This window comes from Nerophis ophidion, linkage group LG02 (genome assembly GCF_033978795.1).
Source record: "Nerophis ophidion isolate RoL-2023_Sa linkage group LG02, RoL_Noph_v1.0, whole genome shotgun sequence".
Classification (NCBI taxonomy): domain Eukaryota; kingdom Metazoa; phylum Chordata; class Actinopteri; order Syngnathiformes; family Syngnathidae; genus Nerophis; species Nerophis ophidion.
In genome coordinates this window covers 1645306-1707015 of record NC_084612.1, presented here as the reverse complement: position 1 = coordinate 1707015, position 61710 = coordinate 1645306, and the positions used below count along the sequence as shown (strand labels likewise).

At 40.0% G+C, this 61710-nt stretch overlaps 3 protein-coding genes across 3 annotated transcripts in view; 1 reads left to right on the top strand and 2 right to left on the bottom strand.

Moving 5' to 3' along the window:
• The first annotated feature begins 12552 nt into the window (after positions 1 to 12552).
• LOC133569586 (forkhead box protein B1-like) lies at positions 12553 to 30008 on the top strand. Its single transcript, XM_061922037.1, has 2 exons — positions 12553 to 12791; positions 28909 to 30008. Exon 2 carries the CDS (start codon positions 28953 to 28955, stop codon positions 29685 to 29687), a length of 735 nt encoding a protein of 244 aa, XP_061778021.1. The 5' UTR covers positions 12553 to 12791; positions 28909 to 28952; the 3' UTR covers positions 29688 to 30008.
• On the bottom strand, positions 15767 to 21181 carry gtf2a2 (general transcription factor IIA, 2). The gene is made up of 4 exons (XM_061922024.1): positions 20974 to 21181; positions 16214 to 16318; positions 16022 to 16148; positions 15767 to 15959 (listed from the first exon to the last, which is right to left on the bottom strand). Exons 1-4 carry the CDS (start codon positions 21043 to 21045, stop codon positions 15934 to 15936), a joined length of 330 nt encoding a protein of 109 aa, XP_061778008.1. The 5' UTR covers positions 21046 to 21181; the 3' UTR covers positions 15767 to 15933.
• Positions 30009 to 40945: 10937 nt separating the features above from the next.
• The window catches only part of LOC133535774 (annexin A2-like), a 37160-nt gene continuing 16395 nt past the window's right edge, over positions 40946 to 61710 (bottom strand). The window contains exons 2-13 of the mRNA XM_061875701.1: positions 56298 to 56353; positions 56124 to 56217; positions 55940 to 56034; positions 55751 to 55864; positions 55574 to 55664; positions 49489 to 49568; positions 49352 to 49411; positions 47169 to 47262; positions 46967 to 47062; positions 44112 to 44170; positions 43914 to 44036; positions 40946 to 41157 (exon numbers count right to left, since the gene is read on the bottom strand). Of these exons, the coding sequence (XP_061731685.1) occupies positions 41098 to 41157; positions 43914 to 44036; positions 44112 to 44170; positions 46967 to 47062; positions 47169 to 47262; positions 49352 to 49411; positions 49489 to 49568; positions 55574 to 55664; positions 55751 to 55864; positions 55940 to 56034; positions 56124 to 56217; positions 56298 to 56348 (1017 nt within the window). The 5' untranslated portion in view covers positions 56349 to 56353 and the 3' untranslated portion in view covers positions 40946 to 41097. The remainder of the gene's footprint in view (positions 41158 to 43913; positions 44037 to 44111; positions 44171 to 46966; positions 47063 to 47168; positions 47263 to 49351; positions 49412 to 49488; positions 49569 to 55573; positions 55665 to 55750; positions 55865 to 55939; positions 56035 to 56123; positions 56218 to 56297; positions 56354 to 61710) is intronic.

Genomic DNA, 61710 nt, shown 5'->3' with positions numbered 1-61710 from the left:
ATATATTTCACCCCATATTTGTTCCCTAAGAACCGACTTATTACCACAATTTTCGCACCAAAACTTGCCGGTTCACATGTGGTCGGGAACCATGTTTGCTTGACCGCTCTGTTATTTATTACTTTGGTACTCTTGTCTTGTTCTGTATATTGTACAGTAGTTTGTATTTCTATAGTGTTTTGTATATTGTACAGGATTGCTTATTATTTTTATTGGATAGTAGTCTGTTTATTTCAATTTATTTAAAAAAAGACATGGCAGTGGGAGCGATTCAGATGTTATTAGACACATTTACTAGGATAATTCTGGAAAATCCCTTATTTGCTTATTGTGTTACTACTGTTTTAGTGAGATTATATGGTCGTACTCGTACAACCTGAAGGTCGGCCCCGCACCTTTCTTCAGCACCAGTCGACGGGTGGTGGCGATGCCCATCTCTGCCCTTCGCAAGGGACCCTCTTCGAAACACGATCTTTCGAAATGATCGCTGCATAATACTGTACTTTGTGTGTGTGGTCCAATCCAACCGTGTTCGCTTGACATCTATGTTCCATAGTAAAGCTTGACTGTCATCTTTCGGGAATGTAAACAATGAAACACCGGCTGTGTTTGTGTTGCTAAAGGCGGCCGCAATACACCGCTTCCCACCTACAGCTTTCTTCTTTGACGTCTCCATTATTCATTGAACAAATTGCAAAAGATTCAGCAACACAAATGTCCATATTACTGTGGAATTATGCGATGAAAGCAGACGACTTATAGCTGGGAACGGTGCTGGAACAAGATGTCCTCTACAATGCGTGACGTCATGCCGTGACGTTTTAGCATGATACTTCCGCGCAAAATTTAAAATTGCCATCCATCCATCCATCCATCTTCTTCCGCTTATCCGAGGTCGGGTCGCGGGGGCAGCAGCCTAAGCAGGGAAGCCCAGACTTCCCTCTCCCCAGCCACCTCGTCTAGCTCTTCCCGGGGGATCCCGAGGCGTTCCCAGGCCAGCCGGGAGACATAGTCTTCCCAACGTGTCCTGGGTCTTCCCCGTGGCCTCCTACCGGTTGGACGTGCCTTAAACACCTCCCTCGGGAGGCGTTCGGGTGGCATCCTGACCAGATGCCCGAACCACCTCATCTGGCTCCTCTCGATGTGAAGGAGCAGCGGCTTTACTTTGAGTTCCTCCCGGATTGCAGAGCTTCTCACCCTATCTCTAAGGGAGAGACCCGCCACACGGCGGAGGAAACTCATTTGGGCCGCTTGTACCCGTGATCTTATCCTTTCGGTCATGACCCAAAGCTCATGACCATAGGTGAGGATGGGAACGTCGATCGACCGGAAAATTGAAAGCTTTGCCTTCCGGCTCAGCTCCTTCTTCACCACAACGGATCGGTACAACGTCCGCATTACTGAAGACGCCGCACCGATCCGCCTGTCGATCTCACGATCCACTCTTCCCCCACTCGTGAACAAGACTCCTAGGTACTTGAACTCCTCCACTTGGGGCAGGGTCTCCTCCCCAACAAGGAGATGGCACTCCACCCTTTTCCGGGAGAGAACCATGGACTCGGACTTGGAGATGCTGATTCTCATTTCGGCCGCTTCACACTCGGCTGTGAACCGATCCAGTGAGAGCTGAAGATCCCGGCCAGATGAAGCCAACAGGACCACATCATCTGCAAAAAGCAGAGACCTAATCCCGCGGCCACCAAACCGGAACCCCTCAACGCCTTGACTGCGCCTAGAAATTCTGTCCATAAAAGTTATGAACAGAATCGGTGACAAAGGACAGCCTTGGCGGAGTCCAACCTTCACTGGAAACGTGTCCGACTTACTGCCAGCAATGCGGACCAAGCTCTGACACTGATCGTACAGGGATCGGACTGCCATAATAAGACAGTCCGATACCCCATACTCTCTGAGCACTCCCCACAGGACTTCCCGAGGGACACGGTCGAATGCCTTCTCCAAGTCCACAAAGCACATGTAGACTGGTTGGGCAAACTCCCATGCACCCTCAAGAACCCTGCCGAGAGTATAGAGCTGGTCCACAGTTCCACGACCAGGACGAAAACCACACTGTTCCTCCTGAATCCGAGGTTCGACTATCCGACGTAGCCTCCTCTCCAGTACACCTGAATAAACCTTACCGGGAAGGCTGAGGAGTGTGATCCCACGATAGTTGGAACACACCCTCCGGTCCCCCTTCTTAAAGAGAGGAACCACCACCCCGGTCTGCCAATCCAGAGGTACCGCCCCCGATGTCCACGCGATGCTGCAGAGTCTTGCCAACCAAGACAGCCCCACAGCATCCAGAGCCTTAAGGAACTCCGGGCGGACCTCGTCCACCCCTGGGGCCTTGCCACCGAGGAGCTTTTTAACTACCTCAGCGACCTCAGCCCCAGAAATAGGAGAGTCCACCACAGATTCCCCAGGCACTGCTTCCTCATAGGAAGACGTGTTGGTGGGATTGAGGAGGTCTTCGAAGTATTCCCTCCACCTATCCACAACATCCGCAGTTGAGGTCAGCAGAACACCATCCGCACCATACACGGTGTTGACAGTGCACTGCTTTCCCTTCCTGAGGCGCCGTATGGTGGTCCAGAATCGCTTCGAAGCCGTCCGGAAGTCATTTTCCATGGCTTCCCCAAACTCTTCCCATGTCCGAGTTTTTGCCTCTGTGACCGCCGAAGCTGCACACCGCTTGGCCTGTCGGTACCCGTCCACTGCCTCTGGAGTCCTATGAGCCAAAAGAACCCGGTAGGACTCCTTCTTCAGCTTGACGGCATCCCTCACCGCTGGTGTCCACAATTTAGTAAACTAAAGCGGCCGTATTGTCATGTGTTGCAATGTTAATATTTCATCATTGATATATAAACTATCAGACTGTGTGGTCGCTAGTAGTGGGTTTCATCCCCATCCATCCATTTTTCTACCGCTTATTCCCTTTTGGGGTGGCGGGGGGCGCTGGCGCCTATCTCAGCTACAATCGGGCGGAAGGCGGGGTACACCCTGGACAAGTCACCACCTCATCGCAGAGTAGTGGGTTTCAGTAGGCCTTTAAAATTAAATTGGTTCAATCGTTTATTTCTTAGTGCAAATTAACACATTTCGCATATTTTTTTCCGCTGCAGTGCAGCTAGCATAGGTTCCAGCCCCCCAAAACTCCAAAATGGACAAGCGGTAGAAAATGGGTGCTAAACATGAATTTGCTGACACATATCTGACCGGGACTCAATCCCAATGCGCCTTTTACCAGCATTAATGCTATGCGCCATGGGAGAAAAGTGCCATTGTGTTCTTGTTCAGACTGTAAATATGTTCGGAATAAACTCAACTAATACCTAATATTTGTAACAGTGACACAGCAGTAAGGGGCTGGGTATATATTTCCGGTAAAATTTTATATGAAGCGCCCTGTCAATTTTTTATTGACATTTTACATGTGCTTATTCACGCAAAACGGAGCTCCCACGGATCACCGGGTCCTAAGCACAAAGTGATCTGAGCGTGACCATATTAGGGATATAACGGTAAATGGTTTCATGATAAACCGCAATAAAATTCCAGACGGTTAGTAATCTATTTCAGTGGTCCCCAGAAGAATTTTTTATAAAAAAAAAAAAAATGATTTTTTTATTAAATCAACATAAAAAACACAATATACACTTACAAATAGTGCACCAACCACAAAAATTTCCCTTTTTCATGACAAAGAAGAAAAGAAAAAAAAAGGACACCCCCCTCCCCCGGGCCGCGGGACAAATTATTAAGCGTTGACCGGTCCGTGGATACAAAAAGGTTGGCGACCACTGATCTATTTCTTTAATTACAGAAAAAAAGGCATTTATTAATTAATTTTAGGCAACTCTGCTTACTTCCTGGAAAGGAAGTCAGGCGCATGCGCACTACCGTCGTTTTGCTTGAAAATCATGGCGGACAAACTACACAGACTTTGCTCTGGAGATTTCCCCTCGAAATAAACAGAGCCAAGCGCTTAGTTTAACGTCTTTGTCCCTCGCCTATCGGCATGTGTTTAAAAGCGGACTGTTGTGTTTAGATGGAGACAGGTGTGGACAATTTTGGAGACAGACACACTTGTCCACACACTAAAAGTATACAGCGAAGGAGAAAACAATTTGAGGTTGCTTTTATTTTCTCAATACGGCGTCCATCAGCTGCTGTGACTGAGAGTTAACCTTCCTCTTGTGTTAGCTTTCTGTTACCATCTCTTATGTTAACGGGTCGGTTTTGACCCATGTTTTAAATCAGCTGTAAAATACACTAAAAACAAATATCTATCATCCAATTTGTTTCTCATCTCTTGGTTATCTTGTTAGGCTTCCTTATCCTTGAAAATATTGGTTTTAATATTTTTGGTTTGGGCCATTGGGCCTTTTTTTGTCAGTATACCCCTCGATTTCAATTTTTAAAAGTGGTAAAACGAACCTTAAGAGAATCATATAAATAAAAAAAAAAAGGTTGTTGTGTTACCTAACTATTACTAAGTGGTATTAGAACACATCACTTAAATAAATGTTTTTTTTTTTTTTTTTTCATTTTAAGAATTTTAACTATACTAACATCTATGGTGTTACGGGTCAATTTCGACCCATATATATTCACTTCAAGAAAAAGGCTAAAAAGTATTTTTTTCAGCAACAGAAATCCAACTTCAAACAAACAACCAATCAAGCAAATGAAACCAAGATAAATAGATTACTATTTCCAAAACTAATAAAAAAACAAAATCAGAGTGGCAAAAAGTGACACTTTTAGTGTCTGTCTTTTGTTTGTTTTTGTACAGGATAACAAGGTCAAATGAGAATCCACTAAAGCTCACATGATTGGGAGAGGAGCTGGCTGTCAGCGTGTTCAGTTTTGGCTCTTATCATTGCTTTATCATCTTATTTTTATAACCGGGTCGAAACCGACCCTAACAACACCAAGGGCATAATTTCTACCTGAGCATTTTATAATTTAGTGAAAAAAATTAAAATGTTTTATTTTGTTGACAAAGAGGTTCCTGACAAAGTCAAAAAGCTTTGATGCAAAAAAATAAATGTATGTGGTGTTTTTATGCATTTAAAAACTAAAACGGGTCGGTGCCGACCCTAAACAAGACGAAGGTTAATGAGGTGGGGAAACATGCCGCAGGCGATGTGTAATATAGACGTTGTCAAAACTTGTTTATAAAGTATTTAGTTTGTAGCATCGCGTGGACATCGGGGGCGGTACCTCTGGATTGGCAGACCGGGGTGGTGGTTCCTCTCTTTAAGAAGGGGGACCGGAGGGTGTGTTCCAACTATCGTGGGATCACACTCCTCAGCCTTCCCGGTAAGGTTTATTCAGGTGTACTGGAGAGGAGGCTACGCCGGATAGTCCAACCTCGGATTCAGGAGGAACAGTCTGGTTTTCGTCCTGGTCGTGGAACTGTGGACCAGCTCTATACTCTGGGCAGGGTTCTTGAGGGCGCATGGGAGTTTGCCCAACCAGTCTACATGTGCTTTGTGGACTTGGAGAAGGCATTCGACCGTGTCCCTCGGTAAGTCCTGTGGGGAGTGCTCAGATAGTATGGGGTATCGGACTGTCTTATTGTGGCAGTCCGATCCCTGTATGATCAGTGCCAGAGCTTGGTCCGCATTGCCGGCAGTAAGTCGGACACGTTTCCAGTGAGGGTTGGACTCCGCCAAGGCTGTCCTTTGTCACCCATTCTGTTCATAACTTTTATGGACAGAATTTCTAGGCGCAGTCAAGGCGTTGAGGGGTTCCGGTTTGGTGGTTGCAGGATTAGGTCTCTGCTTTTTGCAGATGATGTGGTCCTGATGGCTTCATCTGGCCAGGATCTTCAGCTCTCACTGGATCGGTTCGCAGCCGAGTGTGAAGCGACCGGAATGAGAATCAGCACCTCCAAGTCCGAGTCCATGGTTCTCGCCCGGAAAAGGGTGGAATGCCGTCTCCGGGTTGGGGAGGAGACCCTGCCCCAAGTGGAGGAGTTCAAGTACCTAGGAGTCTTGTTCACGAGTGAGGGAAGAGTGGATCGTGAGATCGACAGGCGGATCGGTGCGGCGTCTTCAGTAATGCGGACGTTGTACCGATCCGTTGTGGTGAAGAAGGAGCTGAGCCGGAAGGCAAAGCTCTCAATTTACCGGTCGATCTACGTTCCCATCCTCACCTATGGTCATGAGCTTTGGGTCATGACCGAAAGGATAAGATCACGGGTACAAGCGGCCGAAATGAGTTTCCTCCGCCGTGTGGCGGGTCTCTCCCTTAGAGATAGGGTGAGAAGCTCTGCCATCCGGGAGGAACTCAAAGTAAAGCCGCTGCTCCTCCACATGGAGAGGAGCCAGATGAGGTGGTTCGGGCATCTGGTCAGGATGCCACCCGAACGCCTCCCTAGGGAGGTGTTTAGGGCACGTCCAACCGGTAAGAGGCCACGGGGAAGACCCAGGACACGTTGGGAAGACTATGTCTCCCGGCTGGCCTGGGAACGCCTCGGGATCCCCCGGGAAGAGCTAGACGAAGTGGCTGGGGAGAGGGAAGTCTGGGTTTCCCTGCTTAGGCTGTTGCCCCCGCGACCCGACCTCGGATAAGCGGAAGATGATGGATGGATGGATAGTTTGTTGACTGGGATGCCCACGCCTCCTTTATTTAACTGCAAACTTTATCAGTGTTCCAATAACATCAATACAAGCTCAAATGTTTTGTCTTCTCATGGAATTGAACGCCGGCTGTGAAGATTGTGTATTCGATGTGAGAGGTGTTTCACTCCTGTTTATTTTTGTTACTGGCCAAACTGTTGTACTGAAACACGAGAAGGCGTTGGAGAAGAACAAAGCTCGTTTTGTCAGGCTTTCCCCTGACAGTTTGTCTGTTTCAGTTTTTTCCTCTGCATTTGTCTGTTTCCTCTGTGTTTAGTATCTCCTGTCTTTAGTTCCTGTCTAGTGCTCTTATTTTGTCAGCTTCCTGTTTTGTTCCCTGAGTGCTGTGTTCCTCCTCAGCTGCGGCTGATTGGCACCTGGCCACACCTGTTGCCAATCAGCCCGCTCCTATTTGTACCTGCTTTGTCTTGTGTCAGTTGCTGGATCATTGTATTGTCTTGTCGATGTCACGTCTAGTCGCTCGTGTGATGTGTTCTCGCTCCTGTCGTGTCGTATCAATCAATCAATCAATCAATCAATCAATGTTTACTTATATAGCCCTAAATCACTAGTGTCTCAAAGGGCTGCACAAACCACCACGACATCCTCGGTAGGCCCACATAAGGGCAAGGAAAACTCACACCCAGTGGGACGTCGGTGACAATGATGACTATGAGAACCTTGGAGAGGAGGAAAGCAATGGATGTCGAGCGGGTCTAACATGATACTGTGAAAGTTCAATCCATAATGGATCCAACACAGTCGCGAGAGTCCAGTCCAAAGCGGAGCCAGCAGGAAACCATCCCAAGCGGAGGCGGATCAGCAGCGCAGAGATGTCCCCAGCCGATACACAGGCGAGCAGTACATGGCCACCGGACTCCCTCCACAAAGGAGAGTGGAACATAGGAGAAAAAGAAAAGAAACGGCAGATCAACTGGTCTAAAAAGGGAGTCTATTTAAAGGCTAGAGTATACAAATGAGTTTTAAGGTGAGACTTAAATGCTTCTACTGAGGTGGCATCTCGAACTGTTACCGGGAGGGCATTCCAGAGTACTGGAGCCCGAACGGAAAACGCTCTATAGCCCGCAGACTTTTTTGGGGCTTTGGGAATCACTAATAAGCCGGAGTCCTTTGAACGCAGATTTCTTGCCGGGACATATGGTACAATACAATCGGCAAGATAGGATGGAGCTAGACCGTGTAGTATTTTATACGTAAGTAGTAAAACCTTAAAGTCACATCTTAAGTGCACAGGAAGCCAGTGCAGGTGAGCCAGTACAGGTATATATGTATGTATATATATATATAAAGGTATATACAGTATAGGTATATATGTATGTATATATGTATATAAAGGTATATACAGTATAGGTATATATGTATGTATATATGTATATAAAGGTATATACAGTATAGGTATATATGTATGTATATATGTATATAAAGGTATATACAGTATAGGTATATATGTATGTATACATGTATATAAAGGTATATACAGTATAGGTATATATGTATGTATATATGTATATAAAGGTATATACAGTATAGGTATATATGTATGTATATATGTATATAAAGGTATATACAGTATAGGTATATATGTATGTATATATGTATATAAAGGTATATACAGTATAGGTATATATGTATGTATATATGTATATAAAGGTATATACAGTATAGGTATATATGTATGTATATATGTATATAAAGGTATATACAGTATAGGTATATGTATGTATATATGTATATAAAGGTATATACAGTATAGGTATATATGTATGTATATATGTATATAAAGGTATATACAGTACAGGCGTAATGTGATCAAACTTTCTTGTTCTTGTCAAAAGTCTAGCAGCCGCATTTTGTACCAACTGTAATCTTTTAATGCTAGACATGGGGAGACCCGAAAATAATACGTTACAGTAATCGAGACGAGACGTAACAAACGCATGGATAATGATCTCAGCGTCTTTAGTGGACAGAATGGAGCGAATTTTAGCGATATTACGGAGATGAAAGAAGGCCGTTTTAGTAACGCTTTTAATGTGTGCCTCAAAGGAGAGAGTTGGGTCGAAGATAATACCCAGATTCTTTACCGTGTCGCCTTGTTTAATTGTTTGGTTGTCAAATGTTAGAGTTGTATTATTAAATAGAGTTCAGTGTCTAGCAGGACCGATAATCAGCATTTCCGTTTTTTGGGCGTTGAGTTGCAAAAAGTTAGCGGACATCCATTGTTTAATTTCATTAAGACACGCCTCCAGCTTGTCTTTGCAGCGTAGCAGTAAGCTATATTCAGTTGATGTTTGTAGCTTACTGTTTTTTGTTCCCTGCTTCCGTTTTATTTTTTATTATACAAGTACGACTTCGGTTTGCCTGTTCGCTACCTGGTAGCTTCCACGCTAAGCTCCTGTTCGTTATTTTGTAGCTCCCAGGCTAGCTCCTTTTGTTTGATTATCCGCCTCGTGCGCGCTTTGTGTTTGTACCTTTTGGTTTTGTTTTTGTCTTAGTATTTAATTAAATCGTGTTTTCACATTCCATGCCTGCCTCCATCTCTGCATCTTGGGGTTCAACACCAACTAACCCTGACTCGTTTATTAGACTTCATCTTCATTAGCCAAACTGCTTTGAGTTTTATATTGATATCAAAAAGTAATCACCAAGTTTTTTTTAAAAACAGCAAATCCTTAATGTTAATGTATAGTTCATTCCTATACGACATATTTCTGCATCTGCACCGATACAGCATCTACATATAAATGTACATAACTTAAAGAAATAATAAAAACATACCTCCCTCTATCAACATGTAAAAATAGAGATAAAGACATCAAGAAATGAAAAAAAGCTGACATGTTCATTAAAGAATAAAATATTATTAATGAACAAAAAAACTTGTCTTTAGATGTATGGATAACGTTTATCTCTGGCCTTTTTATTAGACATTACAAATGTTATGATGGTATTACGTTCACACCCAAACACTGCTTTACCGAACAATCAGTAATCATGATTTCAATTTTCCTAAAAAATAATCTGAATTATTACTTTGGCCATGATTGGCATCCCTAGATCTTATACATGAACACTTTTTTTATATACATTTTGATATTTTTCATTTTCAAACCATAACAAAATATGTTGGTTTTTTTTTACCTTTAGGGCTTCCGGGGACCATAAAGGGTCTCCGCCATTACCATGTTAAAAATAAGTCCAATTATTATTTTTATATTTTATGTAATGCTTACAGTAAATCTCTCGGGCGGTTTAGCTCGGTTGGAAGAGCGGCCGTGCCAGCAACTTGAGGGTTGCAGGTTCGATTCCCGCTCGTGCCATCCTAGTCACTGCCGTTGTGTCCTTGGGCAAGACACTTTACCCACCTGCTCCCAGTGCCACCCACACTGCTTTAAATGGAACTTAGATATTGGGTTTCACTATGTAAAGCGCTTTGAGTCGGTAGAGAAAAGTGCTATATAAATATAATTCACTTATATCAACTTCAGGTTGATATAAAGTTTAAAAATAAATGTTTTTTGCTTTTCAGTCAAAGACAACTTTGTTTTTTTTATAGTAAAACTAAAATATGGTGTATTTCCCCCATTGCCCAAAACATTCAGAAAGCAATGTCTGATCTGAAGTACAAACCCCGTTTCCATATGAGTTGAGAAATTGTGTTAGATGTAAATATAAACAGAATACAATGATTTGTTAATCATTTTCAAGCCATATTCAGTTGAATATGCTACAAAGACAACATATTTCATGTTCAAACTGATTAAACATTTTTTTTTTTGTGCAATTAATCATTACCTTTGGAATTTGATGCCAGCAACACGTGACAAACAAGTTGGGAAAGGTGGCAATAAATAGTAATAAAGTTGAGGAATGCTCGTCAAACACTTATTTGGAACATCCCACAGGTGTGCAGGCTAATTGGGAACAGGTGGGTGCCATGTTTGGGTATAAAAACAGCTTCCCAGTCTTTCACAAGAAAGGATGGGGCGAGGTACACCCCTTTGTCCACAAGTGCGTGAGCAAATAGTCAAACAGTTTAAGAACAACCTTTCTCAAAGTGACATTGCAAGAAATTTAGGGATTTCAACATCTACGCTCCATAATATCATCAAAAGGTTCAGAGAATCTGGAGAAATCACTCCACGTAAGCGGCATGGCCGGAAACCAACATTGAATGACCGTGACCTTCGATCCCTCAGACGGCAATGTATCAAAAACCGTCATCAATCTCTAAAGGATATCACCACATGGGCTCAGGAACACTTCAAAAAACCACTGTCACTAAATACAGTTGGTCGCTACATCTGTAAGTGCAAGTTAAAGCTCTACTATGCAAAGCAAAAGCCATTTATCAACAACATCCAGAAACGTCGTCAGCTTCTCTGGGCCCAAGATTATCTAAGATGGACTGATGCAAAGTGGAAAAGTGTTCTGTGGTCTGACGAGTCCACATTTCAAATTGTTTTTGGAAATATTTGACATTGTGTCTTCCGGACGGGCTTCACGGTGGGAGAGGGGTTAGTGCGTCTGCCTCACAATACGAAGGTCCTGCAGTCCTGGGTTCAAATCCAGGCTCGGGATCTTTCTGTGTGGAGTTTGCATGTTCTCCCCGTGAATGCGTGGGTTCCCTCCGGGTACTCCGGCTTCCTCCCACTTCCAAAGACATGCACCTGGGGATAGGTTGATTGGTGACACTAAATTGGCCCTAGTGTGTGAATGTGAAAGTTGTCTATCTGTGTTGGCCCTGCGATGAGGTGGCGACTTGTCCAGGGTGTACCCCGCCTTCCGCCCGATTGTAGCTGAGATAGGCGCCAGCGCCCCCCGCGACCCCAAAAAGGGAATAAGTGGTAGAAATGGGTGTCATCCGGACCAAAGAAGAAGCGAACCATCCAGACTGTTATCGACGCAAAGTTCAAAAGCCAGCATGTGTGATGGTATGGGGGTGCATTAGTGCCCAAGGCATGGGTAACTTACACATCTGTGAAGGCACCATTAATGCTGAAAGGTACATACAGGTTTTGGAACAACATATGCTGCCATCTAAGCGCCGTCTTTTTCATGGACGCCCCTGCTTATTACAGCAAGACAATGCCAAGCCACATTCAGCACGTGTTACAACAGCGTGGCTTCGTAAAAAAAGAGTGCGGGTACTTTCCTGGCCTGCCTGCTGTCCAGACCTATCTCCCATCGAAAATGTGTGTCGCATTATGAAGCGTAAAATACGACAGCGGAGACTGTTGAACGACTGAAGCTCTACATAAAACAAGAATGGGAAATAATTCCACTTTCAAAGCTTCAAAAATGAGTTTCCTCAGTTCCCAAACATTTATTGAGTGTTGTTAAAAGAAAAGGTGATGTAACACAGTGGTGAACATGCCCTTTCCCAACTACTTTGGCACATGTTGCAGCCATGAAATTCTAAGTTAATTATTATTTTTGCAAAAAAAAATAAAGTTTGAGTTTGAACATCAAATATCTTGTCTTTGTAGCGCATTCAACTGAATATGGGTTGAAAAGAATTTGCAAATCATTGTATTCCGTTTATATTTACATCCAACACAATTTCCCAACTCATATCAAACGGGGTTTGTAATTAGAGCCTCAAAAAGATCAATAACGCAAGACACCATTGATTTAAATGTATTATTTCTGAATAATCACAATGAAAAAATAAACAAAATCCCACTAAATATCTTTGGGGTCCAAAAGGTCCTGCACGTCACGTCTATAGGATCATGTTTTGTTTTGGTCATGTTCGGTTTTGTTTTTTGGACAATCATTTCCTGTTTTCGCACTTCCTGGTTTGTTTTGTTACCATAGCAACTCATTAGTCACGCCCCTGTCCTCATGTCTCACACCTGTTTTGTTACCATAGCAACTCATTAGTCACGCCCCTGTCCTCATGTCTCACACCTGTTTGCACTAATCACGTCCATTATTTAAACCTGTAGTTGCCAGGTGGTCAGCCTGGCGACTTTACCTACACTTCCTTCATGCCATGCCTGTTTAATCATTCTGTCCAGTTTCCCTCCTGCCCATGCCACTTAAGTTTTTGCTGGGGACTTTCTGTCAAACTAGGACTATGAGGTGGTTTGTTTTTCCGAGGCAAAGGAAAGTTGGCACAGGCGAGACGTGAATGTAAGTACATATTTATTTCTTATACTAACAAACTACAAAATGGATGGAAAAAAAAGGCACGGAAGTACAAAACTTGGCCGCCAAACAATTAGCCGCAATAGGCCTTTAAACCATTGCTGATATTCAAGCTAACACCTTTGGAAAACAAGTTTTAACTACAAACATCATTTTCCTGTTTGATAGCCTCGACTGACAAACCAATATTTGTTTCAAATCGTGTCGTAAAAATGTGTGTTAGTATATTTTTCAATTGTGGTTCTCATTTATTGCTTGGTGGTTGTGAGCTTGTTTAGAGAGTTTGATTGGCTGAAACTTTAATTAGTAGATTGCACAGTACAGTACATATTCCGTACAACTGACCACTAAATGGTAACACCCCAATAAGTTCTTCAACTTGTTTAAGTCGGGGTCCACCTTCATCAATTCATGGTAAGAGGATAAACATCAATCAACCAGCCAGAATTAGTCGGGCCTGTTAGCGTTGGCACGGCTAAAAAACAAAAAGGTTGACTGTCATGTCAACAATGAAATCAAGATGTCTTTTAGACCAGTAGTTCTAGAACTTTTTTCACCAAGTGCCACCATAATGACTAATTCAAGCTGTTGGTTTACATGCTTTTTTTTTATTTCTCTTTGCTATTTGGGCTCATTGGACCCTAATTAGATTAAAAACTAAGAATTAACTTTTGATGTGATGTACTTAGTCCGTAAGTACACAAACGTGTAGTTTTTGTTTTGTGACCTGCTAATTCTTATTTTTACACATTTTTTTTACAAATTCCATTGTATGTTATACTCTTTTGACACCACCAGATGGCAGTGTATGTGTCCACATAAGTGGCCATAAGACCCCAATTCAGTAGTGTACACAATTTTGCAAATAAGAGCTAAAAGGTGCTATCCACGCATGTGGCCACTAAAGTTTATACACTAGCGTAGTGGGTCTAAGTATTCATTAAAAACAAGGCAGAGGTCTTATTCAACATACGATATTGGCGTACCACTAGTTAGAGCCAGTGTACCACTCTTTTTTAGAAGAATCAACCTGGACATTTTAGGAACGTTCCAAATGGCTGTTTTTCACTAAGTCTACGAGAAAGCTGTTAGCCAAAACAAAAAAACAGAGATCCTTTTTCAGGTCCAAACTTAATGAAGTTGTCAATATTTTTAATGGTGGCGCCCATTTTAGGACAGGAAATAAATATATACATATTTTTTTTTAGGAACATAAATACAAAACCTCACAATAATGTCTGATTAAAAGCTAAAAACGTTATGACAGACCGCCTTAAAAAACGCAATGGAATTTTGCATTTTTTTACTGAATGAGACACCCAGAATGTACAAAACCCGTTTACTTATGAATTGGGAAATTGTGTTAGATGTAAATATAAACGGAAAACAATGATTTGCAAATCATTTTCAATCCATATTTAGTTGAATATGCTACAAAGACAACATATTTGATGTTTTTTTTGTGCAAATAATCATTAACTGTAGAATTTGATACCAGACACACGTGACAAAGAAGTTGGGAAAGGTGGCAATAAATACTGATAAAGTTGAGGAATGCTCATCAAACACTTATTTAGAACATTCCACAGGTGTGCAGGCTAATTTGGAACAGGTGGGTGCCAGGATTGAGTATAAAAGCAGCTTCCATGGATGGGGCGAGGGTCACCACTTTGTAAGCAAATTGTCGAACAGTTTTAGAACAACATTTCTCAACGAGCTATTGCAAGGAATTTAGGGATTTTACCATCTACGGTTTGTAAAATCATCAAAAGATTCAGAGAATCTGGAGAAATCACTGCACATAAGCGATGATATTACGGACCTTTGATCCCTCAGGCGGTACTGCATCAAAGACCGACATCAGTGTGTAAAGGATATCACCACATGGGCTCAGTAACACTTCATAAAACCACTGTCAGTAACTACAGTTGGTCGCTACATCTGTAAGTGCGTGACCTTTACCGAAAGTAGCAGACGATTTGCGCGTGACGTCACCGGCGTGAGGGCTCCTCACATCCTCACATTGCCATTAGGACCGAGAAAGCGACAATTTCCCCATTAATTTGAGCGAGGATGAAAGATTCGTTGATGAAGAAAGTTAGAGTGAAGCACAAAAAAAAAAAAAAGCGACAGCTCCAGGGGGACCGTTTCAGATGTAATTAGACACATTTCTAGGATAATTCTGGAAGATCCCTTATCTGGTTATTGTGTTAATAGTGTTTTAGTGAGATTGTAAAGTCATACCTGAAAGTCAGATGGCTGCAGTGAACGCCAGTGTCTCTCAGAGAAGCCAATGCAGGAGCCAAAATCACAGCTGCCTTTTTGAGTTGCAGGAGGAAGTCGCATAATCCGCTGAAGTCTCCGGTAAGAGCCGACTTAATATCACAATTTTCCCATCCAAAAAGTTGCTGGTTGACGTAGAGAAACATGTTCGCTTGACTGTGTTAAAGCTTCACAACAAACAAAGAAACACAGGCTGTGTTTCGGTGCTAAAGGCAGCTGCAATCCACCGCTTTCCACCAACAGCATTCTTCTTTATAGTCTCCATTATTAATTGAACAAATTGCAAAAGATTCAGCAACACAGATGTCCAAATTACTGTGTAATTATGCGATGAAAAGAGACTTTTAGCTATGTGTGGTGCTGGGCTAATATGTCCCCTCCAACCAATAACGTCACAAACACGCGTCATCATTTAACAATGTAATTTTAGTAAATTAAACCGGCCGTATTGGCATGTGTTCCAATGTTAATATTTCAACATTGATATATAAACTCTGCGATGAGGTAGCGACAGGGTGTACCCTGCCTTCCGCCCGATTGTAGCTGAGATAGGCACAAGCGCCCCCCGCGACCCTTAAGGGAAAAAGCGGTTGGGATGGATGGATGATATATAAACTCAGACTGCGTGGTCGGCTTTCAGTAGGCCTTTAACATCACTAAGAAAAGGTTGACATTGCTCCATTTGTCAATTTTTATTCAAGTTTTTGCAAACGTAAAAAAAAAAAAAAAAGAATAAAATAAACTGCTGCAAGCTGTGACACGTGCGCTCACGTGCACACTCGGACACTGCAGGGGAGCGTGAATAAATTATACACATATGTACACTTGGTGGCGGTGGGCGTGGTCACTCGGCGGCGTTGGAGCCGGAATCTGAAGGAGAAAATAAAAGGGTTTGACGGGTGGTGGGGGAGTCGAGGGACACGTGCACTTACTCTTGCCGTCGCACGCCACGATCTTGACCTTGTCCACCTTGACCAGATCGGTGACCTCTCGGAACTCCACGTCGTTCAGGACAAACGTCCAGACGTTGTCGCAGAAGCGATACGTGTTCAAAGAACCCTGATGGACAAACCGACGTGGCTGTCAGGACCGTGGCTACCGAAAACGACGACGTCTGGGGTTACCTTGAAGTTGACTCTGTTACGGACTCTGTTGGCGAGCGCCGTGTTGATGGCTTTGTCGAACTGGAGCAGGACCTGCAGGGCGAGCTGGGGGGTGATCTGCTGGGTCTTTAAAACAAACACCGAGATTAATTTCCACTTCTATTTCAAAGTTGGTTACGCCATCTTCAGTAACGACCGGACCACTGTTTTCAGACTTTAACTGCATTTGCGTTGTTTTCATCACCACTGCACGTCAACGCCGATGACGTGGAACACATATCCCAGTCTAATCCTTATGGCGCAAGTACTGTACTTTTCCGACTGTAAGGTGCACTTAAAATCCTGTCATTTTCTCAACTGACTTTGGTAGAGGTGTAACGGTACACAAAAATTTCGGTTCGGTACGTACCGCGGTTTAGTAAGAAAACAACAAAATATAAATTTTTGGGTTATTTATTTACCAAATTTGTAAACAATGGCTTTATCCTTTTAACATTGGGAACACTATAATAATTCTGCCCACGTTAATCCACATTAAACTGCCTCAAGTTGTTGCTTAGATGAAATAAAATGACAACTTTTATTGTACATATAAAAAGTGCAACATTTCAAGTCAACTCATCATGCTTAATTTATTACAGCATTTGGGAAGTCTGTAGTAGTTTTTTATTATGTAAATGTTACATTTTTGTCAACGTGATAGCAGGGACCCTGCCATTCAAAACCAGGCAGCCACATTACTAATGATTAATGTCACTATTGCTGAAAAAAATAGTACAATAGCAATAGGAGAGACTATTCATCCCTGAACACCATGGAGTTCATGTAGGCCTTATGATGCACTTACATTATTATATACACTCTCAGAGACAGAAACTCTTCATTTAATATAATGTCCTTTTTTGCTGCTTCAACACACCTCAATCAACACTGTCCGTAACACACACACACACACCGCAAAATGAGCTAAGGTTACGCTAATAGCTAACTAGCCTTCACCTCAAACCAGGACTGCGAGTGAGCCGAGTTGCAGTTTGTCTCTAGAAGGTCAACGGGCTCATAGTGATGTTTAGAAAGTAGTTGACTTGGAAGTGTTTATAATTCGGGGAAAGACCGTTGCTCCCCTGCTAAAGACCTATCTGCTCAACGCTGAAGCGCTGACGACATGCGCTCTGAATACGCACTGCTGATTGGCTTGTTACCGTTACAGTTGTAACCTATCAGATGGTTGTGTGGGAGGGACAATGCAGGGTGCTGTGTACAGACAGAGACGGAGGCAGAACGGAGCGGAGCAGCTTGTTAAGACTTTAACATAGGCGGCTACTTCTAATGTTGGTGTGGAACTCGTTCGGTACTCCTCCACACCAAACCGGAACCCCCATACCGAAACGGTTCAATACAAATACACGTACCGTTACACCCCTAAACTTTGGACTGACTGGCAAGAACACCAAGGCACGGAACACACACACACACACACACACACACACACACACACACATACACACACAATCCAACGGCCATGACGTGAAACCCTTAGGGGTGGTTGACGGCTGGGCAGCGCCTGAATAGCCGCAGCCTTCCACCGTAACTCCCCCTTCCTCCCCTCTGTTGCAAGTCTCGAGATGTATGTTGTAATATGTACATGTGCTTTGCTATGGAGGTTTTTTCCCCCACTCCTAGGGTCTCGATTGTGTTTTTTTACTCACACTCCCCCAGCTTTACCTTTTTCCCGGCTAATACCCTCAAAGTTCTTTGTTGGGCCCCTTATTATTCACCATAGTCTTGGACAGAATATTTCGAACTCAACTTTCCATTTCAACGCTGATGATATTGTCATATACTGCACAGCACCCACTCCTGCTGAGGCCTTTAAATATCTTCAACATGCATTTGACTGAGTAGAAGAACAACTTTGCTATCTTCAACTGGTTTTAAATGCAGAGAAAACAAAATGTATTTTCTTTACCACATCAAAAACTGTAAGATCAGCACTATGTGAGAACATTTTAACAAGAAATGGGCAACTTTTTCTGTTAGTGTCTTCTTTTAAATATTTAGGATTTTTAATTGATGACCACTTGAATTTTAAGGAGCACATTTAGTATGTTGTAAAAAAAAACTGAAACTTTCACTGGGATTTATTATAGAAACAAGTTTTGCTTTTTGATTGGCAACACTAAATTGGCCCCAGAGTGTGAATGTTATCTGTCTATCTGTGTTGGCCCTGCGATGAGGTGGCGACTTGTCCAGGGTGTACGACGCCTTCCACCCGATTGTAGCTGAGATAGGCGCCAGCTCCCCCCGCGACCCCAAAAGAGAAAAAACGGTAGAAAATGGATGGATAGAAGTCTTGCTTTCTTTTACTGTGAAACAGAAATTGGTGGAAACTAGTGAGCAGTAGAGAACATGAAGTGATTTTTGGTCTAGATCAGGGGTCTGAAACACGCGGCCCACAGGCCAATTGCGGCCCGCGAGACGTTATTTCGCGGCCCGCGCCTTATTATGAAAATTTCTTGCCTGTGTGGCCCGTGAGTTTTATATGAATGGCGTTTTACAGCGTCATACTTGTATACCCTCGATTTTTCCGGGAGACTCCCAATTTTAAGTGCCCCTCCAGAGGTAATCATTCTCCCGAAATTCGCACTAACAACAATACTAAGGGGGCACCGTGGAGGCACTGCTTTTAACGTCTTCTACAACCTGTACAAACAGTGTGCCAACAAGGCCACGTGTTGTTTGGCTTCTAAAGATGCAGTAAGCGACTGCAAGACATACTTGATAAACAGCCATACAGGTCACACTGAGGGTAGCCGTATAAACAACTTTAACACTGTTACAAATATGTGCCACACTTTGAACCCACACCAAACAAGAATGACAAACACATTTTGGGAGAACATCCGCACCGTAAAACAACATAAACACAACAGAACGAATAACCAGAATCCCATGCAGCCCTAACTCTTGGGCTACAATATACACCCCCGCCCCCCCAACCCTGTCCCTTATTGTAGCCTGGAAGAGTTAGGGCTGCATTGGATTCTGTGAGCGCTTTGAGTATATAACAATAGAAAAGCGCGATATAAATCTAATCCGTTATTACTATTATTATTATAGAAAAGCGCCATACAAGTACAACCCATTTACCATGTTGTGTTATGGTGCGGATGTTCTCCCAAAATGTGTTTGTCAGTCTTGTTTAGTGTGGGTTTACAATGTGGCACATATTTGTAACAGTGTTAAAGTAGTTTATACGGCCACCCTTAGTGTGACCTGTATGGCTGTTGATCAAGTATGTCTTGCAGTCACTTCCGTGGGTCCGCGAAAGCCTCGTACAATATGTGACTGGGCCGGCACACTGTTTCAGTGGTGTAAAAACGGACAAGCCGACAGGTTGTAGAGGATGCAAAAAGCAGTGCCATTACGGCATGCCCTTAATATTGTTTTCCCAGTGAAAACTGGGAGAATGACTGCCCTGGGAGATTGTCGGGAGGGGCCCTGATATTCAGGTGTTTCCCGGAAAGATCGTGAGAGTTGGCAAGTATGTTGCTAGGGCGGGAAAGCCATTCAAAGAAGGTTAATACGTTAAAAAGTGCATGTTAGATTTTTTCAAGTAATCTTTTCTTGCGACCCAGCCTCACCCAGTTTCTGCGTCCAGTGGCCCCCAGGTAAATCTCCCGTCCAAAGGCAAAACCCAGTAACTCAATTTTGGTCAAAACTGAGCTGATAATAATTTTGGAGTTCCCAGGTGATATGCTTTACATTAGTGTATGCCAATATTGTAATTTGTTCCGTAAGTAAGCTGTTACGCGCATGGCAGGACCTAGCAACTACCACATAACCGCGTAGATACAACAGAAAAACCTAGTATCTCAAGGGACCAATCGGAGCTTCTTTGTCAGTCGCCTTATTGTCTTTAATGAGACATTTGCACGAATGGGGGTTGACGGTCAACTCGATTATGTGATATTTTGACACGAGGGGATATTTGGAAGATTGGCCCAGGACGTTGCAAGCACCTTCATTAAATGTATCGTTCTTGATCCTTCCCCTTGCATACTCTTTTGGGCAGATAACTGTGGAGGTCAAAATAAAAACTGGACGCTGTACACGGCTCTTGCCCAATGTGCAAACGTAGAATGGGGCCCACCCGAGATTGTGATAAAATATCTGGAGAAAGGGCACACATTCATGAGAGCAGATTCAATCGGCAAGAAAATGAAAGCTCAAGAAAACATCTATACGTTTGGTGACTTTGTAGATCTTTGTAAGACAGCATCAAGATAGATTGGTTTTCCTTTGTTTTCTCAAAATCAACTAGAAGTGAGTTACTAGGTTTTGCCTATGGACGGGAGAAATTGAGTTTGAGACCCCTGGTCTAGATGAACATGTTTTGCTTTATTCATTATTGACGTAATGTTTATCACAGAAAAATTATAATTTTAACACTGGAATTGACCAATCTAATGTAAAAAAATATATATATTTTTAGGAAAATTTTCCACACGCAATAAATACGCCTCATGAACGCGCGCTTGCTTAAACTGCTTTATTCCTGTGACGTCATAGTCAGGCTGCTTTTAACTTAAACGTAAGACTGAGGAAGCACCGAATACACATTTGACACTATTGTAAATAAGTCATGACACAAGTAAATTATTACACTGAAATTAACAGTGTCAATAAAATATATTAAAGTGAAGACGAGAGAAAAAAAAGCTTCCCGGCTAATATTCGGCGAGGCTAACGGAAGCTAGGTAGCGTTAGCGAGGAGTCACCTGGATGAGCTCGTCCAGGCTCTCCTGAAGGCTGTTTCCCAGCGTGGTGTTCCTGTACAGCTGGTACGCCATGCTGGAGGCTGCGGGAGCCCAAAAAAGACGAAGATGAGCGGACGTTAGGCTGACTCAGGAAGATAACAAGCAGACTTGCTTCCCGACACGCTAAACTAGCAAACAACTGGGCGGAGCTTAGCTTCTTCTTCTTCGCCTGCCTTCATTCATTGTAATAAAGTAGCGCCCCCTCGGGAACAGTTGTGTCCAGTACGCATGCGTCACAATGGCCTGGATACGACAGCAGTTTGACGTTTAAAATTCAGCAGCATTCCGCTTTTAATAGCTCTTGCTGCTGGAGGTTAAAGTGCTTTTACGCCACTTTTTACATGAAATCCATTTCTACCGCTTATTCCCTTGTGCCTATCTGAGCTACAACCGGGTGGAAGGCAAGGTACACCCTGAACAAGTCGCCATCTCATTGCAGGGCCATGAAATCATCATGGGGGAAAAAATACACTTTGATTTACTGCTTGTGCAGTTAGTATAATGCCCACTAGGTGGCAGCAAACCGCAAGTAATACGAGTTTCAACTTTGTTGTAAAAAATGTGTAGTATTTATATCATGAAATAATTAAAAGTCTAAACCAGGGGTGTCCAAAGTGCGGCCCGCAGGTCATTTTTGAACGGTCCCACGGCACATTTTAAAAATACGGTTAGAAAAAATTAAAAACATCAAAAGTGGTATAAAAGAGCAAACAAAATGTAACAAGAAAATCTTGCAATGTTTATTCTACTAACACAAAGTGAAGTGAATTATATTTATATAGCGCTTTTTCTCTAATGACTCAAAGCGCTTTACATAGTGAAACCCGATATCTAATTTTTACATTCAAACCAGTGTGGGTGGCACTGGGAGCAGGTGGGTAAAGTGTCTTGCCCAAGGACACAACGGCAGTGACTAAGATGGCAGAAGCGGGGATCGAACCTGCAACCCACAAGTTGCTGGCACGGCCGCTCTACCAACCGAGCTATACCGCCCAAAGTTGCCATGCAGGCTGTTTCTTTCTTTAAAACATAATAATGAATCAAAATCAATGTCATTATGAATTGTGACCTATTCAAGGCTCCAATTACGTCTTATTAAATATTCCACTTCGAGATATTTTGGGGGAAAATTATGCATTTTTTGTGTTTGCCATATAAAAAGATGAAGCTGTTTTTTTGTTGTTGTTTTTTTTTACACAACAGCCGAAAACAAACAAACAAAAAACATAAACAACAATACAGCTTATAATTAACGGATGGATCTGAAGATGATCTCGAGATTATTATGTTAAAAGTAAAAAGTAAAATAAATATATATATTTTTTTTTAACACTTTAATGAGTGACCGTTTTGGATCCCCAATAATTTTAGTGTGATTTGTTCTTAAGTGCCATTGCTCAAAAAATAACAATGAATTAAAATCAATGGTGTTTTGAGTTACTGACCTTTTTAAGGCTCCAATTATTATATAATCTCAAATATTCCACTCAAAAATTTTATAGGGTGAAAATAATACTTATTTTGTGTCGCTTCCATAAAAAACTGGGTTTTCTTTGACAGAAAGAGCATACAACTTAAATCTTTAAAAATGTTATATTGACAGAAGGACCTAATGTTGATCTAGAGATTTAAAACTTGAAAAATAATACAAATAATAATACTGAATAATGACACATTTTAAATATTATTTAGACCAAAATCCTATGGGGACTGGGTGGAGGCCTAAATGTATATTTTTTTATACATATATTGTATTGTTTTTTAAAATCAGTGTGCGGCCCTCAGTGGAAAAAGTTTGGACACCCCTGGTCTAAACCTAACCGATTTTAACGTAACGAATTTTGTGCCCGTGTCCGACACACCAAAAAATAAGTCATATTTTCAGATGAAAAGTCATTTTATAAGAAAAAAAAAAAAATTGAAATTATGAGATTAAAACAAGTCATAGTTATTGAACAAAAACTGGAAATTGTGAGATATCCATCCCATCCATTTTCTACCGCTTATTCCTTTTCGGGGTCGCGGGGGGCGCTGGCACCTATCTCAGCTACAATCGGGCATAATTATGAGATGGAAAAAAAAAGTTGGAATTATGGAGTAAAAAGTCCATCCATCCATCCATTCCTACCGCTTGTCCCTTTCGGGGTCACGGGGGGTGCTGGTATATATATATATATATATATATATATATATATATATATATATATATATATATATATATATATATATATATATATATATATATATATATATATATATATATATATATATATATATATATATATATATATATATATATATATATAATCCCTACAAGCCTATTTTTTCCTGTCTATATATATATATATATATATATACAGTATATATATATATATAATATATAAAATCCCTACAAGCCTGTTTTTTCCTGTCTATATATATATATATATATATATATATATATATATATATATATATATATATATATATATATATATATATATATATATATATATACATATATATAATTTCACTCTACCCCGGTATTAAGCACTGTATAATGGATAAACCACAGAAACCTCGACTATATATACATATAGGTAAATAGATAGATAGATATACATATATGAGATAAGATTATATATATGTATATATAAACTATGAACATGTAGGTATATGAATATATATTATATATAAGAGTATATGTAGGTAAGTCTGTATTTTTCCTCATCCCTGTGAGACTGAAGCATTAAGGTGTGGGACTAACCAGAACAAGCTGCAGTGTGCTCAAATAACCACCAGTTGTAACGCCTGTGAGCAGATAATATTGTATCATCTCTATCTCTGTCCGACATACGAGGTGCATAATGCATTCTTCACCAGTTTTCTACCCACACTTAAAGTGAAGGACGAGAAAATAACGACCGTACCTACTGTAAATGAAGGAAGACAACAAAAGTTTTATGAAAGCCGCTGGTGCTCGGACAACCTTGCCGAGCTGGAAGAATTAAGCGTTGCCACCCTCGCTCAGTTTGAGCTCATTATTCCGCGTGTGTGCTCGGCTAAATCCTTTGAGATGCTAGGTGAGTGAGTGTGATACAGAGACTGGGATTTATAGCAGCGGCTGCTCGTCACCAGGACCAATAGCAGCTTCCTGCAGCTCTATTAAAGACAGGAGACAGGAGAAGCTTTGATTAATGAGTGTGGAAGTTTCCTCCTAGCAGGTTTGGTGGATCACACACGTCAGCTGGAGACCGTTCTGGTTTGACAAAGGTTTTATTTTTCCACGATACATTCACATGACACTGGACTTTTCAGTCCTCCTTTGTGTCATGCCTTTGTCCCTCCTGCTCCCGGCCGCTTACTGTTAAAGACAATAGATGATTAGATTAACGCGTACCAACTGTGAGATCGAATCACCTGCCAGCTGTGTCTCGCCGTCAGAACATGCCCCACCCCTATCTGATGGTGCTCGTCCTCAGCAGCATGGACAGAAGCGGTGACCTTTGCTCCTGCAGGCGCATTGGCCACACCTCCCTCCACAATGAGGTGTTATTTAGAGCTCCTTTGCTGGCAAATGTACTTGTACAAATGGCACGTTTTGTTTTTTGTGGGTTTGTGCGTAATACTTGTCAACGTTTAGTCAACGCCTTAAGTGATGACAGCCAAATACAAAGCCTCTTGTTAACTAATGCCAACTAATTGGTCATCATTAGCTGGTCTATTGAACTAACTAGTCTTAAATGATGTTGACCTAGTTTACTGACTAGTAATTAAAGTGTAGTCGCCTGGTTAACTAACCGGTATTACCTAACAAATTAACTAGTCTTCAATTAATCCAACCTAGTAAACTGACATTTTTAGTTAACCTATTTAACTAACTAGTTCTAAATGAAGCTGGTCTATTCAACTAGATTGTCATCAGTTAGCAATCCTATTGTACCAACTAGTCCTCAAATACGTTGACCTAGTTAACAGAATAGTAATTCAATTGTATTTTTGTGACACAAATCTATTGACATAACCGATCTTCAATGATGCTAAACTATTGAAATGACTAGCTATAAATGATGCTGGTCCAGTTAACTAAATAGTCATCAGTTAGCAATCCTATTGAAACAACTAGTCCTCAAACACATAGGCCTGGTTAACTAAATAGTGTTTCAATTGTATTTAGTGACACAAACCTATTGAAATAACTGATCTTTAATTAAGGTAATCAATTGAAATGACTAGTTTTAAATGATGCTGGTCCATTGAACTACCTCGGCATTAGTTAGCTATCCCTTTGAACAATATTTCAGTTGTGGTAGCCTCGTTAACAAAGTAGTCTGTAGTGACACAAACCTATTGAACCAACTAATCCTCAATAAAGCAAACATATTGAACTGATGAATCGATCTTATTTAACTAAGTGGTGTTTAGTGACGCTAACCTATTAAACTAACCAGTCCTCAAATAAAATAATTGGTATGTTAACGTCTCTATGTAACTTGTATTCCACCAAGCTAATCTATTTACCATGTATTTTTCAATAAGGCTAACCTATTGAACCAACAATTCTTTAATTAGGTCATCCTATTGAATTAACAGTGCTAAAATTTTTATCTTACTAGTTTTCAACTAAGTTAACTTATTTAGAAAACTAGTTTTCAATCAAGCTAAAATAGTTAACAAACTAATTCTCATTGAAGCAAACCTATTGAACTAACTAGTACTCCATACAAAACCCTTTTGAACTAACTAAACTAACAACCTTTTGAACTAACTAGTAACTCAATAAAAAATATCATTTTGCACTAACTAAGCTAAATTATCGCTACCTAGCTAAGTCATTGCACCGGTCAACCAAGGGTTTGAACTAATTAGTCTTCAATGAAGATAAACTATTTAACTAATTTTGAATTAGGGTAGTTAGTTTTCATGTAAGCTAACCTCGTCTTCAATGGTGCTAACCTATAATGAACTAATTAGTCTCAAAATAGGATAACCTATTTATCGAACTCATCTTGAATTCAGCTAAACTGACTATTTTTCATGCAAGCTAACCTAGTCTTCAATGGAACTAACCTATTGAACTAATTAATCTTCCATGAAGTTTAGCTATTTATCGAACTCCTTTTGAAGAAGGCTAAACTAGTTAGTTTTCATGAAAGCTAACCAAGTCTTCAATGGAGCTAACGTTTTGAACGAATTAGCTATAACCTATTGAACTCATTTTAAATTAGGCTAAACTAGCTAATTGTCATATAAGCTAAGCTAGTCTTCAATAGAGCTAATGTTTTGAACTAATTAGTCTTCAGTAAAACTAACCTATTTAACTCATTTTGAATTAGGCTAAACTAGCTAGTTTTTATGTAAGCTAACCTCGTCTTCAATGGTGCTAACCTATTTATCTAACTCATCTTGAATTAGGCTAAACTGACTAGTTTTAATGCAAGCTAACTTAGTCTTGAATTGAACTAATCTATTAAACTAATTACTCTTCCTTGAAGTTTACCTTTTTATCTAACTAATTTTGAATCAGGCTAAACTGGTTAGTTTTCATGGAAGCTAACCAAGTCTTCAATGGAGCTAATGTTTTGAACTAAGTAGTCTTCTATGAAGCTAACTTATTCAACTAATTTTGAATTAGGCTAAACTAGCTAGTTTTCATGAAAGCTAACCAAGTCTTCAATGGAGCTAACGTTTTGAACAAATTAGCTATAACCTATTAAACTCATTTTGAATTAGGCTAAACTAGCTAATTGTCATATAAGCTAAGCTAGTCTTCAATAGAGCTAATGTTTTGAATTAATTAGTCTTCAATGAAACTAACCTATTCAACTCATTTTGAATTAGGCTAAACTAGCTAGTTTTTATGTAAGCTAACCTCGTCTTCAATGGTGCTAACCTATTAAACTAAGCTAACCTATTTATCTAACTCATCTGGAATTAGGCTAAACTGACTAGTTTTAATGCAAGCTAACCTAGTCTTAAATGGAACTAACCTATTAAACTAATTACTCTTCCTTGAAGTTTACCTTTTTATCTAACTAATTTTGAATCAGGCTAAACTAGTTAGTTTTCATGGAAGCTAACCAAGTCTTCAATGGAGCTAATTAGTCTTCTATGAAGCTAACTTATTCAACTCATTTTGAATTAGGCTAAACTAGCTAGTTTTCATGCAAGCTAACCAAGTCTTCAATGTTACTAACTTATTGAACTAATTAGTCTTCCATGAAGTTCACCTATTTATCTAACTCCTTTTGAATTAGGCTAAACTAGCAGGTTTTCATGTAAGCTAACCAAGTCTTCAATGGAGCTAACGTTTTGAACGAATTAGCCTTCCATTAAACTAACCTAACCTACTCATTTTGAATTAGGCTATGCAAGCTAGTTTTCATGTAAGCTAACCTAGGTTTCAATGGTGCTTACGTTTTTAACTAATTAGTCTTCAATGAAGCTAATTTTTTCAACCCATTTTTAATCAGGCTAAACTAGCTAGTTTTCTTGTAAGCTAACCTCGTCTTCAATGGTCCTAACCTATCGAACTAATTAGTATTGAATTATGCTAATCTATTTATCTAACTCATTTTGAATTATCTGCAATGAGGTGGCAACTTGACCAGGGTGTACACCGCCTTCCGCCCGATTGTAGCTGAGATAGGCGCCAGCGCCCCCCCGCCACCCCAAAAGGGAATAAGCGGTCGGAAATGGATGGATGGATTTTGAATTAGGCTAAACTGACAAGTTTTCATGCAAGCTAACCTAGTCCTAAATGGAACTAACCTATTAAACTAATTACTCTTCCTTGAAGTTTACATATTTATGTAACTCATTTTGAATTAGGCCAAACGAGCTAGTTTTCATGGAAGCTAACCAAGTCTTCAATGTTACTAACTTATTGAACTAATTAGTCTTCCATGAAGTTCACCTATTTATCGAACTCCTTTTGAAGAAGGCTAAACTAGCTCGTTTTCATGTGATCTAGCCTCGCCTTCAATGGAGCTAACGTTTTGAACCAATTAGTCTTCAATGAAGCTTACCTATTCAACTTATTTTGAATTAGGCTAAACTAGTTTTCATTGTTTTAAATCCATCCATCCATCCATTTTCTACCGCTTATTCCCTTTCGGGGTCGCGGGGGGCGCTGGCGCCTATCTCAGCTATCAAGGTAACCTATTTAACTAATACGTCTTCAATGAAGCTAACCCATTTGTGGAACTCATCTTGAATTAGGCTAAACCAACTACTTTTCTGCAATCTAACCTATTTAGCTAACCAGTTTTTTAAAGAAACTAGCGGCCATGTTTTGGGGCCGTGCGAGGAAGTAGCAGGTAAAAAGTTCCAGAAGCGTTTTGTTGTGTCGAAGATCGTTAATGCGATGTTTTGGATGGTCAAGCGGTCTCATGATTACGTGGCCTCGTTAGCGCCATTAACGGTGAAAGTAATGATGCCACGATTATCCGGTCAGTGATGTGCAAATGACATTATTATTATTTAGGTCGTTATGCAGATGAGGGCCGTCAAACCTTCATCGCTCTCACTTTAACAAAGTGTCCGCGGTCTCTCCGGTCTGCTGTTCGCAACTCAACCTTTTTAACGACCACGGGCTGGAAGGAAACGCGCTGACGCGACAAAACAACCACGAGCAGGTGGAAGCAAACAGGAAATTATAACGGCGTCCATTTGTAACGAGGACACGCGAGAGAAGAGGTCAAAGGTCTTCTTCAAAGAAAGTTTTGGAGACGACGGAGTCCAAATCCTCTGCAAACACGCGGTATTAAAGCACGCGTGTGTGGAATGAATAAACTGCTTTTTGCCAAGAGTCCCTGAATGCACCATTGAAGAAAGATACACAATAATTGGACAGTGCGAAGATACGCAGAGATTAGTAATTGACAGATGTAACCCCGCCTCCTCCTTCCCTATTAGTGGCCAAGTCAACCTGCCCCCACCCCCCCTTTCTTGCAAACTTGATGACATGCAGAGGCGCTCTGCCACTCTTGGCACAGTCTACCCGGGGTGTGCACCGTGGGAGGGTGGGGGACTGTGGAGGGGTCGCCATGCCCCGGCCGAGCAGGAGCGAGTACGGCGAGCACAAGCCCCCTTACTCGTACATCAGCCTGACCGCCATGGCCATCCAGAGCAGCCCGGACAAGATGCTCCCGCTGAGCGCCATCTACAAGTTCATCATGGACAACTTCCCCTTTTACCGCAGCAACACCCGGCGCTGGCAGAACTCCTTGCGACACAACTTGTCCTTCAACGACTGCTTCGTCAAGATGCCCCGCAGGGCCGAGCACCCCGGCAAGGGCGGCCTGTGGGCGCTGCACCCCCTCTGCGGGGACATGTTCCACAACGGCAGCTTCCTGCGGCGCCGGAAGCGCTTCAAGGCGACCGAGCACGCCGTGGCCGTGCGGGCGCAGCCGCCCTTCAAGCACCCCTTCGCCATCGAGAGCCTCATCCAGACGCCCGCAGCCGTGCGCCTCCCCGTGGCGCCCCAGCAGCAGCACCCCGACTGGCCGCCCCGAACCCACGTGGCGCCCAGAGACGTCCTCCTTCCCGCCGTCCCGGTGCCCGTCAAAGCGACGCACGTGCTGGTTCCGGGCCTTCACACGCACGTTCCCACTTTCCTGGGGGGTGGTCCCACTCAGGCCTTTTTCAGCCATGGCGGGCCGCCTGTGTGCACGTTGCAGGTGGACGTGCACTAAATGACTTCTTCTTCACTGCACAGCAGGTTGACCTCTGACCTCCGTCAAACATGAACTTTGTCGGCGTGTGTGTGCGTGTACAGTTTCACGTGACAGAAATACTACTGCTTTAATATTTATTGTATTGTTTGATTTCTTCATCTGCATGTCTAATGGCCAGTTAGAAAATATTGTCAATACAGTAATAATAGTAATATTAGCAACAATTATTTTAATGATCAAATAATTAATTAATATTTCATATAGCTAATAATGGTATTGCTTTTATAATTATTCTGATTACAAATAATATATAATAATTATAATACATACAAACATAGAACTGTACTAATTATAATAATGCAATGAATTATTCTAGTTCTAAATATGTATTATTTATATTAGAATGATTATATTATCAATTCATTCAACCATTAGAATTGTGATTTTTTTATTTGACTAATCAAAGTTACAATTAATCTGTTTATTTATTCGCTTGTTCTTACTCTGAATTATTTGTTTTACTTTACAAAAATACTACTGCTGTAATATTTACATCAATATTTATTGTATTGTGTTATTTCGTCATCTGCATGTCAAATGACCAGTTAGAATTATTGGAAAAATAATAAAAATAGTAATATTACCAAAAGTTATATTAATTATGAAATTATTAATTAATATTTTGTATTTTATATACCTAATAATGGTATTGCTTTCATAATTATTCTAATGATTATAATAATTATAATAAATAATAACATAGAACCATTATAATTATAACAAAGAAATTAATTATTTGAATTACATATGTATTATTTAAATCAGAATAATTATATTATTAATTATTTCAACGATTAGAATTATGTTTGTTTTTTTACTTATCAAAGTTACAATTGCTTTGTTTATTTACTCTTTAATTAATTTGTTTGTTTTCAGTTTCGCTTTACAAAAATACTACTGCCGTAATATTTACATCAATGACAACTTATAAATATTATAAAATAATAGTAATAGTAGTATTGTCAAATACTATATTAATACGTTTATTATTTAATATGTTGTATTATATCTAACTAATTATATTGTTATTGCTATTATGTTTAATCCAATTATAATAATATACAATAAATATAATAACACAACTTTTATAATTATGATAATATAATTATTGTTATAATTAATGATAACATGTTTTATTTATATCAGGACAAATATATTAATGAAAAATTTGTGTATTGGAATGAAGAATTTCCACTATTAAACGTTTTAATTCCATATTTTTATTTATTTATTCGCTCCTCCTTCAAATTATTCATTTATTTGTTTGCGCTTTCATAAGTTCATTCATTTGTTCCATCATTCACTGATTCATACATTCACTCACTTACTGTTCCTTTAATGAGAATGAATCAGTGAATTTGTTGTCTAAGTATTGTTAATATCAATATGCCTAGATATGTTAAAACGTGTTGTGCTGGAAAATGTGTACTTCTTCTTATCTTATCATTATTATTATTATTATTATTATTATGAAGTTGATTTATTCCAAATAAAACCTGTGATTTTAAAACAAATGTGTTTGATGACTGTTTAATGAGGTGAAATGATCATAAAACCATACATATATAAAAAAAACTACGGTGCATAACTTTTGTATCATACCAGTACTAACATTGATCCAAAATAACAATTTCAACCTAATAATGACAAATGAACATTTGATTGACAGGTGTCACCCCTAATAGCAAACAAAAAAAAAACGCACGCCCCCGCTTGTTGCCATGACGACAAGACAACAAAACGAGTCGTCAAGGATGAAAGTATTCGCATATTTTTGTTGTTGTTGACTTTTACTATCATCATTTACGTCACGTTTGACTGAACAAAGAAGTTGATAATAACAATAATTATAATAGGAGATGCTGCTGGATTTAATGGTGAAATAAATCCTACTTGCAGGCGACCTTCACACTTCGCAACCTCACAACATCATAAAGCAGCTCGCCCACACACACACACACACACACACACACACACACACACCTCACTGACAATTTTAGAAAATAATCATCCAATTTTTTTACTGTTCTGTTCCAAATACTTCAGTCAATATCTTAGTTTTTTTTAAAGGAATGACAACCAAATTAAATCAGTCCACTTAACAGCCTTTGTCCTAACAGTCCTAGCCCTAAAAGTCGTAGTCATAACAGACTTTGTCCTATCAGTCATAGTCTGAACAGTCGTTATCCTAATAGTTGTCGTCGTAGTAGTCTATGGCCAAACAGTCCGAGCCCTACAGTCCTCATCCTAACAATTCTTCTTCTAACAATGGTTGTTCTAACAGTCCCAGCCCTAAAAGTCGTAGTCGTAACAGACTTTGTCCTATCAGTCATAGTCCGAACAGTCGATATCCTAATAGTCGTTGTCGTAACAGTCTCATTCCGAACAGTCCTCGCCCTAACAATACTTCTTCTGACAATTGTAGTTCAACCAGTCCTAGCCCTAAAAGTTGTAGTCGTAACAGACTTTGTCCTATCAGTCAGAGACTGAACAATCGTTATCCTAATAGTCGCCCTACAAGTTGTAGTCGTAACAGACTTTGTCCTATCAGTCATAGTCTCAACAGTTGTTATCCTAATAGTCGTTGTCGTAGCAGTCTCAGACTTAACAGTACGAGCCCTACAGTCCTAGTCGTAACAATACTTTTTCTGACCATTTGTAGTTCTAAGTCCTAGCCCTAAAAGTCGTAGTCATAACAGACTTTGTCCTATCAGTCATAGTCCGAACAGTCGTTATCCTAATAGTCGTTGTTGCAGCAGTCTAAGACCTAACAGTACGAGCCCTACAGTCCTAGTCCTAACAATAAATCTTCTGACAATTGTAGGTCTAACAGTCCTAGCCCTAAAAGTTGCAGTCATAACAGACTTTGTCCTATCAGTCACAGCCCGAACATTCGATATCATAATAGTCGTTGTCGTAGCAGTCTCAGTCCGAACAGTCCTCGCCCTAACAATACTTCTTCTGACAATTGTAGTTCAACCAGTCCTTGCCCTAAAAGTTGTAGTCGCAACAGACTTTGTCCTATCAGTCATAGTCTCAACAGTTGTTATCCTAATAGTCGTTGTCGTAGCAGTCTAAGTCCTAACTGTCCTGGCCCTACAGTTCTAGTTTTAACAAATCTTCTTCTAACAATTGTTGTTCTAACAGTCTTTGTCCTAACAGTCCTAGTCCTAAAAGTTGTAGTTGTAACAGACTTTGTCCTATCAGTCATAGTCAAAAACAGTCGTTATCCTAATAGTCGTTGTTGTAGCAGTTTAAGTCCCAACAGTCCGAGCCCTACAGTCCTGACAATACTTCTTCTAACAATTGTAGTTCTAACAGTCTTTGTCCTAACAGTTGTAACGCTAAAAGTCGTAGTCATAAGAATCTTTCTCCTATCAGTAATAAGTCTGAACAGTCGTTATTCTATTACTGATTGTCGTAGCAGTCTAAGTCTTAACAATATTAGTCCTACCAGTCCTTGTCCTAACAGTTTTTCTCCTAACAATTGTAGTTTTAACAGTCTTTGAACAGTCCTAGTCTTAAAAGCCTTTGTATGAACAGTACTTGTCCCACGACATTGTCTTAGTATGTTTTGTCTTACGTATTTGTCGTAACAGTTGTAGTTCCAACACCTTTGTACTAAGAGTCCTAGTCTTGGCAGTCATATTCTTAACTGTCCTTGTCTTAACATCCTTAGTCCAGCCACTTCTTACCCTAACAGTATTTATCCTAACAGTCATAGTCCTAAGTGGTCTTGTACTAATGGGTCTTTGTCCTTACAATCTCTCTTAAGAGTTCCTGTCTCAACACCCTTTGTTGTAACAGTCATAGCCCTAAAAGTCGTAGTCGTAATAGACTTTGTCCTATCAGTCATAGTCCAAACAGTCGTTATCCTAATAGTCGTTGTCGAAGCAGTCTAAGTCCTAATAGTCCAAGCCCTACAGTCCTAGTCCGAACAATTCTTCTTCTAACAAGTTTAGTCCTAACAGGCTTTGTTCTAACAGTCCCAGCCCTAAAAGTTGAAGTCCTAACAGACTTTGTCCTATCAGTCATAGTCCGAACAGTCGTTATCCTAATAGCCGTTGTCGTGGCAGGCTAAGTCCTAACATTCCTTGCCCTACAGTCCTCGCCCTAACAATACTTCTTCTCGCAATGGTATTTTAACAGTCGTTCTCATAACAGTCGTTGTCATAGCAGTCTAAGTCCTAACAGTCCATGCCTAACAGTCCTAGTCCTAACAATTCTTTTTCAAACAATTGTAGTTCTAAGAGTCTTTGTCCTAACAGCCTTTGTCCTAACAGTCGTAGCCCTAAAAGTCTTAGTCATAAGAATATTTCTCCTATCAGTAATTGGTCTGAATAGTCATTATCCCAATACTTGTCGTAGCAGTCTAAGTCCTAATAAACTTAGTCCTACCAGTCCCAGTCCTAACGGTTTTACTCTTAACAATTGTAGTTTTAACCATCTTTGTCCTAACATTCATAGTCTTAACAGTCTTTGTATGAACAGTTCTTTTCCCACGACATTGCCTTAGTAAGTTTTGTCTTACGTATTTGTCGTAACAGTTGTAGTTCCAACAGTCTTTGTACTGAGAGTCCTAGTCCTGGCAGTCATATTCTTAATTGTCCTAGTCCCGTGAGTCGTATTCTTAACTGTCCTTGTCTTAACAGCCTTCGTCCCAACACTTCTTACCCTAATAATATTTATCCTAACAGTCATAGTCCTAAGTGGTCTTGTGCTAATGGGTCTTTGTCCTTACAGTCTCTATTTACAGTTCCTGTCCCAACACTCTTTGTTCTAACAGTCCTAGCCCTAAAAGTTGTGTCGTAACAGACTTTGTCCAAACAGCCATAGTCCATACAGTCGTTATCCTAATAGTCATTGTCGTAGCAGTCAAAGTCCTAATAGTCCAAGCCCTACAGTCCCAGTCTTAACAATTATTCTTCTAACAATTGTAGTTCTAACATTCTTTGTCTTAATAGTCCTACCCGTAAAACTCGTAGTCGTAACAGACTTTGCCCTATCAATCATAGTTCAAACAGTCGTTTTCCTAATAGTTGTTGTCGTAGCAGTTTAAGTCCTTATAATCCGAGCCCTACAGTTGTAGTCCTAACATTTTTTCTCCCAACAATAATAGTTCTAACAATCTTTGTCCTAAAAGTTGTAGTTGTAATAGTCTTTGTCCTATCAGTCAAAGTCTGATCAGTCGTTATCCTAATACTCGTTGTCATAGCAGTCTTTGTCCTACCAGTCTTTGTCCGACTAGTCTTAGTTCTTGCAGTCTTTATCCTAACAGTCTGAGCACCAAAGTACTAGTCCTAACAAGTTTTTCTCCTAACAAGTGTAGTCTTAACACAGTCTTTGTCCTAACAGTCGTTGTATGAACAGTTCTTGCCCCACGTCTTTGTCTTAGGTTTTGTCTTACATCTTTGTCCAACAGTTGTAGTTCCAACAGGCTTTGTTCTAACAGTCCTAGTCCTGGCAGTCGTATTCCTAACTGTCCTTGTCTTAACAGTCTTTGTCCCAACACTTCTTACCCTAACAGTCATAGTCCTAGGTGGCCTTGTAAATGGTATTTTTCCTTACAGTTTTTCTCTTAACAGTTCCTGTCCCAACACTCTTTATCCTAACAGTCCTCGCCCTAAAAGTCTTCTTCTGAACATTGTTTTTCCTAACATGTTTTGCCCTAACGTTCTTCCTCTGAACAGTTCTTCTTCTGAACAGTTCTAGTCCTAACAGTCTTTGTCCCAACATCCGTAACTCAATAGTCTTTGTCCTAACAATCTGTATCCTACTACTCCTAGCCCTAACAGTACTATTCCCAACAGTCCTATTCCTAACAGACTTTGTCGCAAGTCGTAGTCTTAATAGTCTTTGTCCTAACAATCTTAGTTCTAACAGCCCTAGTCCTAACAGTCTTTATCCCAACAGTTGTAGTCCTAATAGTCCTAGTCCTAACAGTACTAGTCCTAACAGTCTTTGTCCCAACATTTGTAGTCCTAATAGTCCTAGTCCTAACAGTACTAGTCCTAACAGTCTTTGTCCTGACAACTGAAGCTAGCATCTTATCATCAATGCCAATCTTGAAGAAAATGTACAAAAGGACAAACTGACGGATGTGATAATCCCAAAATAAGAAGCAAACATTTGATAAACGTTTTGATTCTCGTTGGGTTTTCCATTTGATCTCTCCGTCACTCACCTGTCAGTTAGCCCCGCCTCCTCTGTGTCAACCAATCAGCTTCTTGTACGCACTTTTGGACTCGTGCGTGATCCACAAGCTCAAGTGAATGTTTGTGACGTGAATTGGTCTTTCGTCTCCGAGTGGACGTCCTTTGTTGTCTTTGGAACTTGATGAACAATTTAATTTCATTAAGCAGACGCACACACACACACACACACACACACACACACACACACACACACACACACACACACACACAAACACACTGGTCATAATGTCTGTGCACAGCAAAGCACATATTAGCATTAGCGATAGCATGGAAGCGTGGACCATTAGTCGTGAGTCCAATTATTGTGAGGAGGCGGCGGCCATAAAAAGGAAGTGGGCGGCGACCTCTGTTTGACTTTTCCTTGACTGATGAAGACGTTAGCATGACATCACTGCTAGCTAAGCAAATAAACTTTAATAGTCGCACCTCAAATACGCAAAGTCGGCATTCCGTTGTTTGTTTATTCATTTGACTTAAGTTTTGTCACGGCAAAGCTGTTTTCATCGACCTCGCCGCCTTTATATCTGCCTAAGCCCTGTTGTCCTGACAGTCCTTGTCCTTGCAGACTTTGTCAAAACTGTCTTCTTCCTAATATTTCTTGTTTTAACAATCTTAATCCCAACAGTCTTTGTTTTAACAGTATTTGTCCTAATAGTCGTAGTCCCAAGTGTACTTGGGCTAATGGTTTTTGTCCTAACAGTCTTTCTATTAACTGTTTTATTTCAACACTCTGTGTCGCAAGAGTTCTGGTCCTACCAGTCATAGTCCGAACTGTCCATGTCCTAACAGTTTTCTTCTTAACAGCATTTGTCCTAATAGTTGTTGTCGTATCAGTTGTTGCCCTAGTCTTTGTACTAGTAGTCTTTATTGTTGCAGTCCTTGTCCTAACAGTCTGTCTCCTACTAGTCATAGTCCTAGCAGTCTTTGTCCTAACAGTCTTTGTAGTAATAGTCCTTTGTCAAAACTGTCTTCTTCCTAATATTTCTTGTTTTAAAAATTCTAATCCTGGTCCTAGCAACAGTCCTAGCTAGCTCTAACAGTCATATCCCTAACAGTCTCTGACCTGACAGTCTTTGTCCTTACAGTCTTTGTACTAACAGTCCTAATCCTAACAGTCCTTGCTAGCTCCAACAGTCATAGCCCTAACAGTCTTAAACCTAACAGTCTTCGTCTTAACAGTATCTCTCCTAACAGTCCTTGCACTAACAGTCCTGATCCTAACAATCATTGCTAGCTCTAACAGTCATAGCCCGAACAATCTCAGTCCTGACAGTCTTTGTCCTAACAGTCTTTGTACTATCAGTCCTAATCCCAACTGTCCAAGCTAGCTCTAACAGTCATAGCCCTAACAGTCATAGCCCTAACAGTCATAGCCCTAACAGTCTTAGACCTGACAGTCTTAGACCTGACAGTCTTTGTCCTGACAGACTTTGTCCTAACAGTCTTTGTACTAACAGTCCTAATCCAAACAGTCATAGCTAGCTCTAACAGTCTTAAACGTAACAGTCTTTGTCTTAACAGTATGTGTCCTAACAGTCTTTTTACTAACAGTCCTAGCTGGCTCTAACAGTCTTAGCCCTAACAGTCTTTGACCTGACAGTCTTTGTCCTAAGAGTCTTTGTACCAACAGTCCTAATCCTAATAGTCCTAGCTAGCTCCAACAGTCATAGCCCTAACAATCTTAAACCTAACAGTCTTCGTCTTAACAGTATGTCTCCTAACAGTATTTGCACTAACAGTCCTAATCCTAATAGTCCTAGCTAGCTCTAACAATCATAGCCCTAACAATCTTAAACCTAACAGTCTTCGTCTTAACAGTATGTCTCCTAACAGTATTTGCACTAACAGTCCTAATCCTAACCCTAACAGTCATAGCCCAAACAGTCTTAGACCTGACAGTCTTTGTCCTAACAGTTTTTGTACTAACAGTCCTTATCCTAACAGTCATAGCCCTAACAGTCTTTATCTTAACAGTATTTGTCCTAACAGTCTTTGTACTAACAGTCCTAATCCTAACAGTCATAGCCCTAACAGTCTTTATCTTAACAGTATTTGTCCTAACAGTCTTTGTACTAACAGTGTTAATCCTAACAGTCCTAGATAGCTCTAACAATCATAGCCCTAACAGTCTTAAACCCAACAGTCTTTGTCCTAACAGTCTTTGTACTAATAGTCGTAATCCTAACAGTCATAGCCCTAACAGTCTTTATCTTAACAGTATTTGTCCTAACAGTCTTTGACCTGACAGTCTTTGTACTAACAGTACTAGCTAGCTCTAACTGTCATAGTCCTAACAGTCTTAAACCTAACTGTCATAGCCCTAACAGTCTTAAACCTAACAGTCTATGTCTTAACAGTATGTGTCCCAACAGTCTTTGTACTAACAGTCATAAACCTAACAGTCCTAGCTAGCTCTAACAGTCATAGCCCTAAGAGTCTTAAACCTAACAGTCTTTGTCTTAACAGTCTTTGTACCTACCAGTTTTAGCTAGTCCTAACAGTCTGAGATCTGACAGTCTGTGTCCTAACATTGTTGCCCCTAACAGTCCTAATCCTAACAGTCCTAGCTAGCTCTAACTGTCTTAAACCTTGCAGTGTTTGTCTTAACAGTATGTGTCCTAACAGTCTTTTTACTAACAGTCCTAGCTGGCTCTAACAGTCATAGCCCTAACAGTCTTTGACCTGACAGTCTTTGTCCTAACAGTCTTTGTACCAACAGTCCTAATCCTAATAGTCCTAGCTAGCTCCAACAGTCATAGCCCTAACAATCTTAAACCTAACAGTCTTCGTCTTAACAGTATGTCTCCTAACAGTATTTGCACTAACAGTCCTAATCCTAACCCTAACAGTCATAGCCCAAACAGTCTTAGACCTGACAGTCTTTGTCCTAACAGTTTTTGTACTAACAGTCCTTATCCTAACAGTCATAGCCCTAACAGTCTTTATCTTAACAGTATTTGTCCTAACAGTCTTTGTACTAACAGTGTTAATCCTAACAGTCCCAGATAGCTCTAACAATCATTGCCCTAACAGTCTTAAACCCAACAGTCTTTATCCTAACAGTCTTTGTACTAATAGTCGTAATCCTAACAGTCATAGCCCTAACAGTCTTATCTTAACAGTATTTGTCCTAACAGTCTTTGTACTAACAGTGTTAATCCTAACAGTCCCAGATAGCTCTAACAATCATAGCCCTAACAGTCTTAAACCCAACAGTCTTTATCCTAACAGTCTTTGTACTAATAGTCGTAATCCTAACTGTCATAGCCCTAACAGTCTTAAACCTAACTGTCTTTGTCTTAACAGTATGTGTCCCAACAGTCTTTGTACTAACAGTCATAATCCTAACAGTCCTAGCTAGCTCTAACAGTCATAGCCCTAAGAGTCTTAAACCTAACAGTCTTTGTCTTAACAGTCTTTGTACTTACCAGTTTTAGCTAGTCCTAACAGTCTTAGATCCGACAGTCTGTGTCCTAACATTGTTGCTCCTAACAGTCCTAATCCAAACAGTCATAGCTAGCTCTAACAGTCTTAAACCCAACAGTCTTTGTCTTAACAGTATGTGTACTAACAGTCTTTTTACTAACAGTCCTAGCTGGCTCTAACAGTCATAGCCCTAACAGTCTTTGACCAGACAGTCTTTGTCCTAACAGTCTTTGTACCAACAATCCTAATCCTAATAGTCCTAGCTAGCTCCAACAGTCATAGCCCTAACAATCTTAAACCTAACAGTCTTCGTCTTAACAGTATGTCTCCTAACAGTATTTGCACTAACAGTCCTAATCCTAACTCTAACAGTCATAGCCCAAACAGTCTTAGACCTGACAGTCTTTGTCCTAACAGTCTTTGTACTAACAGTCCTAATCCTAACAGTCATAGCCCTAACAGTCTTTATCTTAACAGTATTTGTCCTAACAGTCTTTGTACTAGCAGTGTTAATCCTAACACTCCCAGATAGCTCTAACAATCATAGCCCTATCAGTCTTAAACCCAACAGTCATAGCCCTAACAGTCTTTATCTTAACAGTATTTGTCCTAACAGTCTTTGACCTGACAGTCTTTGTACTAACAGTACTAGCTAGCTCTAACTGTCATAGCCCTAACAGTCTTAAACCTAACAGTCTATGTCTTAACAGTATGTGTCCCAACAGTCTTTGTACTAACAGTCATAATCCTAGCAGTCCTAGCTAGCTCTAACAGTCATAGCCCTAAGAGTCTTAAACCTAACAGTCTTTGTCTTAACAGTCTTTGTACCTACCAGTTTTAGCTAGTCCTAACAGTCTGAGATCTGACAGTCTGTGTCCTAACATTGTTGCTCCTAACAGTCCTAATCCTAACAGTCCTAGCTAGCTCTAACAGTCTTAAACCTGACGGTCTTTGTTCTAACTGTCAACAGTACTAAAACCTAACAGTGTTAAATTTTAATATAAAGTTTTCTTGTTGTCAGAGTTTATTTGTGTGAAATGTTAATACAATAAACAAAAAAGTTTTCGACTTCTTAGAGTTCATGTTGTTGTGTTTTGTTGTGTGAAATGTAAAATAAGTGGAGGCAAACATTCTAACCATTTGCTGGCTGGCGGCGTTCGTGTTGGGATGAAAGTGCAATGTGTTGTTTCTGCGCTGTTTGCGGAGCAGAAGAAAGGTTTATGCTAATGGAACAAAAAAACAAGCAGGCTCCGTTTTTCCGCCATCAGGGCTTCACGCCGCGGGCCGAGCAACTAGTCAGTGACTAAGTCGTGATTGTTAGACATTAAATGCAACGCCTTATTTGCATATTCTTTCTGCTGCACACTAACAAGCGGCGGTAACAAAATGTCGGAACAGAAAGCGTGTTTTGTTTGTCGAGAATTCCCGCCGGCATTCTGCTGCTTTCATCACATGGCAGTTGTTGACGACCCGCCTCTTTGTCAACAACACCCGCAAACACACAACAAAGCAATTGAACACTTATATGAGTGTCTCTGCTGCCCTCTGGTGGTCACATGCCGCTATACACTGACAAGAAGGAAAAAATCTTCGTTTTATTGAGAGAAGCTGCTCGGTAAGCACAATATAGATATTGTGGGTAATGACGTCATAAAGACGTGATGAGGCACAGAGGCATTGTGGGTAATGACCTAATGGGCAGCTTGTGAGGTCTGGTGGGAAGATGTTCAGTCGTCTCCGCCGCACAGAGACAGCAGAGCCATCTGGTAGTCTCCTTTGGTGTGCTCCTGAAACCACACGGTCACCATGAGGATGAGAATGAGGAAAATGTGGAGGAGCATGATAATGGGAATGAGCAGGATAGGAATGATGAAGATGAGTGTGAGCGGGATTAGGGTTAGAATGAGGATGACGAGGATTACGTTAGGTAAGGACCTAAAGGATGATGATGGGATGAGGATGATGAGAATGATAAGAGTGACGATGAATATAATGCTGATGAGGATGATAAGCAGGAGGATACAAATGACGATGCTGAGAAGGATAAGTATAAGGATGATTAAAATGAAAAGGATGAGAATGAGGAGGATGAGGATGAATATAGGAATGAGAGGAGGATAAGAATCAGGAATTTGATGGGGATGAGAATAATGTGAATGGGCATAAGGGTGAGGAATAATATTAAGGATGATGAGCATATATGGATAAGGATCATAATGGTAATGAGAATGATGAGAGTGAGGGTGAATATAAACATAATAATGAGGATGATGAGAATGACAGATACTGTATGAGAATGACGAGGAATATAGGAAGGATGAGGATAATAATCAGGATGATAATGGGGAGAGGATAATGGATGGGAACAAGAATGATAATGGCAATGAGGATAATGAGAATGACGAGTTTGAGGATGATTATAAAGATGATAAGAATGATAAAGATGAGTGTGAGCGGGATTAGGGTTAGAATGAGGATGACAAGGATTACGTTAGGTAAGGACCTAAAAGATGATGATGGGATGAGGATGATGAGAATGCTAAGAGTGAAGACGAATATAAGGATGACGAGGATGACAAGCAGGGGGATACAAATGACGATGCTGAGAAGGATAAGTATAAGGATGATTAAAATGACAAGGATGAGGATGAGGAGGATGAGGATGAATATAGGAATGAGAGGAGGATAAGAATCAGGAATTTGATGGGGATGAGAATAATGTGAATGGGCATAAGGGTGAGGAATAATATTAAGGATGATGAGCATATATGGATAAGGATCATAATGGTAATGAGAATGATGAGAGTGAGGGTGAATATAAACATGATAAGTAAGAATGAGAATGATGAGAATGACAGATACTGTATGAGAATTACGAGGAATATAGGAACGATAAGGGTGAGGATAATAATCAGGATGATAATGGGGATGAGGATAATGGATGGGAACAAGAATGATAACGGCAATGAGGATAATGAGAAGGACGAGTTCGAGGATGATTATAAAGATGATAGGAATGATGAAGATGAGTGTGAGCGGGATTAGGGTTAGAATGAGGATGACGAGGATTACGTTAGGTAAGGACCTAAAGGATGATGATGGGATGAGGATGATGAGAATGATAAGAGTGACGATGAATATAATGCTGATGAGGATGATAAGCAGGAGGATACAAATGACGATGCTGAGAAGGATAAGTATAAGGATGATTACAATGAAAAGGATGAGAATGAGGAGGATGAGGATAAATATAGGAATGAGAGGAGGATAAGAATCAGGAATAATGTGAATGGGCATAAGGGTGAGGAATAATATTAAGGATGATGAGCATATATGGATAAGGATCATAATGGTAATGAAAATGATGAGAGTGAGGGTGAATATAAACATAAGTAAGAATGAGGATGATGAGAATGACAGATACTGTATGAGAATGACGAGGAATATAGGAAGGATGAGGATAATAATCAGGATGATAATGGGGAGAGGATAATGGATGGGAACAAGAATGATAATGGCAATGAGGATAATGAGAAGGACGAGTTCGAGGATGATTATAAAGATGATAAGAATGATGAAGATGAGTGTGAGCGGGATTAGGGTTAGAATGAGGATGACAAGGATTACGTTAGGTAAGGACCTAAATGATGATGATGGGATGAGGATGATGAGAATGATAAGAGTGAAGACGAATATTAGGATGACGAGGATGACAAGCAAGAGGATACAAATGACGATGCTAAGAAGGATAAGTATAAGGATGATTAGAATGATGAGTATGAGGATGAGAATGAAGAGGATGAGGTTGAATATAGGAATGACGAGGAGGATAAGAATAAGGAATTTGATGGGGATGAGAATAATGTGAATAAGGAAGATGGGCATAAGGGTGAGGAAGACTATTAAGGATGATGAGGATATATGGATAAGGATTAAAATGGTAATGAGAATGATGAGAGTGAGGGTGAATAAAATGGTGATAAGTAAGAATGAGGATGAAGAGTAAGGAGTAAGGTAAACAACGGCATGCTAACAAGCTAATTATTTACCAAACGGACACAATGCTAACATGCTACGTACTTAACAAGGTAAACAGCAAGGATGCTAACATGCTAATTATTTAACAAATGTGAAAAATGCTATTATGCTAAAATGCTACATATCTAAAAAGGTATACAACAGCATAATTATCCAACAACCAGGAAACATGCTATTATGCTAACGTGCTACATACCTAACGAGGTAAACGACACCATGCTAACGAGCTAATTAATTAACAAACAGGAAAAATTGTTATGATGCTAACAATAAAAATGATGGCTATGATAATGTGTGGATGAGAATGAGTATAAAGATGAAGTGGATGAAAACAAAGATGACATGGATGAGAATGAGAAGGAAGAGCACAAGGATGAGAATGAGGATATTGACAAGGGTGGGGATAACAGCGAGCGAGAGTATAAAGATGAAATATGAGGATGATGAGAAGGATGAGAATGACATCGATGATGAGGATGGAGATGAGAGCGGCTAGCATACGTACAATGATGGTTTGGTACAGAGAGCGTTTGTGTTGCTTCTTGAACTGACTTCGGATCTTCATCAGGTCCACTTGGCAGCGAGACACCATGATGCGAGTCAGCACTTTCTCTTTGGCACCTTTAGTCTGAGGTCACACGGAGGTCACACGAAGGTCACTCACTGGTCAAGCCAAGCAGGTGTGACGGACATAAAACGTTACCTTCATGGCGTCGTTGAGTCTGTTGGCGAAGTACAGCTGCTTGTTCTCCAAACACTCCACTGTCAACACATTCCACCTGTGACCCTCTATGCTTCAAAGCTTCGTAAGTTGTGTTTTGTGCTAACATGCTACATGCCTAACAAGGTAAACAACAGCATGCTAACAAGGTAATTATTTAACAAATGGGAAATATGCTATTATGCTAAAACGCTACATACCTAAAAAGGTAAACAACAGCATACGAACAAGTTAATTATCCAACAAACAGGAACCATGCTATTATGCTAACATGCTACACACCTAACAAGGTAAACAACAGCATGCTAACAAGCTAATTATTCAAAAAACGGAAACAATGCTATCATGCTAACATGCTACACACATCAAGCATGCTAACAAGCTAATTTTTCAGCAAACGGAAACAAAGCTATCATTCTAACATGCAACATACATAAAGTAAACAACAGCATGCTAACAAGCTAATTATTCAACAAACGGAAACAATGCTATCATTCTATCATGCTACATACATAACAAGGCAATCAAAAGCATGCTAACATGCTAATTATTTAAGAAACAGAAACAATGCTATCATGCTACATAAATAATAAGGTAAACAACAGCATGCTAACAAGCTAATTATTTAACAAACGGAAACAATGCGGTCATGATACATACCTAACAAGGGAAACAATAGCATGCTAACAAGCTAATTATTCAATGAACAGAAACAATGCTATTATGCTAACATGCTACATACATATCAATGTAAACAAAAGCATACTAACAAGCTTATTATTCAGCAAACGGAAACAATGCTATCATGCTAACATGCTACATAAATAACTAGGTAAACAACAGCATGCTAACAAGCTAATTATTCAACAAACGGAAACAATGCTATCATGCTACATACATAACAAGGCAAACAAAAGCATGCTAACAAGCTAATTATTTAATAAACAGAAACAATGCTATCATGCTACATAAATAACAAGGTAAACAACAGCATGCTAACAAGGTAATTATTTAATAAACAGAAACAATGCTATCATGCTACATACATGACAAGGTAAACAACAGCATGCTAACAAGCTAATTATTCAATAAACAGAAACAATGCTATCATGCTAACATGCTACATACATATCAAGGTAAACAAAAGCATACTAACAAGTTAATTATTTTGCAAACGAAAATAATGCTCTCATGCTAACATTCTACATAAATAACAGGGTAAACAACAGCATGCCAATAAGCTAATTATTCAACAAACGGAAACAATGCTATCATGCTACATACATAACAAGGTAAATAAAAGCATGATAACAAGCTAATTATTCAATAAACAGAAGCAATGCTATCATGCTACATACATAACAAGGCAAACAAAAGTATACTAACAAGTTAATTATCTAACACACAATAAACATGCTATTATGCTAACATGCTACATACCTGACAAGGTAAACAACAGCATGCTAACAAGCTAATTATTTAACAAATGGGGAAAACTCTATTATCCTAAAGTGCTACATACCTAAAAAGGTAAACAACAGCATACTAACAAGTTAATCATCTAACAAACAGGAAACATGCTATTATGCTATCATGTTACATACATAACAAAGTAAATAACAGCATGCTAACAAGCTAATTAATTAACAAATGGGAAAAATGTCATTATGCTAACAATCTACATACCTATCAAAGTAAACAACAACATGCTAAAGAGCTAATTATTCAACAAACGGAAACAATGCTATCATCCTAACATGCTACATAGCTAACAAAGTAAACAAGATCATGCTAATAAACAAAAGGAAACAATGCTATCATTCTAACATGTTAATTACCTAACAATGTATACACCAGCATGCGAACAAGCTAATTATCCAACAAACGGAAACAATACTATCACGCCAACATGCTAATTACCTAACAAACCCAAACAAAGCTATGCTAAATGCTAATTATCTTGCAGATACAAACACTGTCATGCTAACATGCCATTTATGTAACAAACGGAAACGTTACGCCCCCCCAAAAAAAAAACATCTTTTAGCATACTTGCCAACCTTGAGACCTCCGATTTCGGGAGGTAGGGGGTGGACGCTGGGGGCGCGTTTGGGTTAAGAGGGGAGGAGTATATTTACAGCTAGAAAAGTGCAGATTGGATTTTGACCTATTTAAAATATATATTTATTGTGAGAAAACATTAAGATGATCAATGTTTCCACAAAGATAAATATGATTAATTATTAATAATAACAGAGTTAAAAGTAGATTGAGAAAATTGGCTATTTATTTAAGTGTGTATCAAACTGGTAGCCCTTCGCATTAATCAGTACCCAAGAAGTAGCTCTTGGTTTCAAAAAGGTTGGTGACCCCTGCCGTAGATGTTACTGTCACATATGCATGTACAGTAGATGGCAGTATTGTCCTGTTTAAGAGTGTCACAACATTGCTGTTTACGGCGGACGAACTGTTTTACGGTAGACGAAAACATGACTGCTGTTGTTGTGTGTTGTTGCCTCGCTGGGAAGACGTTAATGAGACTGCCTGACAATAAACCCACATAAAAAACCAAGAACTCGCCTTCGCTCAGTCTACAGTTATAACGTCATTGGGCAGGCTCGCTGTTTATATTGTGGGAAATCGGACGTGAAAACAGGCTGTCGACACGTAACCCGGGTCCACATGGAGCTGGAGGGGGCGTGGCCTCCATCTCCGCCTGAATTTCGGGAGATTTTCGGGAGAAAATTTGTCCCGGGTGGTTTTCGGGAGAGGCGCTGAATTTCCGGAGTCTCCTGGAAAATCCGGGAGGGTTGGCAAGTATGCTTTTAGAAAAGTACCGAGTGTCAGGAAGGATTTTTCCAGGTCGCCCTTGACTTCTTTCATGATGCTCTCCTTCATGTCGTACGGACTGTAGCTCTTGTAGCGCTCAAACACTGACACACACACACACACACACACACACACACACACACACACACACACACACAAGAAGTACATTTCTCATTAAAAGGATCAGTTTCTGGTGGGAGTTTGCCTCACCTCTCAGCAGGTGTGGCACGCTCCTCTGGGTCATGATGGCGATCCAGACGGACACGTCGGTCCCTTTGCGCTTCACGCCAGCTTCATAGAGACTCTGAAGGACACCCAAGTGGGGATTTTATTGTCTTAAATTCGTTTATGAATGCAGTGTTTTTCAACCTTTTTTGAGCCGAGGCGCTTTTTTTTTAATCCCCAGCAGAAAACATTAAAAACAAATAAAACTCAGCAACCGATATTGACGATAAAAAGTTGTTCTCGCAATTGTTAGAGCGTATCGAAACACGTATTGTTATGTCAGACTTAGCCTCGTCTTACTGACAGGATGCGGTGCGTCTCCCATAACAATGTGACCTCGGACTATGTTAAGGTAACGTGTGGAGTTCCCCAAGGTTCTGGGCATCGCGCCTCCGGATCCCTGAGGGATGGTCTCCTGCTGGCCCCACTATGGACTGGACTCTCACTATTATGTTAGATCCACTATGGACTGGACTCTCACTATTATGTTAGATCCACTATGGACTGGACTCTCACTTTTATGTTAGATCCACTATGGACTGGACTCTCACTATTATGTTAGATCCACTATGGACTGGACTCTCACTATTATGTTAGATCCACTATGGACTGGACTCTCACTATTATGTTAGATCCACTATGGACTGGACTCTCACTATTATGTTAGATCCACTATGGACTGGACTCTCACTATTATGTTAGATCCACTATGGACTGGACTCTCACTATTATGTTAGATCCACTATGGACTGGACTCTCACTATTATGTTAGATCCACCATGGACTGGACTTTCACTATTATGTTAGATCCACTATGGACTGGACTCTCTCACTATTATGTTAGATCCACTATGGACTGGACTCTCACGCTATTATGTTAGATCCACTATGGACTGGACTCTAACACTATTATGTTAGATCCACTATGGACTGGACTCTCACACTATTATGTTAGATCCACCATGGACTGGACTCTCACTATTATGTTAGATCCACTATGGACTGGACTCTCACTATTATGTTGAATCCACTATGGACTGGACTCTCACACTATTATGTTAGATCCACTATGGACTGGACTCTCACACTATTATGTTAGATCCACTATGGACTGGACTCTCACAATTATGTTAGACCCACTATGGACTGGACTCTCACTATTATGTTAGATCCACTATGGACTAGACCCTCACTATTATGTTAGATCCACTATGGACTGGACTCTCACACTATTATGTTAGATCCACTATGGACTGGACTCTCACTATTATGTTGGATCCACTATGGACTGGACTGTTACTATTATGTTAGATCCACCATGGACTGGACTGTTACTATTATGTTAGAACCACCATGGACTGGACTGTTACTATTATGTTAGATCCACTATGGACTGGACTCTCACTATTATGTTGGATCCACTTTGGACTGGACTCTCACACTATTATGTTAGACCCACTCGACGTCCATTGCCTCCGGCCTCACCACTTGTCACATCACACCCTGACTTATTTTTAATTTGTTGGTGTTTTCCTGTGTGTAGCATTTTACTTCTTGTCTTGCACTCTTATTTTGGTGGCTTTTCCTGTTTTGTTGGTATTTTCCTGCAGCAGTTTCATGTCTTCCATGTACCCTCTTCCCCCACACCTGCTTTGCAATCAAGTTTTGTGGACGCTATCCTTCTTTGTGGGGACATTGTTGATTGTCATGTCATGTACGGATGTACTTTGTGGACGCTGTCTGCTCCACACGCTTTAAGTCTTTGCTGTCATCCAGCATTCTGTTTTTGTTTACTTTCCAGCCAGTTCAGTTTTAGTTTAGTTTTGCACAGCCATCCCTAAGCTTCAATGACTTCAATGCCTTCACTCGCCGTCTGTTTATTTTTGGTTTAAGCGTTAGATACCTTTTTACCTGCACGCTGCCTCCCGCATATTGTGATCACGACACACCATGTTTACCGACATCCACAAATCATTATGGGTGTCGGTATGGAAAAGTATTACACGGTTACTCTGCAGAGCTCTAGACAGCACATTGTTTGCGGATTATAATTACTGGTTTGCAAAAAAAATATTTTTAACCCAATTAGGTGTAAAAAAAAAATCTCCCTTGGCACACAATATTTGGTGGTTGAAAAACACTGGATTGATGGACGTTAACAAACCCACTCTGGCATCGTCGTCAATCTGCTGATATTCCACCACGTTGGAGGGTTCATCTCGTTTGTTCTGAGGGGGAAAAGGTTCAATCAGATGTTTCAGAACATCCGTTGTATGGTTAAGAGGTGACAAGTGGTGTTAGGAACCTGAATGAGAGCCAAGAGCAGCTTGGCAAAGTCTCCCGAAGTGTCTCCTGCCACGTCTTTTTCTAGATCTTTCTTAAACACTGTGGACACAGCAACATACATCCAGTCGTGAGGCAGACTTCAACGCTGTAACTCATTATGATGCTAACTGCTTTTATCAATGCTAACTGATGTTAGTTTCTTCTGTTAATGTGAACTGATGATAGCTAATTATATCAAGACTAACTTATGCTAGCTGTTTCTAGTAATGCTAACTGATGCTAACTTCTTCTATCAATGCTAACTAATGCTAGCTACTTCTATCAACGCTAACTGATGCTAACTGCTTCTATCAACGCTAACGGATGCTAACTGCTTCTATCAACGCTAACGGATGCTAACTGCTTCTATCAACGCTAACTGATGCTAGCTGATTCTATCAATGCTAACTGATGCTAGCTGCTTTTATCAATGCTGACTGATGCTAGTTGCTTCTATCAATGCAAACTGAAACTAGCTGCTTATTATCAATGCTAACTGAAACCAGCTGCTTATTATCAATGCAAACTGAAACCAGCTGCTTATTATCAATGCTAACTGAAACTAGCTGCTTATTATCAATGCTAACTGAAACTAGCTGCTTATTATCAATGCTAACTTAAGCTGTCTGATTCTATTAATGCTAACTGATGCCAGCTGCTTTTATCAATGCTAACTGATGCTAGCTGCTTTTATCAATGCCAACTGATGCTAGTTGCTTCTATCAATGCCAACTGATGCTAGCTGCTTTTATCAATGCTGACTGATGCTAGTTGCTTCTATCAATGCAAACGAAAACCAGCTGCTTATTATCAATGCTAACTGAAACTAGCTGCTTATTATCAATGCTAACTGAAACTAGCTGCTTATTATCAATGCTAACTGATGCTAGCTGCTTTTATCAATGCCAACTGATGCTAGTTGCTTCTATCAATGCCAACTGATGCTAGCTGCTTTTATCAATGCTGACTGATGCTAGTTGCTTCTATCAATGCAAACGAAAACCAGCTGCTTATTATCAATGCTAACTGAAACTAGCTGCTTATTATCAATGCTAACTGAAACTAGCTGCTTATTATCAATGCTAACTGATGCTAGCTGCTTTTATCAATGCCAACTGATGCTAGTTGCTTCTATCAATGCTGACTGATTCGAGCTGCTTATTATCAATGCAAACGAAAACCAGCTGCTTATTATCAATGCTAACTGAAACTAGCTGCTTTTATCAATGCTAACTGATGCTAGCTGCTTTTATCAATGCCAACTGATGCTAGTTGCTTCTATCAATGCCAACTGATGCTAGCTGCTTTTATCAATGCTGACTGATGCTAGTTGCTTCTATCAATGCAAACGAAAACCAGCTGCTTATTATCAATGCTAACTGAAACTAGCTGCTTATTATCAATGCTAACTGAAACTAGCTGTTTATTATCAATGCTAACTTAAGCTGTCTGATTCTATTAATGCTAACTGATGCCAGCTGCTTTTATCAATGCTGACTGATGTTAGCTACTTCTATCAACGCTGACTGATTCGAGCTGCTTATTATCAATACTAACTAAAACTAGCGGCTTCTTATCAATGCTAACTGAAACCGGCGGATTATATCAACGCTAACTGATACTAGCTTCTTCAAACAATGCCAACCGATGTTAGTTGCTTCTATCAATGCTGTCTCATGTGAGCTTGCGCTAACTGATGCTAACTGCTCATATCAATGCTAACTAAGACTAGCTGCTTCTATCAGTGCTTACTATGCTAGCTGCTTTTATCATTGATGACTGATGCTAGCTACATCTATCAATGCTGACTGATTCAAGCTGCTTATTATCAATGCTAACTAAAAATAGCTGCTTATTATCAATGCTAACTTAAGCTGGCTGATTATTTTAATGCTAACTGATATTAGCTGCTCGTAACACAAATAGATGTTAGCTGCTTCTATAAGTGCAAACTGATGCTAGCTGCTTTTTATCAGTGCTTACCATGACTTGATTAACGTGGACCCTGACTTAAAGAAGTTGAAAAACTTATTTGGGTGTTACCATTTAGTGGTCAATTGTACGGAATATGTACTGTACTGTGCAATCTACTAATAAAAGTATCAATCAATCAATCACTCAATGCTAATTGAAACTAGCTGCTTATTATCAATGCTAACTTAAGCTGTCTGATTCTATTAATGCTAACTGATGCCAGCTGCTTTTATCAATGCTGACTGATGTTAGCTACTTCTATCAACGCTGACTGATTCGAGCTGCTTATTATCAATACTAACTAAAACTAGCGGCTTCTTATCAATGCTAACTGAAACCGGCGGATTATATCAATGCTAACTGATGCTAGCTTCTTCAAACAATGCCAACCGATGTTAGCTGCTTCTATCAATGCTGTCTCATGTGAGCTTGCGCTAGCTGATGCTAACTGCTCATATCAATGCTAACTAAGACTAGCTGATTGATTGATTGATTGATACTTTTATTAGTAGATTGCACAGTACAGTACATATTCCGTACAATTGACCACTAAATTGTAACACCCGAATAAGTTTTTCAACTTGTTTAAGTCGGGGTCCACGTTAATCAATTCATGGTAGCTGCTTCTATCAGTGCTAACTATGCTAGCTGCTTTTATCAATGATGACTGATTCAAGCTGCTTATTATCAATGCTAACTAAAACTAGCTGCTTATTATCAATGCTAACTTAAGCTGGCTGATTATTTTAATGCTAACTGATATTAGCTGCTCGTAACACAAATAGATGTTAGCTGCTTCTATAAGTGCAAACTGATGCTAGCTTCTTTTTATCAGTGCTTACCATGACTTGATTAACGTGGACCCTGACTTAAAGAAGTTGAAAAACTTATTTGGGTGTTACCATTTAGTGGTCAATTGTACGGAATATGTACTGTACTGTGCAATCTACTAATAAAAGTATCAATCAATCCATCACTCAATGCTAACTGAAACTGGCTGCTTATTATCAATGCTAACTTAAGCTGTCTGATTCTATTAATGCTAACTGATGCCAGCTGCTTTTATCAATGCTGACTGATGTTAGCTACTTCTATCAACGCTGACTGATTCGAGCTGCTTATTATCAATACTAACTAAAACTAGCGGCTTCTTATCAATGCTAACTGAAACCGGCGGATTATATCAATGCAAACTGATGCTAGCTTCTTCAAACAATGCCAACCGATGTTAGCTGCTTCTATCAATGCTGTCTCATGTGAGCTTGCGCTAGCTGATGCTAACTGCTCATATCAATGCTAACTAAGACTAGCTGATTGATTGATTGATTGATACTTTTATTAGTAGATTGCATAGTACAGTACATATTCAGTACAATTGACCACTAAATGGTAACACCCCAATAAGTTTTTCAACTTGTTTAAGTCGGGGTCCACGTTAATCAATTCATGGTAGCTGCTTCTATCAGTGCTAACTATGCTAGCTGCTTTTATCAATGATGACTGATTCAAGCTGCTTATTATCAATGCTAACTAAAACTAGCTGCTTATTATCAATGCTAACTTAAGCTGGCTGATTATTTTAATGCTAACTGATATTAGCTGCTCGTAACACAAATAGATGTTAGCTGCTTCTATAAGTGCAAACTGATGCTAGCTGCTTTTGATCAGTGCTTACCATGACTTGATTAACGTGGACCCTGACTTAAAGAAGTTGAAAAACTTATTTGGGTGTTACCATTTAGTGGTCAATTGTACGGAATATGTACTGTACTGTGCAATCTACTAATAAAAGTATCAATCAATCAATCACTCAATGCTAACTGAAACTGGCTGTTTATTATCAATGCTAACTTAAGCTGGCTGATTCTATTAATGCTAACTGATGCCAGCTGCTTTTATCAATGCTGACTGATGTTAGCTACTTCTATCAACGCTGACTGATTCGAGCTGCTTATTATCAATGCTAACTAAAACTAGCTACTTATTATCAATGCTAACTTAAGCCAGCTGATTCTATTAATGCTAACTGATGCTAGCTTCTTCAATCAATGCCAACCGATGTTAGCTGCTTCTATCAATGCTGTCTCATGTGAGCTTGCGCAAATTGATGCTAACTGCTTATATCAATGCTAACTAATATTAGCTGCTGCTAGTAGTGCTAACTAATGCTTGCTGCTTTTATCAATGCTGACTGATGCTAGCTACATCTATCCATGCTGACTGATTTGAGCTGCTTATTATTAATGCTAACTGAAACTAGCTGAGAATTATCAATGCTAACTTAAGTTAGCTGATTATTTTAATGCTAACTGATATTAGCTGCTCGTAACACAAATTGATGTTAGCTGCTTCTAAAAGTGCAAACTGATGCTAGCTGCTTTTATCAATGCTGACTGATGTTAGCTACTTCTATCAACGCTGACTGATTTGAGCTGCTTATAATCAATGTTAACTAAAACTAGCTGCTTATTATCAATGCTAACTTAAGCCGGCTGATTCTATTGGTGCTAACTGATGCTAGCTTCTTAAATCAATGCCAACCGATGTTAGCTGCTTCTATCAATGCTGTCTCATGTGAGCTTGCGCTGAGTGATACCAGCGCTTCTATCAATGCTAACTGATGTTAGCTTCTTTTATCAATGCTAACTGATATTAGCTGCTTCTATCAGTGCTAACTGATGCTAGTGGCTTCTATCAATGCTGACTGATACGAACTGCTTATAATCAATGCAAACTGAAACTAGCTGCTTATTATCAATGGTAAGTTAACCTGGCTGATTCTATTAATGCTAACTGATGCTGGCTGCTTTTATCAATGCTGGTTGATTCTAACCGCTCGTATTTTAATGTTAACTGATGATAGCTAATTATATCAAGGCTCACTGATACTAGGTTCTTCTATCAATCTGAACCGATGTTAGCTGTTTCAATCAATTCTGTTTCATGTAAGCTTGCGCTGACTAATGCTCGCTGCTTGTATCAATGCTAACTGATATTAGCTGCTTTTATCAATGCTGACTGATTTTAGTTGCTTATTATCAATGCTAACTTAAGATGGCTGATTTTATCAATGCTAACTGATGTTAGCTGCTTCTATCAATGCTAACTGACAATAGCTGCTTCTATTAATACTAAATGATGCTAGCTGATTATATCAATGCAAACCAATGCTAGCTGCTTATATCAATGTTAACTGATGTTAGCTGCTTCTATCGTGATGCTAGGTGCTTTTTTAACAAAGGTGACTGATGTTAGCTGCTACTATCAATGCTAACCGATTCTAGCTGCTTATATCAATGATAACTGAAGCTAGCTGCTATAATAAGATGACATCTAACTGATGTTATCTGTCTCTATCAATGCTAACTGACGTTAGCTGCTTCTATCAATGCTAAATGACAATAGCTGCTTCTATTAATACTAGATGATGATAGCTGATTATATCAATGCAAACCAATGCTAGCTGCTTATATAAATGCTAACTGATGTTACCTGCTTCTACCGTGATGCTAGGTGCTTTTATCAAAGCTGACTGATGTTAGCTGCTACTATCAATGCTAACCGATTCTAGCTGCTTATATCAATGATAACTGAAGCTAGCTGCTTATTATAGCTAGCTGCTATAATAAGATGACATCTAACTGTTATCTGCCTCTATCAATGCTAACTGACGTTAGCTGCTTCTGTTAATATTAATTGATGTTAGCTGCTTCTGTTAATGCTAACTGACACTAGTTGCTGCTATGGCTTCTAACTGACGGTAGCTACTTCTAGCTAATTATATCAAGGCTAACTGATGTTAGCTACTTCTGTTAATGCTAACTGACGCTAGTTGCTTTTATCAATCCTAACAGATGCTAGCTAATTCTATCAAGAATAACTGATGTTAGTTGTTTTTATCAATGCTTGTTGATGCTATCTTATACTAATTGATGCTTAATGGTCCTGATGCCAACTGATACCAATTGATAACAATTCATGATAGCTTCACCTGTAAATGCTAACTATTGCAAATGAGTAATAATCTATGCAAACTGCTTCTATCAATGCTAGCTGACAAACGTCTGTGACGGGAATACACCGGGACACACTTTCTCTGTAAACTGTTTTGATCTGGGCGAGTTCCTCCTTGTTTCTGGAGCAGACGATCTCGTTGAGAGTCTCCTCGTCGGTTCCGAGACCCTGAAGGGTAAAAAAACAAGTCTCAAAGTTTGCCGTTTTTTCTCATCTCTGTCGGACGGTTGGCGGTTCGTGACGCCCAATGTGACCTTCATGGCGCCGTTGAGCACAGAGGCGTCGTACTGGGTGGGGCTCTTCATCAGGCCCAGCATCAGCGCCTCTAGAGAACCCGACAACGCCCCCTTCAGGGCCACGGTGAGGTCCTACAACGCAAACCGTGACGATGTTGATGATGTCACACGTATAAAGTTGGGGGTCACGTCGGAGACATGTAGAACCTTTTTGGCGAGTCGCTCATAATCGAAAGCAATCTCCCGCCGCTGGTCGTAGGTTCTCCTGGTCAGGATATCGATGACGGTTTGCTCGTCCACCCCTGCAGACGAGATGACGTCATCATCGCCGTGGAAACACTGACAGTGAAATCATTTTATTGTGACGTTCCGTGGCGTATCCTCGTCCCACCTTTGACTTTGAGAGCCGCGTCCAAGCGTGCGGCGTCTATGGCCGGGTCAAAGTCTCTGACCGGGACCACGGTGGGGAACAGGGGCTCCCTCTCCTGCAGAGACGCGACAGAATGTTCTAGTCGGGTTTTTCTTTTAGAGATATACGTACATCCTGTGCAACGTCATCCCTCACCCCGCTGTGCGACAGCGTCAGCTGACTCAGGAACTCAGACACCAGTGCCATGTGACCTGTAGGGAGGAAGTGATCATGTGACCAACCGAGCATCTTTCATTACTGGAGCTCAGTGGCACTGGAATAATGTAAGCATGCATATTTTTAATTTTCAAAACCATTACGATATATAAACATTTTTTTAATCTTTAGGGCTGCCGTCAAGTTTGGTCCAAGGGACCCGGGAGGGTCTTAGTCATAAAAATGCTAAATATAAGTCATATGTTATTTCTTTAAAGGCCTACTGAGACCCACTACTAGCGACCACACAGTCTGATAGTTTATATATCAATGATGAAATATTAACATTGCAACACATGCCAATACGGCCTTTTTAGTTTACTAAATTACAATTTTGAATTTCCCGCGAAGTGTCGTGTTGAAAACGTCGCGGTATGATGACGCGTACGTTTGACGTCTCGGGTTGTAGCGGACATTATTTTCTAGCCCGATCCAAGCTATAAGTCGTCTGCTTTAATCGCATAATTACACAGTATTCTGGACGTCTGTGTTGCTGAATCCTTTGCAGTTTGTTCAATTAATAATGGAGAAGTCAAAGTAGAAAGATGGAGGTGGGAAGCTTTAGCCTTTAGCCACACAAACACACGGTGTTTCCTTGTTTAGAATTCCCGGAGGTGAAGCTTTACTATGGTTCAGAGCGGTCAAGCGAACATGGATCCCGACTACATGTCAACCGGCAGTTTTCGGTGAGAAAATGGTGGTATAAAGTCGCCTCTTACCGGAGATCAGCGTGACTTCCCTCAGAGACTCTGGCGTCAAGACACCCGTGGCCACACCCCTCCGACTTCAGGTACTATTTAATCTCACTAAAACACTAACAACTCAATAGCAGATAAGGGATTTTCCAGAATTATCCTAGTAAATGTGTTTAAAAAGATCTGAATCGCTATCGCCTGTTTTTTTTACTTTTTATATATATATTTGTTTGTAGTCCTTCACTATCAATATCCTCATCCACGAATCTTTCATCTTCGCTCAAATTAATGGGGAAATTGTCGCATTCTCGGTCCGAATTGCTCTTACCGCTAGTGGTAAAGCTTTATTATGGATCAGAGCGGTCAAGCGAACATGGATCCCAACTACATGTCAACCGGCAGTTTTTGGTGAGAAAATTGTGGTAATAAGTCGGCTCTTACCGGAGACATCAGCAGAGCTTCCGTCCTGCTGCAGCTGCGTGACTTCCCTCAGACTTTCAGTTACTATTTAATCTCAGTAAAACACTAGCAACACAATAGGCATATAAGGGATTTTCCATAATTATCGTAGTGAATGTGTCTAATAACATTTGAATCGCTCCCACTGCAATCGACTTTTTTTTTTTTTTACTTTTTTTCTAGTCCTTCACTCTAAATTTCCTCATCCACGAATATTTCATCCTCACTCAAATTAATGGGGAAATTGTCGCGTTCTCGGTCCGAATTGCTCCTACTGCTAGTGGCTCACATTGTAAACAATGTGAGGATGGGAGGAGCCCTACAACCAGTGACGTCACGCGCACATCGTCTGCTACTTCCGGTACAGGCAAGGCTTTTTTATTAGCGACTAAAAGTTGCGAACTTTATGGTTGATGTTCTCTACTAAATCCTTTCAGCAAAAATATGGCAATATCTTGAAATGATCAAGTATGACACATAGAATGGAGCTGCTATCCCCGTTTAAATAAGAAAATCTAATTTCAGTAGGCCTTTAATTCATTGTTTATTATTTACCATGTAAATCTCCAGATCAACTTCAGGGCTATATGTCGATATAAAGTAAAAAAAAAAATACAAAAATTAAGTTTTTTGCTAATTTTTTGTGGCAAAAAAATCCTAAATATGCAATATTTTATTAAAAAAATAAAAGGCCAAAATATAATATTTGATGTGAAGTAAGTAGAGCCTAAATAGGTCAATAATTCATAACAATATTGATTTTGATTCATTATTATTTTTAGAGCAATGACAGTTTAAAAAAATAGAATAGGTCATACATTTTTAAATTTTATTTTAACACCTAATCAACTATATTACCCATATAATGTTAATACTTTTTAAAAAAATGTCATGCCCTTATTGTCAAAGAAAATCCAGTTTTTCATAGCAAAAACACAAATTTTGCAATATTTCCCCCCCCAAGTGTAATATTTGGAGCCAAAAAAGCCAATAATTCATAACACTATTAATTTTAATTAATTATTATTTTTTGAGCAATGACAGATTTCCCGTTAAAATTATTGAGGATCCAAGAGAGCCTTACTCATAAAAGTGTTTAACATAAGTCATGCTTTTTTTTTTACTCTGAAGACTTAAGTCTCTCAATCAACTTCAGGTCTATCTGCCAATTATTAGTTGTTGTTTTTTTTTTTTTAAATGTATTTTTATTTTTTTTTATACCCTTTTTGTGAAAGAACACTTAGTTTTTTAAATGCCAAGCACAAGAAATATGCAATGTTTTCCCCAAAGTACATTTTAAAGTGGAATATTTGATGTAATTGGATCCTTGAATACCTCAATAAATCATAACATTGGTTTTCATTCATTATTATTTTTTAAGCAATGACAGTTTAAAAGTAAAAAGCGCCTGCATTGCAACTTTGTGTTACTGGAATCAACATTGTAACTTTTTATCATTGCATTTCACCTGTTTGTTCTTTCATTCCACTTTTTTATGTTTTTTATTAGTTTTGTTTTAAATAGTATTGTCAGTCTTGCCACTGACAGTTTGTTTGTGTTTTGGTTTTTCCTCTGTGTGTGTTTAGTATTTCCTGTTTTTAGTTCCTGTCAGCGCTCTAATTTTGTCTGTTTCCTGTTTTTTCCCCCGTGTGCTGTTTTTCCCTCAGCTGCGGCTGATTGGCACCTGGCCACACCTGGTGTCAATCAGCCCGTTTCTATTTGAGTCTGTTTTTGTCCTCCAGTCAGTTACTGGATTATTGTCGCTCTTGTTGTTGCTACCTGTCGTGTCATGTCTTGTCAATGCAGCGTTGCGGTAAGCTATATTTGATTGCGGTTTGTAGCTTACTGCCTTTTGTTCCCTGCTTTTAAGTTTGTTTTCATATTACATGTACGATTTCTGTTTCCTGCGCGATACCTTCTAGCTTCTTCGCTCGGCCTTTTTGTTTTTTGCTAGCTTCCATGCTAAGTTCCGTTTATTTTCTAATTCCCATGCTAGCTCTCTTTGTTTGTTACCCGCCTCGTGTGCGCTTTTTGTTGTACCCCTTTGGTTTGTTTTTGTTTTAGTATTTTTATAAAATCATGTTTTCCTATCCAATGCCTGCCTTCATCTCTGAATCTTGGGTTTCCTCACAAACAAACTTTGACAAGTATTTTTACTATGTGCACCTTGATCAGCAGATGCTAGTGAAGCGCTTAGTGGACCACAAATGATCCAATCCACTTTATTTATATAGCACATTTAAACAACAAAATGTTTCCAATGTGCTGCACAACAATATTAAAAACAGCATTCAAATGCTATCCTGAGCAGAGAAGTTAAGTCCCTACCTTTAGTCAAAAGTGATTTATGACCCCCCATAAAACAATGATTTATGACCCTCAAGGTCAAAGGTCAATGATTTATGAGGGGTCAAGTTCAAAGGTTAATGATTTATGAGGGGGTCAAGGTTAAAGGTCAAGGTTAAAGGTCAGGTTCAAATGTCAGGTTCAAATGTCAAGGTCAAGTGGGTGTGGCTTACCCGGAAGAGGGTGGAGTTAAGACCTGCGGTGGGAGTGGTTAAACCAGGAAGAGGGTGGAGTTTTAAACAGAAAGAGGGCAGAGTTAAGACCTGCGGTGGGAGTGGTTAAACCAGGAAGAGGGTGGAGTTAAGACCTGACAGGGAACAGAGGAGGGTTCAGTTTTTTTAAGAAAGCAATGTCATCTGAGCAGCATGTGACCATATATTTGATAGTTTAAATGTTTACGATCGTTTGAAACAACTTCCAGATTTCGATGTATTGATGGTTGGGAATGTTACGTGTGGAGATGTGGACACGCACGCACTTCACACACACACACACACACACACACACACACACACACACACACACACGCAGAGGAGGTGGAGCTTTATACGTTAGCGTAAAGACTTTGTTCGATTCGGTCATGATTAGTGAAACGCCTGTTTCGATTTATAAAAATAATAAAACTTACATTGACGCTCCGCCAAAAAGTCGAGTGTTTCTAAATCGTATTCAGATGCCGCCGACCGAATCTTTGCGTGAGAAATGGGATTTGGAAGGGGAGGGATCTTTTGGATTTGTATTCAGATACGAAATGGGGGATATCTGCTTATTTCAGCTAAAAGAAAGAAGAGACGGAAGCCCTTTCTCGATATTTTCATCGTTATCTATCGTGGATTGGGAAGTTTTTGGTGGACACGCACACACGCACACACACGCACACACACACACACACTTCACACACACACACACACACACGCACGCACGCACGCACGCACACACGCACACACACACACACACACACACACACACACACACACACACACACACACACACACACACACACACACACACACACACACACACACACACACACACACACACACACACACACACACATTCGTACGCACTGAAACAACTTCCGTACCTCACGAAAACATATTTAAACAGATGGAAAAAACTATCGCAGAACACAGTGTCACGTAGCAACTGGTCTTTACGGTCGTTTGAATCAACAGGTCAGTTTGGGGGACAAAAGGAGGGTTCAGTTTTTACTGACTTCCCATCTGACAGTTTAAATGTTTATGACCGTTTGAATCAACAGGACACGCACGCACACACACACACACGCACGCACACACACACACACACACACACACACATACACACACACACACACGCACACACACACACACACACACACACACACACACACACACCATTACCTCTGCTTTACCATGTTATTAGACATTGGTTTAACTCCATTTAAGCATTTAAACGTTAAAAGCATTACACTTGTACGACGATGTAATACCTTTTTTTTTTTTAACAGCCGATGACGACGAAGTGAAAGACGATGAACTTTGCTTAAACGGTCTTACAAAGTTGGAAGATGATTTTCGAGGTGTGTTTAAACCTTCAAATTATTTAATATTATGTGTATTCATTATTTAGTTTCATAGAGGATTTGCCGTAAGATCCTAACGCGATCGTTTTAACACAATCGCAGTCTGGTGAGTCAAATGATTCTCATTTTACAAGAAAAAAAACATGCGGTATACGATACATATATACATATATTTACTTACAGATTTTCCGTTTACATCTCTTGCTCACTGGTCTCCCTTAAAGCTGGCGGGTCCGTCAACGGCCGTTCCAGGCAGAGGAGAAGGTTTGATTGCGCCAAAGACTCCAGA

Excerpts from the sequence above, each read along its gene's own strand:
- LOC133569586 (XM_061922037.1), top strand. The coding sequence starts at position 28,953 with ATGACATGCAGAGGCGCTCTGCCACTCTTGGCACAGTCTACCCGGGGT.
- gtf2a2 (XM_061922024.1), bottom strand. The coding sequence starts at position 21,045 with ATGGCGTACCAGCTGTACAGGAACACCACGCTGGGAAACAGCCTTCAG. Across the intron at positions 16,319-20,973 it reads GCCTGGACGAGCTCATCCAG|ACCCAGCAGATCACCCCCCA; the intron begins GTGACTCCTCGC and ends TTTGTTTTAAAG. Across the intron at positions 15,960-16,021 it reads CGTGGCGTGCGACGGCAAGA|ATTCCGGCTCCAACGCCGCC; the intron begins GTAAGTGCACGT and ends TTTCTCCTTCAG.